This window comes from Solanum stenotomum, chromosome 5 (genome assembly GCF_019186545.1).
Source record: "Solanum stenotomum isolate F172 chromosome 5, ASM1918654v1, whole genome shotgun sequence".
NCBI lineage: Eukaryota > Viridiplantae > Streptophyta > Magnoliopsida > Solanales > Solanaceae > Solanum > Solanum stenotomum.
In genome coordinates this window covers 33,697,112-33,769,200 of record NC_064286.1, presented here as the reverse complement: position 1 = coordinate 33,769,200, position 72,089 = coordinate 33,697,112, and the positions used below count along the sequence as shown (strand labels likewise).

At 36.3% G+C, this 72,089-nt stretch overlaps 2 protein-coding genes across 2 annotated transcripts; one reads left to right on the top strand and one right to left on the bottom strand.

The window, feature by feature from the left end:
- The first annotated feature begins 34,117 nt into the window (after positions 1 to 34,117).
- Positions 34,118 to 36,437, top strand: LOC125863875 (uncharacterized). The gene is made up of 3 exons (XM_049543850.1): positions 34,118 to 34,205; positions 34,971 to 35,193; positions 35,693 to 36,437. The coding sequence occupies exons 1-3, from the start codon at positions 34,118 to 34,120 to the stop codon at positions 36,435 to 36,437; spliced, it is 1,056 nt and encodes a 351-aa protein (XP_049399807.1).
- Positions 36,438 to 47,423: 10,986 nt separating this feature from the next.
- LOC125863874 (uncharacterized) lies at positions 47,424 to 49,369 on the bottom strand. Its single transcript, XM_049543848.1, has 7 exons — positions 49,363 to 49,369; positions 48,731 to 48,972; positions 48,444 to 48,647; positions 48,058 to 48,153; positions 47,826 to 47,942; positions 47,550 to 47,783; positions 47,424 to 47,462 (listed from the first exon to the last, which is right to left on the bottom strand). The coding sequence occupies exons 1-7, from the start codon at positions 49,367 to 49,369 to the stop codon at positions 47,424 to 47,426; spliced, it is 939 nt and encodes a 312-aa protein (XP_049399805.1).
- Between the last annotated feature and the right edge of the window lie 22,720 nt (positions 49,370 to 72,089).

Here is a 72,089-nt window from a genome sequence, read left to right as displayed (position 1 = left end):
TTGAGTGGACCCAATCTACCTTGATAGGGGTATAAAGCCATGGCTAGCATGATCACTAAATCTGATGCCCAACAGGGGGGACTTATAAACCGATGGGGGCACGTAACTCTGTGACTATAAGGGTACGTTGAAAGCTAGTGAAACTCGGTGCTAATTCTACTCCCAACTGAATATATATATGATTGAAATGTAACTGAAACACTGAATAGATCAAAGTATACGGCATTTATATACTAATAACGTAACATTCGAAATCTGGAGCATGATTATCTGTTTATCTGACCTACCAAGTATAATTAATGAACTAAGAGAATTTATACAACTAGGGTTCTAAGTTTCAAGCAAGGAACTAGGAAAACTTTCCAAGAAACAAGCTATTTTGATTTAGGATACTACAACAATAAAATCACCACCATTATCCAAGGTTTTAGAAACCCTAGGTCTAAACAACATATGGAGAATCAAGGATCTGAGTTAGTTCTAGGGACCTACTGGATGAAACGAATTCACTAGTGAAATCGCACATAGCTGGTGATGAAATCTATAGAGAAATCCTTTGATTTTGGGGCTGAAACTTGAAGAAAACCTAATGCTTGTTCTTGAGAGGATGGTCGACTTTTCTCTTCTTTTTGGCTCCAATTTCAATGAATTTCGGTGGGTAATGGTTTTCGTTAGGTTTTGACTAAGTTATTGGGCTTAAATTGAGTAAAACAACATAGTTTAGGTGTTAAATGACATAGTTTAAATGTCCAATGCAAAGAGGAAAAGACCGAAATGACCCTAACTTAAAAGCTGAAGAGTCCGATCGCGGAGCCACTGACGGACCGTCACCAGGACCACGGCCCGTCGAATGGGTCATGGTTCTTGGCCAGGGTCTATTGGTTCTTTGGTATTTCCACATGACAGCCCGCTTCACGGACTTTTTGAAGGACCACGGACCGTTAAGGCCACCATGGTTCTTCACTTGGGGATGGGGTCTACTGGCTCAAGACGACCGACCCATCCATGACCCATCATCGAGACATAACCCCGTGGTGGGCTCTGTGTTTTGGTGTTGAGCTGGGTTAGTTCTATCTGGCATCAACGCATCTTCCATCGGCTCATATGGTTGTGCACAACTCGTGAAGGGCTCTGTGGTCCACCACTTCTGGGTCGATGTGAACAACGATGAGGGTGTCGGACTATGGTCCCAATCAAGGTATGTGAACCCCTTCGTGGTTCACTTTTTCTGCTGAAAAGTCCAAGTCTGGTTTCAGAGGTGTTACAATATCTCCCCCTTGGGAACATTCGTCCTCGAATAAAGTCTAAACAAGCTGAGCATGGAAGGAAGGAACTACAATCCCTACCATTAAGTACTAGAAACTGATATCTAACATAATTGAGTTCCAAGAACATGCAAATATGCTGAAAATGCAAGAACACTGAAGGCACATGATACTAAGACTAAATTTACACAAGAATAAGCTAAGAGACTGGAGAGGAACTATTACCTCAAGCTGAAATGGAATCGAAAGGAAAGAAATGACGTTACTTGGCCTTCATGGCTGCTTCTGCCTCCAAAGTAGCTCCCTCTACGGACTTACCCCTCAAACAAACCTTCACTGAAGACTTATTTATTTCCCAACCTACGAACCTAACATTCAAGAATCTCAATTGACACCTCTTCATAAGAGAGACTATCCTTCACAATCACACTCTCTAATGGAACTAACGATGTTGGATCACACACACGTCTTCAACAACGAAATGTGAAAGACTGAATGGACTGGTTCTAGTTCTGGTGGAAACTCTAACTCATAAGAAACATCACCAATCCTCTTCAGGATTATGTAAGGACCTACATAACTTGAACTAAGCTTTCCTTTCTTTCCAAATCTCATCACCCCTTACATAGGTGACACCTTTAAGAAAACCCAATAATCGATTTCGAACTCTCAGTCCCTTCTCTGCACATCTACATAGGACTCCCGATGACTCTGACCTACCCTAAGTCTATCTATGATGAGCTATTCTTTTTCCATATCTTCATAAACTGAATCTAGCCTAATCAATGTTGCTACACCTACTTAAAACCAACCAATCAGGGACCTGTATTTACGCCCATATAGTGCCTCATACGGGGCGATCTGAATAATGGAATGGAAACTATTATTATAAGAAAACTCTATGAGAGGTATGTGATCAGCCCAACTACTCTTTAAATCGATTACGCAAACTCTGAACATGTCCTCTATGGTCTGAATGGTATGTTCTTCTTAACCATCCCTCTATGGATGAAATGTTGTGCTGAGATTTCCAAAACTGAAAGGTAAACTGAGGACCTCTATCTGAGATGAATGATAAGGAAACCCCATGCAACCTGACTATCTCCATTGATGTAGAGTTTAGCATAGTCATCCACTGAATATGTAGTGTTGACAACCAAGAAATGAGCAGACCTAGTAACTCTTTCTACTATCACCCAAAATGGAGTCATGAAGTCTACGAGTATGAGGTAAACATGTAATGAAGTCCATATTTATCACTTCCCACTTCCATGTAGGAATGTTAACCTCCTAAGTCATACCTCCTAGTTTCTGATATTCTATCTTACATTGTTGAAAATTAAGACACTTTGCTATGAAGTCTGCTATGTCGCTCTACCAAAAGAATTATCATAGATCACGGTACATCTTAGTGGAACCTGGATGAATGGAATACTTGGAGTCATGAGCTTCTGTAAGGATTTTATTCCTCAGCTCACCCACATTAGGAACATATAAGCGACCCTGTTAACAAAGTACACCATCTAACCCTTAGGAGAAAACCTCAACTTTCTGCTGATGAACTCCGCCTTTCAACTGAAGTAATATAGGAACACTATCTTGTTTTTCATTAACCTTCGATACCTGTAAAGATTCTGATGCATTTTGAACTATCACCCCACTATGTTATGTGTCCGTAAGGCAAACTATGACGAGTGTAAGTAGGTGAACATCTTTTGCTGACTCTTTCTTTTCTTCGTTGATATGCGTTACACCACCCATAGACAGTCTGCTAAGAGCATCAGCCACTGCATTTGTCTTACCCGGATGGTAAAGCATATTCATGTCATAGTCTTTGAGGAATTCAAGCCATCTTCTCTGACAATGATTTAACTCTTTCTGGCTGAACACGTACGAGAGGCTCTTATGATCTGTGAACACGTAGACATGCCTACCATAAAAGTAGTGTCTCCAAATCTTAAGGGAAAATACTACGACTGCAAGCTCGGGGTCATGAGTTTGTTAGTTCTTCTCATGGACTTTAACTTGTCTAGAAGCATAAGCTATGACCTTATCTTGCTGCACCAACACACAATCTAGGCCGACCCTTGATGTATCACAATAAATCACATAACCGTGTAAACCATCTTGTAAAGTAAATATAGGAGTTGTAGTCAACCTAGTTTTCAGTTCTGTAAAGCTTTTCTCATACTCATCTCACCATTGAAACTTAACCTTCTTCTGAGTCAACTTGATCAATCGGGAAGTTATGTATGAAAATCCTTCAACTACCTCATATAATAATCGCCCAAACCCAAGAAATTTTTGATATCTTTTGGAGAGGTGGGTCTGGGCAAGTATTGTACTGCCTCAATTTTTCTGAGAATCCACTCAGATCCCTTCGCTGGATACCACATGACAAAGGAAAGTGACCTATTGTAACCAGAATTCACATTTACTAAACGTAGCGAATAGTTGGTGATCCTTGAGAGTTTGCAGGACAACTGTCTAATGAGTCACATACTACTCCTCAATCCGAGAATAAACAAAGATATCATCAATAAAGACGATAACAAACAAGTCCAAGTACTGTTTGAACACCCCATGCATTAAGTCCATAAAGCTGCAGAAGTATTTGTTTGTCCAAAAGACATAACTATAAATTCAAAGTGACCATACCGAGTTCTGAAAGATGTCTTCAAAATGTTGCTATCTCTGACTCTGAGCAGATGATCGCCGAATTTGAGGTCTATCTTAGAAAAGTAACTATCACCCTAGATTTGGTCTAATAAGTCATCCATCCTGGGATGGGATATTTATTCTTGATGGTGACTTTGTTCAACTGACGATAGTCAATGCACATTCTGAGAGAACCATCTTTCTTTATATCGAAAAACACTAGAGTACCCCATGGAGAGATACTAGGTATGATGAAGCCCTTATCTAGAAGGTCTTTTAACTGCTCTTTCAATTCCTTAAGCTCAGCTGGAGACATTGTGGAAGGAGGAATCTAAGTGGGCTGGGTATCTAAGAGGAGATCTATTCTGAAGTTTACTTCCCTTTAGGGAGGAAGTCCGAGAAGATCTTCTGGAAACTCATTTACTACTAGGACTAACTCAAGAGTTGGTATTTGAAAGTTTTAGTCGTTAACCCGAACAAGATTATAGATATACCATTTGGAAAAACTTTTTCTAGCCTTAAGGTAAGAGATTAATAAACCCATAGGCATTGAACTATTACCTTTCCATTCTAAAACTGGCTCATTTGGAAACTGAAACCAAACGATTATAGTTCTACAATCGACTGAGGTATAACATGAATGTAACCAATCCATGCCTAAAGTGATTTCAAAATCTACCATTTCTAACACTACAATATCTTCTAAGATGACTTTCCGAGATATTGTGACTGGGCAATTCTGTAGACCCGTCTAGCTATAACTAAGTCACCAACTAGAGTAGAGATTGAGTAGGGTTCTTAGTGAGTTTCCGGACTGACACCGAAGTTTACTACAATATAAGAAGTTACAAAAGACAGTGTAGCCCCTAGATCTAACAATGGATAAGCATCTAAATGAAAGACTCATAACGTACCAGTGACCACAACAGGAAAATCTTTCTGGTCCTAGTGAGCTTGGAGAGCATACAACCTGTTCTGGCATTGACCACCACCTGTACCAGACGAAGCACCCTGCTGAGTTAGGCGACCTGCTAGTGCTACTAGAGTTGTAGACTGAGCTCTATTGTTGTTACATCTTTGCCCCTGCTTGGCAGAAAGGCAATCCTTCAACTTATGGCCAAACTAACTACACCCAAAGCACCCTTCTTGCCTACAAGTCACTCACCGAGATGGTTCTTACCACACTTTGGTCAAGGTGAGAGAGTCATGTTACCTAAATCCCTCCCGCGAGACTTAGAGCGTGTTTCCCTACCATTATGATCCTATCGAAACCTGAGGGATGGAGCACTAGATGATGAAGGTGCTGGAGTTGTAGACCTCTATTGAAACTCTATGTTTCCCATCGTCTGACATTTGTAGTGAATATATAAAGTTTTGTGTTCTAGCCTTTTTGTTATCCTTAGCAAATTCCCTAATCTTATCTCCCTAAACCTACTGAGTATGAGTCATTAGTCTTGACATATCTATTTCCCCTAGAAACATAGCAATCGTGCACTCGGTTTTCACCAGATTAGATACCCCAAAAAGAACTTACTCATTAGTCCCTTTGCATCGGAAACCATGTGCGAAGCATACCTAGAGAGCTGGGTAAACTTCAATCCATATTCTTGGACTGACATTGAACCCTGTTTCATGTTCATAGACTCATGTGCCTAGCCTCTCTCAATTCCCTTGGGAAGAACCTGTCTAGGAATTTTCCAGTAAAAGAATCCCAAGTCACATGAGTTGCATCCGCACCCAGGTTATCTTTCAACTAATAAACCAGATATAAGCTACATCCTTAAGTTTGTAGGATCCAACTAAACATTCTCAGTTCCAGTCACTTGCATTACTACAAGGATTTTCTTAACCTCATCAATGAAGTTCTATGGGTCCTCACCAACCTTCGAACCTAGAAACTCAAGCGGATTCATCCTTAAAAAGTCTCGAACCCTAGTTGCCGCTGATCCACCATTTGTGTTAGTACGAACTGGACTTATTGATTATTCTAATTGGCCACACTTTGAGCCTACAGCTGGATCGCATTCAAAAATTCTGCATTCTTAACCTCATAGTTCAGGACTAGAGGAACTTCGTTAGTATTGCGTGCATTAACATTCCGTGTTTTAGCTCTATGATGAGGCATGATCTGAAACACATAACGACATATTACAAAGGAGAAGTTAGATCACATCCACGGACGATAAGAATAACAACGAAAGTGAAGTTTATCTTAAAACACTTCGTAGCCTCCCTCTTATAGATATTATGCATTTCACACCTACGAAAGATACTCTACTTAGTGCTGCTTGTAGACATCCTAGGACTCTTGAACCTAATGTTCTGATACCAAGCTAGTCAGTCCCCGAGTCTACCCCCTTTACATAACACAGGACCAAGAATCACGAGTGAGCCCAACCTAATCGTGTACCTCGCATATATCAAGCATGTCGACAATAACTGAATCAAACATATAATTTGGAAGCTAAAACAATAGATAACTTGAAAAATGGGACACCACAACTAGTCTGAATGTATAAACTATACTATGATTTTAATAACAATTGAAAGATGAACTTAACAATTCAAGTTGATTCTACTACTACGTTTGAAAAAGCCTGTAACTGAGTTACTGGGACATGACCCCAGCAAACTGTAACAAAAACTGAAACTTAAATGTAAAGGCTGAAATGAAAGCATGTCTAATGTCCTCAAATTGTGATGACGCATCACTGAAGTTGTTGATTTCGGATCGAGAATCTATGTAAGCGCGGTCTAAATACTGAGTACCTAAACCTACATCATGAAAGGATGTAGCGCAGACTATGCGTTATTACTTGGAATGTACTTAGCATGCAAAATATATATACTAAGCTTAAAAATTACTCATATAAAAGCTGATCAAAGCATAACTGAGCAATGACTTAACTGAGTAAGAATGTAAGTACTGAAAACATAACTGAAAATCGAAACTGAATGCAATGACAAAGTGCTACTCATGAACATGACATGCTTAACTAAACACTGAGGTATTTACTGATAACCTGGTCAAATGCACTAAGAGTCTAACTGTGGGAGCTACTATTAATAAGCATAAAACCACGTGAGCTAAAGTGAAGTCTGATGTATTCACTACATCGAGAGAACCTATTTTACATTGCCATCTGTATAAAGGCATGGCTGGTGTGATCACTAAATATGGGGCTTTTAATCCTATGGCGGCACGTAGTTCTTGGACTATAATGCTACGCTGAACCCTAGTAAAACTCGGTGCTAAGTCTACTCCAAAAAATTATGTATATGCCTGAAATGTAACTGAAATACTGAATAGCTCAAAATACTAATATGTAATCTGAGAATGCGACATTTATCTACTAATAACGTAACATTTGAAATTTGGAGCATGATTATCTGTTTATCGGACCAAGAAAGTATAATTCATGAACTAAGAGAATTTATACAACTAGGGTTCTAAGTTTCATGTAAAGAACTAATCAAACTTTCCAAGAAACAAGCTATATCAATTTAGGATACTATAATAGTTAAATAACAACCATTATCCAATGTTTTAGAAACTGTAGGTCTAAACAAGATATAGAGAATCAAGGATCTAACTAAATTTTAGGGACCCAGTGGATGAAAGGAACCTACTAGTGAAATACCACATACCTGGTGATTAAATCTATGGAGAAATCCTTCGATTTCGAGGTTGAAACTTGAAAAAAACGTTATGCTTGTTCTTGGGAGGTTGGTTCACTTTCCTCTTCTTTTTGGCTCTAATTTCGAGGAATTTTGGTGAATAAAGGTTTTGGTTAGGTTATGACTAAGTTATTGGGCTTAAACTGAGTAAAACGACGTAGTTTAAGTGATAAACGTTGAAGTGTGAATGTCCAACACATAGGCAAAAAACCGGAACAACCCTGACATAAAAGCTAACGATGCCGACCACGGAGCCACTGATACACCTTCGTCAAGACCACGGTCCGTCGAGTGGGTCATGGTTCTTTGGAAGGGTCTACTAGTTTCTTGAAATTTCCCCACTACGGCCAATTTAACATACTGTGTGAAGGACCACAGACCGTGAAGGCCACAGTGGTTCTTCACTAAGGGCTGGGGTCTACCACTGGAAGACGATAGACCCATCCATGGCCCGTCATCGAGACCACGACCGGTGTTGGGCTCCGTGGTTTTATACTTGAGCAAGGTTAGTTCTTCCTGGATTCCACGAGCCTTCCCGCGGCTTGTGTGGTGGTTCACAGCCCGTAAAGGGCTTCATTGTCCACCAATTCTTGGTGGGTGTGAACCACAATGAGGGTGACATATCGTGGTCCTGATCACGCCTCTTGAACCCCTCCGTGGTTCTCCTTTTTCTATTTAAAAGTCCAAGTCTTATTTCTGAGGTGATACATGTAGGGCCTCTCAAAATCCTATACGTCATGTTACGCCTAAGGTATACTTTGGGTCGTGACAATGCTACATCCTAATACTTGCCATAGCTTCATCAATCTGATCCAAATGTGATACAACGTGCATATCACTTGGTTATTGCATTGATCTATGAATATTAAAGCTTACTGCTTCGTCAATAACTCAAAACATCAACTCGCCACCTTCCATGTCAAAACCCAGGGGTACCCCCTAGATGAAACAATGTGTACTTAACCCCGAAGGATCTTATACAATCCCCTAAACATGTCATAACATGAGGTAATAGAAATGATGCGGAGATTTTAAAACTTTTTCCACACAATCGATGTCTTTTATAAAAACAAGCGGAAGTCTACAAAATTTTGTCTCAAATAATCTACAACCCTATGAATACTCTTATGGATGCAGCCCATACAATAGTCTAAAACATAAAGGAAAAAGGATCACATTCTTGATGCTATAAGGACTCACCAAGTCTTCAACTCCTTGCCCTACTAGGAACGTAGCCATGAGAATGGGACTTGATATCGCCAAACCCTACATTTGATAAGAATGTAGGCAAAAGTATGCGCTAGTACAAAATGTACTAAATATGATGTCTAGCATAATCATCGACATAAGAATATAAGAGGGATTAGTCAACACAAGACATATACCATAATCATATGAGACAATAACATAAGTCATAAGCATAAGAGACATAATCATAAGACATATGCTATTATCATAAGAGATATTAACAAAATCAGTAACATAAGCTCCAACATAAACATAATGTAAACATTAGTCATCATAAGGCATACTACATATACATAGTGAATACTTAGTCCATCATATCATACGAGAACCACTTCATAAATAGCCTCCAAGTATATTTGTGCAATGCATGAATAAGATCTCATAATCCCATCCATGCTATGTATCCCCTTTGTCAACTATAATCATACTTACAATGTTGACCTCATCCTTAGCTTAGTTCTCATAGACAAGGGAATTATCACCTTTAACCAATCATATCATGGAAGGCAACTAAAACAACAATCCATGAAGACATTGCCAGAAGCATAAGTCATAATCATATTCATTATATAGATCATTATAACATAAGAGGAACACATCATAACTACCTTCAAAGAATATTTATGCAATGCATGAATAAAACCCCATAAATCCTACCCATGCTAAGTAAATCCTCTTGAGTAACCATATTTAATAATTCATGTTCTTGTTTTGGATAGTGTGAATTAGCCTTAACCGACATAGACCATGTGAGCTTATCATGGAATCTGGTGTTACCCAAACCAAAATGGGTTGTCTTACTTGCCTACGGTAAGACCATGACATGTTAGATTTAGGTGTATCCAATAGATAAATAACCTATGTGGAGACAAAGTTATGGATAAAGAGATTGCTACTAGAAACCCGGACTCACTGAGGTAGAAGGTTTCCATCTCATGAGATAAATTTTTTGGTAACCTGGACTCACTAAGGTAGAAGGAACCCATTTGTAAAGACGGACTCACAGAGGTAAAAGATTATATCTCATATACAATATCCACTCGGTGCTAAGCATAATTCTCTTGGAGTATTTGTTAATTCATAAATTATTTTGTTAGAATAGATCATTAGATCATGTGTGAGAAAAACCTTTCACCGTCCATGTCTTCATGTTCACGTAAGATTCAATTAGGTGAGAAAGCCTTTCAACCTTAGAATCATCATATTGTGAGAAAACCTTTCACATCATGTTCATTATGCATTCATGAGAATAACCTTTCAATGAATCACAACAACATTGTCATAATCATGGACAGTTCATTCATAGTTATGAATAAGGGTGTATGTGATAAATAGCCTTTTAACAACACCACAATTACGTCATAGTCATAATCACTTTTCTCTCAAAATGATCTTAAAACATATACATAACCTTCTTAAAACATGCATAATAGCATATATTGCCCTTTCAATGGTCAAAGCTCATACCAAATCAACATATCTAGAATGACTACCTTAGACATGGATATAATCATAATTAATGTAGTTCAATTACTACAAACATAATCTCATACCTAACCTCCTTCAGGTTCAAGACTTACTTTCCATTATCACACTTAGGATTCAAGCACTAGACATGGAAATAATCCTAACTCATGTGATTCTAACACTTCATACATTCAAACATTCATGAGGTAGATTAGATGGGTAAGGTCCTTCCACGACAACTTTATCTAGTAGTCTACCATTATCATCTAGACTTCCCTATCAAAGCATATTACAAACATAATCCAACATATTAACCTCATTCTCAAATCCCTAATATTCAACATTCATGATTACAAGCCTTACTCTCAATGTTTTACTTCTTACAATCATCATACCTAGATTACAAGGCATTCGAATCACATGCTTCATTTTAAAGCAATTTTAGTCATAATCCACCAAAAATGCTCAATATCAATCATTACTAGTCATGATCTATCATATATACCTTAATAAAATTCAATTCATGTCTTTGTACTTTCATTCTTAAATAATTACTACATATGTCATCAACCCTTGAAGATCATCTCTAAATCCTCAATTTCCCTCTTTAGGGCACAAACCCACATTACTTCAATTTCATCAATTAGACTAGGGTTAGGCATAGAAAACATGTAATATCATATTTACGTGGTCTAGTCTCAAGCAATTCATAAAGAAATTCATCAATCTTAGAAGGTCACACCTAAGCGCCCAATTTTCTCTTTCATGGCATAAAACCAACTATATCAATTTCACACTAGAATCTTAGGTTAATCAAGAATACATGAATAATCATACTAAAATCATATAATTAAATATTAATCAATTATAAACAACCATTATCCACTCAATTCGATTAACATATAACAATATCCATGAATGAATAAGACATCATACTTTGATCATAAATTCCTACAAAGATTGGAAGATTGGAGACTTGACCAAGCTTGAACCTTTCTTCTTCTTCTTCACTTTCTAGAAAGAGGATTTCTTGGAGGGAATTGGGTTTCTCTTGGTGATTTAAAATAATGATTTGGAATCACTTAATTAAGGTTCCAAAGTCTTTATATATTAGGTCTAATCTTATAAAAAATGACTCCACTTAATCCCTAATTAATTCTAGAACGTTCCCCAACCCCCTTCCTTAAAAACTTAAGGGCCAAGGCTGCCTCACCCATGCCTACGGGGCGTGCTGGCCCTCCATGGGTGGTGGTCTGTGGCTTGGTTTTTTGGGGTATTGACCCACGGCCACTTCCCACGGGGCGTGGGTCTACCAACTGGGCGTGAGACCCATTCGTAGGTGGGCCATTTTGGGAAGTTTCTAGGTGTTGTTTTGAGTCCCCTCTCAAAGACCCTTGGTTGGTCCTTGGGGGGTCGTACCTAGATACCCGAACCCTAAACCCTTCATTCTAAGTACGAGAAGTCATATTTACGATTCTAACCCTCACGTCAAACTCTAGAACCCTCACAAAAACCTCTAGTTTAGCCTACTAGTTTCCTGGGTGTTACAATATCTCCCCCTTGGGAACATTCATCCTCGAATGACACTCTAGGCACTTCATAAGGTCCTGACTCTAGACTTGCAACCTATAACGCATGCAACTTAAGTCTGAGTGCATATAAAGACTAGGAGGAACTTCATCTTCAAGCTCCACATACTCAATGAAACACAAGGAAGTAGGAACTACATCTAACCGCCCATAATGCAAGATTTTTCATAACTAGTCATGTTCAAGGAGGAACTACCATCTCCTAGTCATAACATGATCAACATAAACTCATGGAGCTCATATGCAAGTTACTTTTTTTTAAAAAAAATAAAGGAGGAATCTCTCAACTCCAACTAAGGCATGTGATAACGTTCAAATATACTTCTTGATAAGAAATATAAAGGATTGTATACAATATATTTACCCAACTATAAGTCGGGGTCGATCCCACAAAGAATATGGAAGAATATTGTCAATAGCAAATATTTAACTCGATAGTCGTTATATAAAAATGGAAAAGATCGTATGCAATAAATTTACCCAACTATGAGTCGGGGTAGATCCCACAGAGAATATGAAGAATATTATCAATAGCAAATATTTAACTCGATGGTCGTTATATAAAAATGGAGGGATTTAAATTGAAATAAAATAAAAACAATAAAAAGATAGTTTTGAACTAAGTATTTATTTATATTAAGATTATTAAAAGTAACTAGGAATGTGTTTCCCATAAGCTCATAACACAGTAATCCTAATAATAGTAATCCTTTTCTAGTGTATTACATGCAAAGTTATAAGTTAGGTATCTCTAATTCCTTGGTCCGACAACTAGTGAATTTCACCCCGCACCGTGGTCCGGCTACATGTGTATAATTTACTAACCCTTACCTCTACCTCATATTAGACATCACATCGATGTTTGACTTAGTTATTACTTCGCACCAATCGACACTAGACTATTAGATAGTATCACACTAAATCTATGTTGATAATTCTTTTCTTGTTGATTACCTCTTTGGTCCGGCAAGTAGAAACAAGGCGAGTTCTAACGTTGCACACCGTTAAAAAGAATTCTAGACGAAAGAATTATCAATTCATGCTTCAACACTATTCAAGATATACATAGTTATTATTTGTACTTTGTTAATCACTTATGGTTCCAACAGCCCTAGTTATGAAAGTTAGCTAGTAATTATCTCAAAAACACAATCAAAATTTATTAAAATAATTATGCTTGTGTTAATCATAAAAAGTTAAGAACAACAGCTAAACTATCTTTTATTAATCACTAATACAAATAAATAATGAAGGAGAAGAAAGAATAAACCATAATTTTCCGGCCTCCATGGCGGCTCTTTCAAAGTTCCTAAGCTAGAAGAAAATTTATATTGTGTCTTGTATCTTGGTTCTTGGGTCCCTAAAGAATACTTTTTCATACCCTATTTATAGACATAGTAACCCTAAATAAAATAATTAAGTTCAAGACAAATTAGGAAAACAAAACTCAGTTAAATTGTATTTCCACTCTATGCACGCGTGAACAGTAGTGCCACTTTAATGAATTTATTGATTCTATACCGCCATTCATCAATTGGCAACTGCATTGAGAGATTGCCACGTGTCAACTTATTCATTCAACTTAAATCTTTTGCAATTCACAATATGCCCCTTTTATAAATAGATAATATTTTATTCACTCTAATCCATTAGGCTGTCTGCTTGATTTCCTTCTTGAACCTTCAATCTTTAATTCGTTTTAGCTCCAAACTTCTCCAATTTTCCACCAATTTAATCCTACAAATAAAATATACAATTTAGCACAATTCATCAAATTAATGTTCAAAAAGGACAAATATAAATAATAAATGTGAGGAAATAATGATTAAAAATATGTATTTTTATCCTCATATCAACACCCGACACTTAAACTTTTGTTCGTCCTCGAGCAAACATTAAAACTCATCCCAAAAAAATCATACTAGCAATGTCATCACTTTGGTTAATACAAACAATTAGGCCATATATCAATTTCAAAACATAAAGTAGACTTCTCAATCATTATACAAGACATCCAAATAAACAACAAACCTCTAACCTCCTAACCTTAAGGAAGGACTTTGAACTCATCAAATTTAAGTTTGCTCACCTATTCTCATCAAAGAAAGTTAATAAAATCACCTATCTATCATGAAATAAGTGCCCTCACAAGAAGAAATAGTCCACACACTCAAATCAAAAGATTGAGTATAAATTAAGGACTTGGCATCAAAGAACAGTCTAACACTCACAATGAAAGTTCACATGTATGTGCAAAGAACCATAGGCTTGCCAGTTATGTACCTCTCCACTAATTAAGCATGATTGAATAGAATCAAATAGCACTTTAACGGGTTGTAATGTAGGCTAGGGGACGGGTAGGAAAACTATATAATAGTGACTTACACTTCCTGAAGCACTTTGCAATTTTAGACTTCATCACCCATTATTTTCTTCTCTTTATTTTCAGCCCTCTCTTCAACAATGATTTCACAAGTAATTCTCATCATCTCAAGAATGCTTCAATCGTTTTTTTTTAAGTTTTCCTTGATAATAGCCACCCTCAACTTACGTATTTTACTTGCATTAAGGTGCACGATGTCCTTGGAAGGACCAGGGCAATCATCAAGGTAACTTCTTCTTCTTCTTTTTTTTCATGTCACATTCTTCCTTTTCTTTTTCTTTTTTCATGTCACATTCTTTCAAAGAGGGCTTTAAGCACTTTGTAGTTATCATTAATTACCTTTTCACTCAACCATCCATTTTTCTTAGAATTGATAATTAGAATAAGTCTATGCTATAATGCTCAAGGAAGCAAGGTGCAAAAACTAGGGATTCAACAAAAGAGTCAAGGGCAAAATATGGATACCAACAAAAGGCTATAGGCTCAAAAGGGCTATGTAGTGATAAAATATCTGAAAATGCAAAAATTTACCAGACAAATCAAAGAAAGCCTATTATCATCTTCTAAACAAAGCAACACTTGTTATTTCGCTTCAATAATATGCAGGGCAAGTTCTAGACTAAGATGCAAAACATGGAATAAACAAAATTTCACCACACATGGCACAACTATCAATCAAGATGGTTCAATTCCACTTCTAAGATAAACATGATCATAAAAAACTACATAATAAAATAAGCTATTACCAAGTCACAACCATGAACCTAGATGTCAAATAGTTTGCAATTTGACTAGCATTCAAGCATTCACAAAAAATTACTACTCAAATTTAGGCCCAAATAGTAAGTATCACATAACTCAAAAGGGTCTTTTCTTTTCTCTCCGAAAAATTAAAAATAAAAATAAAATTTATTCCTAAAAAAAAAATAACAAACACGCAGTTCAAAGGGACTATCCTCAGGAAAGAACCGAAAACAAAAGCCAAGGAGCCCATCCTTAAAAAAAACTCAATAAAATGGTAAAAACTAAGAATTCATTCCTCCACCCCACACTTAAAAAGATGTTATGTCCCCAAAGCATTAAATAAAATTTAAAACAAGGGTTAGGAAAACTCCCTGAGGCCTTTAGGGCTAGCTAGTAGCATGGTCTCTTAATTTTCATCAATGGTTGTGACCTCATACTTAAGCTCAAACATGCTCCTTTGCTTCATATTTTTTTTGTTTTTGGGTACTCAGACTTCCCCTAATCTGCAAAAACAGGAAAAGAAAAAAAAAGTGATACTAAATAAAATAAAATAAGAAGTTACACTACTAATTTGGTTGCCTCCCAATAAGCGCTTAATTTAATGTCACGGCACGACACCATCAATTTTACTATTTTTTCTTCCACTTTGAAGATATGAATTGCACCCCTAATTTCACATCAATTTTTCTATTACGCTCAAGGGGTGGTGGTATAAAAATAAAGGTCTCAAGCAATAGATATCACATTATGCATTTCCTGGATCCTAAGTGAGGAATGTAATTCTCCGATGTTGGAACAATAAATTCAAGAATATAGACACATTGTTCCTCTTCCATACACTCTTCTATAGGCTCAGATGACTCGATTAATTTCTCATCATCTAAGCATAATTTTGAAAAATGATTGGAATAAGGTGCAATGCGCCCTAACTTATGAATTATTTTATTATTTACACCCTCATATTTACACATACTAGAGTTTTTAAAAATAATATTAGCTACTTCATTACATAACTCTAGTGCACTCTTCTCAACAATGACAACATCAATAAAAGTATGATCAAGCAATTGGTCCTCAACTTTTAGCTCTTCAAGTTGTCTTATAAGTATTTTTTCTTCCTCACACATGTTATTACTAAATTGTTGGGTGTCATATGATTTAATCTTTGCACTAAACTCAAAATTTAATATATAGACATCCCAATCATAGGTATCTTCTTCAATCATGCACTTAAAGATTGATTTATAACACAATATCAATATATCTTCCATGTCCCCACACAATTTATTTTGTTGAGAAAAAATTAGTTTATAAGAATTCATAATATTATAAGTACACAAATTGCGAGAACACTTAACACTACATACTTTTTCAGATGACATCTCAAGAAGAGTAAAACACATAATAAACAAAAGTGGATTAAAACAAATAAAAGAGATAAAAAAAACAAAAAAAGGACTACAAGTCAAAATAAATACTAAAATCAATTTCTAAGCCATATTCCCCGACAGCGGCGCCATTCTTGATAACGTTCAAATATACTTCTTAGAAAGAAATATAAATGATCGTATGCAATATATTTACCCAACTATGAGTCAGGGTCGATCCCACAGAGAATATGGAAGAATATTGTCAATAGCAAATATTTAACTCTATAATCGTTATATAAAACTAGAGGGATTTAAATTGAAATAAAATAAAAACAACAAAAAGATAGCTTTGAACTAAGTATTTATTTGTATTCAGATTATTAAAAGTAACTAGGAATGTGTTTCCCATAAGCTCATAACACGGTAATCCCAATAATAGTAATCATTTTCTAGTGTATTACATGCAAAGTGATAAGTTAGGTATCTCTAATTCCTTGGTCCGGCAACTAGAGAATTTCACCCCGCACCTTGGTCCGGCTACGTGTGTATAGTTTAGTAACCATTACCTTTACCTTTTATTAGACATTACATCACTGTTTGGCTTAGTTATTACTTCGCACCAATCGACACTAGACTATTAGATAGTATCACACTAAATCTATGTTGATAATTCTTTTCTTATTGATTACCTCCTTGGTCCGGCAAGTAGCAACAAGATGAGTTCTAACGTTACGCACAGTTAAAAAGACTTCTAGACGGAAGATTTACTTAGTTATTATTCATACTTTGTTATTCGCTTATGGTTTCCACAACCCTAGTTATGAAAGTTAGTTACCCATTATCTCAAAAACACAATCAAAATTTATTAAAATAAATATGTTTGAGTTAATCATAAAAAGTTAAGAAGAATGGCTAAACTATCTTTTATTAATCACTAATACAAATAAATAATGAAGCAGAAGAAAGAATAAACCACAATTCTCCAGCCTCCACGGCGGCTCTTTCATAATTCCTAAGCTAGAAGAAAATTTATATTGCATCTTGTATCGTGATTCTTGGGTCCCTAAAGAATACTTTTTCATGCCCTATTTAGAGACATGGAAACCCTAAATAAAATAATTAAGTTCAAGACAAATTAGGAAAAAAAACCAAATTAAATTGGATTTTCACTCTACGCACGCATGAACAGTAGTGCCGCCTCAATGAATTTGTTGATTCTATACCGCCATTCATCAATTGGCTACTTCATTGAGAGACTGCCACGTGGTAGCTTATTCAGTCAACTTAAATCTTTTGCAATTCGCAATATGCCCCTTTTATATCAATATGATATTTTATTCACTTTAATTCATTAAGCTGTCTCCTTGATTTTCTTCTTGAACCTTCAATCTTTAATTCGTTTTAGCTCCAAACTTCTCCAATTTTCCACCAATTTAATCCTACAAATAAAATATACAATTTAGCACAATCCAACAAATTAATGCTCAAAATGGACAAATATAAATAATAAATGTGACGAAATAATGATTAAAAATATGTATTTTTAGCCTCATATCAGTATGCTCAAATTTTCATCTCATAAAGTCAAATAGGCAGCGTATACTCAATGCACCATAACATGAGGAAAACCATTTACACTAAACTCATTTTATTTCAAAACATAAGTATTCATGAGCAAGCACCACAGAAGGAAATCATGGAAACATACAAACCATACATAACTTCACATAAAAGCACTCATGAGGAACTCATCATCATAATGCTAAAGGAGGAATACAAGGAAAATGATGAGGATAACGGGACATCTCATTGGCCTTTGGCCTTCAAAGTAGCAGCCTCACCTAAAGCCCTCACTAAAGGTCACTCCTTAACACTTTCTTGGAAGAAATTTCCTTGCCTATCTAATATCTCTACCGATATTTCTAAATTAGAGAAATTCTCAATAATTCTCCAACTCTTCTAAAGGTATTTATGAATGTCGGATCCCCAACACCCATCTATATCTATATCTAAGAATCATTGAGTGCACAGTTGATCTATGCATATGTAATTTGAATCTTGTTGTGTATGTTCATGTTTGAGTCTTGTGTAGAACTGTTCAAGACACCCTTTCCGAACCACTGAACTTGAGTTTGCTTGAGGACAAGCAAAAGTTTAAGTTGGGGGTGTTGATGAGTCCACAACTTGGACTCATTTAGGGCTTTATTTTGATAAGAATAGTGTCCTCGAATACTTATTTTGTCTAAATATCTGATGAAAACTCTTAAGTTTCACGTATTTAAAGTTTTAGTGAAAGCATGGATACTTAGGCGCAAAAAGGGACAAAAATGCTGAAAAGAACGACGAAGCTGAAACGTAAGCATCGCCAACCACACTTGGCGATTCACCGAAGGGATTTACTACGCCCTTTGTTCCAGTACGCGAAACCCTGAAGGAGAAGGATCAAAAAGGCAATGAATAGAGCAGTCGACGCTCCACCGAATAGTTTCACGGAGCAATACTATGCCGCCCAATGGTCCAGAATGTGAAGGTGCTAAACAGAAGCACAAAACTGTGATGAGACAAATGAAGGGAGAGTCGCCGAAGTCATTCGGTGACATCGACTAACTTCGCCGAAAGATCCACCAACTCTATTTTTTGAAGTTTATAAATATTGAACTTATTATTATTTTTAAGTGTCTAACTTTTATTTTAATTTCCGAAATAGAATAGTACTTTTTAGATATTTTCTCTCAAGTTTGGAGAGGGTTTTTGAGAACTTGAAGAAAGGAGTTCATCTTCCCCAAGTTGGAAGTGGAACTTCTCTATTCTTCTTCCTTTTCTTAAATTAATGTTTAATTTCTTATACCCATTTGATTTTACAATCATTTTAGGTGTATTTTGTTATTTCTTGATGTGTGGCTAAAAACCCCATTCCAGGGGTGTGACTTATCAAATATGTGTTGATATTATTGTTGGGTCTTGCTTGCTGATAGACTAGATGTAGTTTAATGGTGATTTCACCTAGTGGTTGTGGTTTAATCTAAAGGGTTTGTAGTTGCAAATACAAAGCCACTCATGTGTTTTCGGCTAGCCCGAGAGGGAGGTCACGAAACCAAGACCACTAGACTGATGGCCTAAGGAGTGGGTCGACATGAGGTTCAGCCCGAGAGGGTGAACCCTAGTCCCATATCCTAACACTAAGTTTGAGAGAGTGAGTGGGGTAAGGCGTAGGTTGGTCTTCATGCGACAAATGGGTGTCCGAGAGGAACGCATTTGAAATGGGGTAAGTTGCCTGAGAAGGAACTTATTTCCATACAAAGCTTAGCCTAGTCACTATTATCTTACAAATTTCTTGTCAAAAGCATGTACCCAACTATTTATCTCAACTTGTATTGCGGTCACACCCCAAGAATATTTTCCCATACTTGATTTTCTTGTTAATTTTTGCTGGTTTTTTTTACTTGTGACAAAACCCCCAATTGATATTTGACACTTTCGTGTCACCCCCTTTAATTTATTATGTTTTTAATCGTTAATGTGTTTAGCTACGACTAATTAGAGCTAAATTTTATTTTTCTATCAATTCTCAAAATCACTCCCTTGGGATACAACCCCAACCTTTAGTTGAGTTACTATACTATCTACGATCGTGGACACTCATACTGTAGGTTAGTGTCATTGGTCACAATAAGCATCAATACACTTTCTCGTCAACTTAATCAACCACCTAGCCGTTTCCCCAATTAAATGAAACGGACATAACCTAGACAGCATTGACTCTTGTGGAATACCATAAACCAAAAAGGGGTTGCACACATTCTAAAACTTGTGGAGGTGATCATTAGGGACTGCATGCTCGAAACACCAAAATAATCCTCGTAATTTAATAAGCTGCAACATGGATTTGGTTACGACAAATGTGACATCCATATTTATCGGTGGTAACTAACTTTATTCTTAATATGAGAAATCACTGCTTCTTCCTTTCTAATTTCATTATCTTGTCCATGGTGACTAGATTCATCACCACAATATGTATTCATTGTTTCACCTATCAAAAGAACACAACAAGAGGTCCAAGAGTTAGTTTGTTCACCTACAAAACAAATTAATATGCAAATTACTTATGAAATTGAATTCCTAGCTACCATTCCCCAGCAGCGGCGCCATTTTTTTAAATCCTCAAACTACTCCTCAAAACTAATCAAAAGAGTAGGCATTTGCCTTCAATTAATATACCCAACTAAGAGTTGGGGTCGAATACCACAATGAAAGGTATGAGGTTAAGGATTCAATTAGGGACTTAAATCACAACTAATCTTAATGTAGTAAAGACGGCAAATATGTGGATGATTCTACCAAATTTAATAACACTAATAAAGGCTCAGAATTTTAATAATATCTAAGCAAGCAAAGGCTCACGAATTTAGTTAACTCTAGGGTTGTAGGGAATTGAACATTGAAATCACTAGGGGTAGTATTGAATTTCTCAATAAAACTAAATAATCAAGCATAGGTTGGGTGATCTTTAATAGTGTTAATCTTCTTCTGATCTCCCAACACTAGTTCATGAAATCTTCTTTGAGATTCATTCATGCGGTTTTTAATTCAACCCACTACATTGGATTTACAATTAATCATAACTAAATTGAAAACATCAAACTAATTAACAACTCATATTGGTCTTTATAGAGCACAAATAAGAGATTGAAGTTAAAATCAAGTTGGCGACCTTAATTTATGCTTTTCGCACATGGTAACAGTTCAAATCTATAATTAAAAGCTATAAAATAGAGAAATTATACACATTCACTAAGTTAAATTACTATCCCACCCCATAATCATACCCCAAGAGATTCGGGTTTTAGCCACACATCACAAAGTGTAGAGAATTTATACCTTTCATAAAATCAGTTTTCGGTAACATGAATTTGAGCAATTACAAGCAAGACAGATTCGAATTCAACCTCAATTTATCAAATTAGAGATAAAAAAATTAAAAACCCCCAGAAACTTAAAGTGTTCTTCAATCAATACGAAGTGTTTCTCTCTCCAAAATATCCAAAACTATCCCACATTTTTCCTACCCCTTTTCCCTCTCCTTTGGTCTATTTATATGTAACACCCCAAAAATTCCTAAGCTAAGACCCGAATCATTTTCTAGCGCCTGACAACTCTACTCTTAAAATTTTAATCGTTCATTATAAGAATATTAGTTTGAAATGGGTTATTTTTCTCATGTGATATATCATCCTTAACAAGTGTATCAACAATATCTAATGTGATATAGGGTCATAAGGGACCTCAAACACCAAGCTAAGTTCTCGCATGAGTTTATATAAAGGTAAAACTCAATAGATCAAATATCTCAGCATATAATGAATTAGGTGGCTTACAACCTTCCAAATTAAAGATCTATGAGTCTTCTTTCCAACACCACCATGTTTGCCTTATTCCGTGTTTGGACTAAATAGTTACAATTGTTTTACTAGAACATACCCAGGTTGGGAAATTGGGCGAACTCACCTGCTAAATCGACGATCCGCTGAATGGGTTGGCGAATCGCTGAATTAGCTCACTGATTTGTCCCAAAAACCTTAAGCTTATGTCAATTTGGGTGATCTAAAGTCCCAGTGGGTGATCCGCTAAGTGTTTATTGGGAGGAAACCTCCAGATCGCCTATTTGGCCAACAAAATTTAGTCAAAGGTTGTTTCCTTGATTTTTATTGTTTTCTTCAGTTTATAGAAGTTTAGTATTGACCTTTTACCCTATATCAACCTCCCTAAGTCCATCATACAACCTAATAACAATATTATATGTTTAACAACTCTCAAAATCCCCTATTCGCATTCTTCTAAATATCAAGAATTCCAAGAAAGGGATTTGTCCATTTTCTCAAGACCTAAATGCCCCAAGTTCAAGATCTCTTTAAGAATCCTAAGGTTTCAATATTTTCATGTGCATTCAAACCATTTAAAAAACTATATGTTACATGTTTATCTTTTCATATTACTGAACCAGTTAGCTCTAAAGGCTAATCATTCTGTTATTGAATATATTTCTATATATCACTATTTTTAATGGATTCTTCCATAATTTCTTTAATTAGTTAAAATCGGGATCAAAAGTTTCCTCTGATTTTCTAATTTCAATAGAATTCTTAATTCTTTTAATGGACTTCATCAAAGTAGTATCATTACTTATCATTTTATTGTTTGTGGTAATATTTATTAAGTAATGTAAATCTTTTACGGATGATAGTGTAGACATGAATATTTAAGAGAGAAGAACACTATTTTTGGGCTTAAGTGTCTACATTAAGGGTTACTTTCGGAATAGTAAATTCTTTGTGTGATAATTATCGTTACCTTTTACACTAACCTTATTAGATTTTATTCCTCTAGGCTTGGTGACGGGAAATCCCCCCAAATCCAGCTCTACGACACATGTAGTCTAAGCTAATCCAATAGAAAAGTACGGACCTGCCAATGTATAAACTGCGGTTAACAGGTTGCCCTACTTTAAGGAATAAAACAAAGAGCATAAGTGGAAGAAGAACAACAACTACCAAACTCTGAACTTATTGTACCGACCGCACCACATTCATAACAGCTGGGCTTATTGTTACATCAAAAAATTTGTGGCATAATTATCTCATGAAAGATAATAGGCAAGAAATATTAAATGCTACTACTATTAACCAAGTTATTAAGAATGAATCTTTTGGGAAAAACCATAAAAGATGAAATCTTAGAAGATGCCACCACCACCTTAATTTATAATATAGCTAAACATTTTATAGGTGAACCTCAACTTTTTCACGATAGAATTCTAGTAATATTATCTAATCTATCCTGTCCGAAGTTAGATGATTTTAGGTGGTATAAAGATATTTACCAAAACTAATGTTATGATTAGAAAAGATTGTAATCATGACAATGGGAAGGAAATTATTATTAGTGGTTTACCAATACAATTTACTGAAAAGGTTACGATAAATTCAAAAGATAGGTTTAAGGGGAAAATTTTGTATAATTACTTAACCTATGTTTACCTCATAAGTTATATAAATATTACCGGATTAAAATTATATACGGATATGACACTTTAAAATAAATTGAAAAATGGTAGTAAATTATCACGAAATGAATTAGCGGATTTTTTTAAAGACTTCTGATATACCAAATTATCTGCACCTTCAACTAAAGTTTCTAAAAACAGTAAAGACCATCATAAAAATTATAAGAATAAACATGACAAACCTCATTATTACAAAAAAAAATTAGAAAATCCAAATTAGATAATAAAAGTAATATCAACACTAATACGTGTTGGAACTGTGGAAAAATCGGACATCATGCTAGAGATTGTCGGGTACCTAATAAAATAAGAATAAGATAAATATGTTAGAACTAAAAGATGAAGTTAAAAATTAATTATATTCAGTCCTTGATAAGAATCAAACTAGTTCTTCTTTCGAAAGGAGTCCTATTGAAGATGACCAACTTAAAATGATATATAGTTCAGACAGTAATAATTCAACGAACTGTGGATCAGGTGATGCAAGCAGCACCAGCCAAGACAACTCCATACATGTCATTACCAACAGTAACGAAGTTTTCTTTGAAATAGTTGAGTATAACAAAGATACAGTGCTGACTAATCTAACTTATTAGGTTATATGTTTTACATGTGTGCATACACTAATACAATTTTCTTTTTACACGTAGCTACTAAATATTACACATTATTGACAATGACTACACCTGGTTAATAATTTATGCAACGTAGTTGGAAACAAGCCCACATAGCTTTTTGTTGAATTTGTTGCATATATATACTTGTTGAAAATATATTTTTGCTGAAAATAGTCTTGGAGATATGTATCTTCTTATTGTTTGGACCTCTGTCATTTTGTGGCATAGATTTTTTTGTCCCAACAAGGTCCACCTGCTTGTCTTGAATTCCGAGTTCTTGAGTTACTAATTATTGAATTCTAGTTCCTATTATTGAGTTGATATATCTTGCATTGAGATTCTTGAGTTGATTGTTCATGTCTATTTTTCAACATTAACCCTATTTTCTATGTATTCCTTGAGTTCTTATTGAGAATCTTTTAAACAAAATATATTTGTATAAACTGAGTTTTGAAAAAATCAAGAGGAGTTTTAGAAAGAGTTTAACCAAGATTTAAGTATAGGGAAACTAAATGTTTCCCAAATGTTTCATTTTTACATGGAGAAAAACAATATTATTTTGATAAAAGTGACAATAGAGTTTTAAGAAAGATCGAGTACATAGCAGTTACCTCTTAAAGAGGCTTCTTTTTAGTAATTATCTCAACCCAAAATGTATTTTTACAATGAGTAAAGAGAAACCATGTTTTGTAAATGTGCAATGAGTTTCAGAGATATTTTAGCGCAATTATCTCTTTTAAAAGGAAAGTGTGAGAAATTAACTAAAACCAGAGAAAGAGTATGTTTTATACATTTAAGAAAGAGTATATTATTGGGAGAAGTATTGAACACCGGTATAGGTAAGAGTTCACACAACTCACAGTCCCCATAAACCATGTCTTTCCAATATGGGTACATGATCTTACTTTTAAGATAAATTTTCATTGCTTTGTGGATCCACTTAGTTGAGAGGTTCTAAATGTCGACACGATATAGGAAAACTCTAGCAGCGAGGTCAAGACGTTATCATCGCATAGAACATGATGATTGTTGGTTAGAAAATGTCCTAATAGAGTTAATGTGTATTTTTATATATCACTTAATATGTTGAGTTCATAAAGGATAAAGTATTTTGTAAAGCTTTAAATGATTTAATTCCTTTATTTCTTTACATTAAGATTGAGTATATCGTTACCTATTGCAATCCTTTCATTCAGTTATTTCTTCTCTCTAGATTACATACTCGTACATTTAAATATATTGATGTCATTTGACCTATTGTTTGGACATATTGTGGATATTGTCCATACCTCTATCTTAAACATTAGACTCTTCATAGATAAATAGTATCAAGATGTATCTTAGTACATTCTTTCATTTAAAGATGTTTTAAAAATTATTACTATTATTGCATTGAGTACTTTCAGATATTCTTATTGAGTTTTACATTTCTATTTTAAGCCTATTCTCGATTGAGTAAGTCTTCCGCTAATAAGTCAGCCAGGCCAAAGGTTCGCTTGGTGAGTGGGAATGGTTCTTAAGTGCCGTCCACATCCAAGGTGTAGGCTCGGGGTGTGAAAAACTTGGTATCAGAGCACAAAGTTGAAGTGTCCTAGGGTGTCTTTTGATATACCGTGAGTTTACGGTATTTTGGATACATTTCACTTAAGAGTTGTGTGTGTCTAGGGCCAGTTTGTAGTAGAAATAACTTTTTATGTGTTATGTTAGCATGAAATAGGCTTGGACGCGGTTGAGTTAGATGACAACTAAAATTGTGCAAAAGGAGCCACCCAGGGACACGTTCCACGGACCGTAGGTCCTTCAACGGTCCACGTTGGGTAGGGTAGATGGAGCATTAGGGAAGTCTGACCAAGTGTGGAACCATGGATGCAACTGACAGATCATAGGTCAACCCACGCTCCATCATGCACATTCATCATTGATGAACTGGGAGTTGAAGTTCTAGTACCTGATGAAAATCATAAGTGTGGAGCCTTGAAAAAGGAACCACAGACCGTAGATCAACCTGCGGGTTCGTCTTGCACGTCCATTGATGAAAAACTGGGAGTTGAAGGTTCCAGCCTATGTTGAAAAAGTTCTATGTGTTGACCAATGGAGTGGACCTACAGACCGTAGGTCGACCCACGGTCCGTAGGTCGAGTCCTCGATCAAAGCCGCATTTCAGAAGTTTATTTCCTTATTTTGTTTCCTTTTTGTTTAGGACATTTTTTTCTACAAATAGGGGATGTAAACCTAATTTTTGGGGGTTAGACAATATTGTTCACTTTTAGTTCTTGGTATTTTGTGGAATTAACTTGCAACTTTAGTAATTTGACTTCAGGATTTCATTTTACAAGATTTTGACTATGAAATTCAATTGGAGATTTCGTGTTTCTTCTACTCTAATCGTAAGTTCATGAATTGTCTTTATCAAAACATGAATTGTGTTTTTTCAAGCATGAGTAACTAAATCCACAACTAGGGTTGTGGGAACCATGAAAAAATTAAAAAAAGTATGAATAATAATTAAGTAATTCTTGAATAATGTTTATGCATGTATTGTTAATTCTTTCACTTAGAAGTCATTTTAACGGTGCGCAACATTAGGATTCTCCTTGTTGCTACTTGCCAAACCAAGGAGGTAGTTAATTAGAAAAGAATTAACAACAAAGATTTAGTGGATGCTATCTAATAGTCTAGTGTCAATTGGTGCAAGGGTGAAAACTAAGCCATAAATTGATGTGATGTCTAATCTGAGGTAGAGGTAAGGGTTAGTAAAGTATACACTCGTAGCTGGACCAAGGTGTGTAATGTTGGGTCAGCCACTGCTAGGGTGAGAGACTTTGTTAGAATGAACCCTCCAAAATTCTTAGGGTCGCAAGTTGGAGAAGATCCCCACAACTTCATTGACGAGGTTAAGATCTTAGAATTGATGCAGGTAACTAGAAATGATCGATTTAAGCTAGCTTCTTACCAACTTAAGGATGTGGCTCGTATCTGGTATACTCAGTGGAAGGTACGAATGCAGCTCCTATTACTTGGGATTACTTTAGTGAGACTTTTCTGGACATGTTCTTCCCTATTGACTTGAGAGAGGCAAGGACCCAAGAGTTTATGAATTTGAGGCATGATAACATGACCGTTCAGGAGTATGGGTTCAAGTTCAACCAACTCTCCAGGTATGCTCCTCACATGGTTGCTGATTCTAGGGCACAAATGAACAAGTTCTTGTATGGAGTGTCAAACTTGGTTAAGACAGAGTGCAGAAATGCTATGTTGTTGGGAGAAATGAACATCTCTAGGCTCATGACTCATGCTAAGTAGGTTAAGGGTGATAAGCTTAGGGAACAGGCCAAGGAGAACAAGAAAGCTAGAACAGACAACTATGACTACTCTCAACAGAAATCGGGTGGTGGTAATCACTCACAACAGAAATTTTCAGCGCCTTCATCAACTAGTGTTCCATCTCCCAGCTTCCATAATGATCAGAAGGATAGGGCATCAGACTCTAAGTCTCAAGATGATGTTTCAAGTACCAAATCATACCCTAGTTGCCCTAAATGTGGTAGGAATAATCCGAGTGAGTGTCTTGCTGGGAAAGAAAGATGCTTTGGGTGTGGTTAGTCAGGTCACGGGTTGAAGGATTGTCTTTCTAGACAGGGTCAGAGAGGAAATGGTAGAGCTCAGTCTACTAATACAGCAACACCAGCAGGTCACCCGACTTAGCAGGGTAACTCTTCTGGTACAAGTGGAGAACAACGCCAAAACAGGCTCTATGCTCTTCTATCTCGACAGGATCAAGAAGGTTCTCCTGATGTGGTCACTGGTATGTTACGAGTGTTTGATCTTGATGTTTATGCATTGTTAGATCCAGGGGCTACTTTGTCTTTTGTAACTCTTTTCACAGCAGTCCAGTTCAGTGTTAGTCCAGAAACTCTCTCAGAACCATTCTCAGTCTCTACTCCAGTTGGTGAACCAGTTATAGGTAGACGGGTATACAGATATTGCCCTGTCACAATCTCTCAGAAAATCACCTCAGCAGATCTTGTAGAGTTAGAAATGGTAGACTTCGATGTCATTCTAGGCATGGATTGGTTACATTCCTGTTATGCCTCAGTCGACTATAGAACTACGATTGTTCGCTTTCAGTTTCCAAACAAACCAATCCTAGAATGGAAGGGTAGTAGCTTAGCACCTAGAGGTCAAATCATTTCTTACCTTAAGGACAGAAAAATTATCTCTGAGGGTTATCTCTATCATGTAGTTTGGGTGAAGGACTCTAGTTCTAAAACCCCAGCTCTTGAATCAGGTCCAGTGGTTAATGAGTGTCCAGAAGTGTTTCCAAAAGATCTTGGAGTTCCTCCCGATAGGGAAATTGACTTTGGAATTGATCTACTTCCAGATACCCAACCTATTTCTATCCCTCATTATAGAATGGCTGGAATTAAAAAAGCAGTTGAAAGACCTTCTAGATAAGGGCTTCATCAGACCTAGTATTTCGCCATAGGGTGCCCCAGTGTTGTTCGTAAAGAAGAAAGATGGTTCTCTCAGATGTGCATTGACTATAGACAGTTGAACAAGGTCACAATCAAGAATAAGTATCCCATTCCAAAGATTGATGACTTGATTGACCAACTTCAGGGTGCTGGTCATTTCTCAAAGATAGACCTCAGATCGGGTTATCATCAACTTAAAGTCAGAGATAGTGACATTCTGAAGATAGCTTTCAGAACTCAATATGGTCATTATGAATTTGTAGTCATGTCATTTGGACTAACCAATGCTCCTACAGCTTTCCTGGATTTGATTAAAAGAGTGTTCAAGGAGTATTTGGACTTGTCTGTCATCGTCTTTATTGATGATATCCTCATTTACTCTAGGAGTGAGGAAGAACATGCAACTCACTTGAGAGTCGTTCTGCAAACTCTCAAAGATCACCAGTTATTTGCAAAATTTAGCAAGTGTCATGTCACTTGAGAGTCGTTCTGCAAACTCTCAAAGATCACCAGTTATTTGCAAAATTTAGCAAGTGTGTGTTTTGGTTACAAGCAGTTGCTTTCCTTGGGCATATTGTGTCTAGTGAAGGGATTCGAGTAGATTCCCAGAAGATAGAAGAGGTGAACAATGGCCCAGACCTACCTCAACTAAAAATATCAGATGTTGCTTGAGTTTAGTAGGTTATTACAGAAGGTTTGTGGAAGGATTCTCATCCATAGCCTCACCATTGATTAAGTTGACTCAGAAGATGGTCAAGTTTAAGTGGTCAGATGGTTGCGAGAAAAGCTTTGCAAAATTAAAAACTAGGTTGACTACAACTCTTGTCTTGATTCTACTAGAGGGTTCAGATGGGTATGTGATTTATTGTGATGTATCTAGAGTCGGCCTAGGTTGTGTGTTGATGCAGCGAGATAAGGTTATAGCTTATGCTTCCACGCAACTTAAGGTGCATGAGAAGAATTACCCAACTCATGACCATAAGCTAGCAGCAGTGGTGTTTGCACTTAAGATTTGAAGACATTATTTATATGGTGCTCATGTAGGTGTGTCACAGACCATACGAGCCTTCAGTATGTGTTCAACTAGAAATAGTTGAATCTTCGCCAAAGAAGATAGCTAGAGTTCCTCAAGTATTATGAAATGAGTGTGCATTACCATCCAGGTAAGGAAAATGTAGTAGCAAATGCTCTTAGCAGACTATCTATGGGTAGTGTACCACATGTTGAAGAAGAGAAGAAATAATTAGCAAAGGATGTTCACAGACTTGCTCGCTTACTTGCTTGCTTAGGAGTTCGTCTTATGAGCATATCAAATAGTGGTGTAACAGTTTAGAATGGGGTAGAATCTTCTTTGGTAGTAGAAGTTAAGGAAAAGCAAGACAATGGTCCAATATTCGGTCTAGAAGCAGACATTGGAGATATTATCCCAAGGGGAAGATGGTGTGCTTCGTTATCAAGGTCGATTATGTGTTCCTGATGTGGGTGAATTGAGACAACATATCCTTGCAGAAGCCCATAATTCTAGATATTCTATTCATCCAGGTGCCACTAAGATGTAGCGCGATCTGTAGGAAGTCTATTGGTGGAATGGTATGAAAAGAGATATAGCAAATTTTGTGGCTAAGTGCCCCAATTGCCAGCAAGTCAATGTAGAACATCAGAGACCTGGAGGTATGACTCAAGAGATTGATATTCCTACTTGAAAGTGGGAAGTGATCAATGTGGATTTCAACACAGGGTTACCTCATACTCGCAGACAGAATGACTGCATTTGGGTGATTGTTGATAGAGTTACTAAGTCTTCTCGCTTTTTGGCTGTTAAGACTTCATTTTCAGCAAAGGATTATGCCAAGCTTTACATTAATGAGATTGTGAGATTGAATGGAGTTCCTTTGTCTATTATCTCAGATAGAGGTCCTCAGTTTACCTCTCATTTCTGGAAGTCATTTCAGAAATGTCTTGGTACTCAGGTTAACCTTAGCACAACATTTCATCCGCAGACAGATGGGTAGGCAGAGCGTACCATTCAGACCTTAAAGGACATGTTGAGAGCTTGTGTGATCGACTTCAAGGGTAGTTGGGATGCCCACCTTCCTCCTATAGAGTTCGCCTACAATAATAGCTACCATTCTAGCATTCAGATGGCCCCTTATGAGGCAATGTATGGGTGTAGATGTAGATCTCATGTTGGCTCATTTGAAGTAGGTGAAACAACATTTCATAGGGCAAGATTCAGTCCTCTATGCTATGGAGAAAGTGCAACTCATCTAAGATATACTTAAACAGGCCAGAGTCGCCAGAAGTCTGATGCAGATGTGAGAAGAAGGGAATTAGAGTTCCAAGTTGATCATTGGGTTTTCTGAAAGTATCACCTATGAAAGGGGTGATGAGATTTGGCAAGAGAGGGAAGCTCAGTCCTAGATTTGTAGGCCCTTACAAGATCTTGGAAAGGATTAGGAAAGTGGCTTACGAGTTAGAGTTGCCAGCAGATTTAGCATTAGTGCATCCAGTCATCAACATCTCACTTTTGAAGAAGTGTGTGGGGGATCCAACATCCTTGGTTCCATTAGAGAGAGTGGCAGTGAAAGATAGCCTTTCTTATGAGGATGTATCAATAGAGATTCTTGATCGTCATGTTAGAAGATTGAGAAACAAGGAAGTCACTTCAGTCAAGGTTTTGTGGAGGACTCAGTCCGTAGAGGAAGCTACTTGGGAAGCAGAAGGAGCCACGAAGTCCAAGTATCCTCACCACTTTCCTTCCAATCCTACTCAGCTTGAGGTAATAGTTCCTCTTTAGTTTTTCAATCGTTCAGGCATCAACTCATTCTTAGAATCATGTTACTTCAATTGTACTTGCATTTTCAGTGTATTTGCATGTGCTTGGAACTCAGTTCAGTTAGAAATTCAGTCTCAGTTTTTAGTGGTAGGGATTGCAGCCCTCTCCCTCCATTTTCAGCTAGTTTAGTCTTCATTCGACCACAAATGTTTCCAAGGGGGAGATAATGTGACACCCCAGATTCATGAAGGAAAAATTTGTAGAATTTTTAGATCTGGCAGGTGCCCAATCCGCATCAGGATTTGGACAGCTTTTAAGTCAAGGGTGTTTTTGTCTTTACCCACTCTTCCTTTAATTCCACAATTAAAAGGGTTTTAGTTAGTCATTTAAAATCCTATAAACCTAAATAGAACTTACCAAAGTCATTTAATTAAGTAAAACAAAAGAAAAGAAGAGAGTAGAGAGAGAGACGGCCGAAACCCTAGCTAAACCCTAGTTGCCGCCAGAAAACGCCATAAAGTCACTGGAAAAGTCAAGTCCAATCATAGTTGATAGTTTTTCGTGGAGATTTATTCACCATGTATGTTGTATTTCATTAATGGGTCCCTTTCGCCCGTTATATCCCTAGAATTCAGACGATTCTTGATTCCATGCTATGAACGAAATTAGGGTTCTTGAACGTTTCTTGATTTTGGGTTTTATATGTTAGAATGATCCAATTATTAATCGATTTTCAATGATTATGAGTGAAACCTGGTAGTTTCTAAAGTTACAACTGATTTCATGAAGAGACTGTTTTAAAAATGTTTCGATTTAGAAATCACGTTTTTAACTATATGTTCTAACGTCGAAACATCATGTCACGTTTTAGCTATATTTTAATGTTCCAAATCAGCATGTCTCGTCTTCTTCAAATTATCGTATGAATATCAGAACCCTGGCTATGTATTACTTTAGGTCTTGAATTACATGTGTTAGGTCAGACTTTATCAGAAATCAGTTATACATGACTCAGTATTATGCATCAATGTTAGTTTAAATTGTTGCGTTCAATTTGCATGTCTAGTTTTTAGCTATCCAGAACAATTACAGAAAATCAGTCATAATTAGTTTACTACTAAATTAATTGGGACAAGCATAATACCGAGTTGGACTGGGGTTTAGCGTACCCAAATAGTCCCAGAACTACTAGCCAAGTAGGTTGTAAGTCCCTTCCATGGGTAACAGATTAGTGATCACACCAGCATGCCTTTATAGCTCTGTCAGGGTATATTAGGTCCTCTCGATGGGGCGTATACATCGAACTCTATATTCAGCTCGTGTGGTTTTATTATCGGTGATTAGAGGCTCCCACATATCACTCAGACTCCATTTGCATTGACCATGTTTAGTATTCAGTTTCAGCATGTCATAGTTGGTCATTGCATACAGATCAGTTATGTTTAGTATTTTTCGCCATTCTTCATATCCATATATATTTCATTGCTTTTTGCTTGGTCAGTTATATATGTATTTCAGCGATACTCCATTCTCATGCTCGGTACCTTTCAGTACTGATGCATATTTTTGCGCTACCTCTTCTTGTGATGTTGGTTCAGACTCTCGGCATCCAGATTGCACTTAGATCATTTTCCGATTTTCAGCTCAGCAGATTAGTAGTGGTGAGTCCTCATCCTTCGAGGACCAGAGACATGATATCCTTACTACTATCAGTTTTTAGTTTTAGTTTTGCTAGATCTAGTTGCCGCATGTCCCAACATTTTTAGTCAGTTTAGAGGTTTACTTTCAGACATAGTTAGTTTCAGCCTAGTATGAGTTAATATCTTTTGTATGAAATTCTCTCAATTATAGTATATGGGTATTCCCCATCTTTTCTTTATTTATGATTTTAGTTTCCGCATCAGTTATTTTTATTCATGTTAATATAGTATGCTCAGATTATGCTAGTAGGGTTAGCTTGGGATCACTTGTGGTCCTAGGTCGCGTGTCACGTCTCGGGGGTAGCTCGGGGCGTGACATTCCTAACTTTATGTTTTCTTTTGTTTTTGTTTTCTATAAGTTTCTACTCTAGTGTATGCCAAGTACACAGAGTCGAGGCAAACCATTGATCTCATACGATCTGGAACTAAGCAAAACTTTGAGAAAAATGAATAATCAAGGGGTCCATAATAATCCAATCATAGAGGAATAGGAGGATGGAGTTGAATTGCAACCGCCTAGATTTGGTAATTATAATGCTCTGGTTCGTGGTGGTAACCTACTCAGAGACGCATTTAGGGTACAAAATCCGCCAGAACCGAGGTTGTGTGATAACTACAGGGATCGACTTCAACACAGTTGAATTAGATAGACCTATTGCTCTCCCTCCTCTACCTCAAGGGCATACATTTGTGGTGACGAGCAGTCTGATGCAGATGCTTACAGCGAGAGGGTTGTTTTATGGGCTAGCTTCGGAATATCTGCATGGTCACATGGCTAAATTGAGAAGTTTCTTTAAGAGTTGTGTGTGGAAACTAGAGTTGGATATGAATGTCATAGGGTTGAGAGTCTTCCCTCTATCATTGATCGGTGATGCTGCGGTGTGGTTTGCTGAGCTTTCATATAATTCAATTCATACATGGGACAAATTGCATCGAGTGTTCATGGTAATGTATTTCCCATTGTCTAAGAAGCTTAACCGCAAGGACAAGTTGAATAATTTTGTTGCACTTCCGGGAGAGTTTGTGAGCAGTTCTTAGGATAGATTACTTGCGTTCATCCGAAGTGTTCCAAATCACCGCATAGATGATGAGTTATCAAAGGACTATTTCTACAAAGGGTGGGATGAAAATAGAAAAGGCTATGCTAGATACTATCGCTGGAGGATCCTATGGTGAGTGCACTTTTGAGGAGATCGCTGAAAAATTGGAGAAGATTTCCTCGAATAATAAGGCATGGAGCACTAAAAAAGCTAATACTTGAAGAAGCACATTCACTGTCCAAGCTGCACCAGATCAATCTAGTCATGACATTGGGGAGGATATGGCTCAGATAAGGACATAACTTGGGTTGGTATTGAATCATGTGAGTGGAGGGGTAGAGAAAGTGAAAGAGGGGGGTTTTCGAGCCAACACCCAAAGTTCCAACTTGGATAATTGGTGCCACGGTCAAGGAAACCAAGGTCAAAACTATGGAAACTACAATCGAGAAGGGAACTATGTCCGGGATGGGAACTACAATTGTGATAACAATTACAACCGAAACAACTATGGTAACATGAATGAGAGAGTTGGGCCCTATGTTCCACCTGCAAATTAGGAATCTGGCAATAGAGAAGTTGGGGGTAGTATGTCACGCATTGAGGATATGATGTAGAAGATGATGAAAAGGTTCGATGTGACTGATGAGAATGTGAAAGAGATGCGAAACGGCTTGTCTGGAATCGATAAAAAAGTTGATGCTCATGCCGTGTCGATCTAGCAACTTGAGCAGCACTTTAATTAGTTGTCCACTACAATGAACCCACGTCAGCATGGCACACTTCCTAGTAACACCATCCAGAATCTGTAGAATGATAGGAATTGTATGTCTGTCACCACTCGAGGAGGTAAATAGATCATTGATCCCCCTGTGCCGTGTGAGATTGAAATTGTGGTAGAAAGAGATAATGATGAGATTGAGGTTATTAGAGAGTCTAAGAATGCTACAGAGAACGAAACAAAGGTGACCCAAAGAGTTGTTCACATGCCTAAACCTCCAACTCCATTCCCACAGAGATTTGTGAAAAAGACCGAAGAAGGAAAATACCAGACGTTCATTACTATGTTCAAACAACTTTCCATCAATGTTTTGTTGATAGAAACTTTGAAGAAAATGCTTGGGTATGCGAAGTTTATGAAGGATTTGGTGACCAAAAATAGGGCCGTTAGTTTTGAAAATGATGAGAGGTTGTAACATTGAAGTGCTATTGTTACTAGGTCACTTGTGTAAAAGAAAGAGGACCATGGTTCTTTCATTATTCCTTGTACCATTGGGTTGTTACATTTTGTGAAGGCGTTGTGTGATTTGGGTGTTAGCATTAATCTGATGCCATTGTCTATCTACAAAAAGTTGGGTTTAGGGGTTCAAAATCCGACTGCGATGAGACTACTCATGGCTAATACAACTGTGAAGAAGCTCATTTGTGTGCTCCAAGATGTCCTTGTGAAAGTGGAGTCGTTCATTTTTCTGGCAGATTTTGTGATACTTGATTGTGAGATTGATTTTGAGGTTCCCATCATCTTAGGGAGACCATTCCTTGCTACTAGGTGTGCGTTGGTCGATTTGGAAAGAGGGCAGATGAAGTTCTGATAACTAAGAGGTAACTTTCAATATATGTAGGTCTATGAAGCAGGAAAGTGATCTCAAGTCAGTATCAGTGGTGAATCATATTGTGGAGGGAGGTTGTGAAGTGTCTATTGAAGAAAGGTTAGGTGTTGATGCATTGGCAGGAGTAATTATGAATTTTAAGGGTGATGGTATTGAAGACTATGATGAATTAGTTGCTGCACTTTATAGGTTCGAATTTCGTTCCAAGCCAAATAAGTTAGAACTAGATATGAAGAATCGTGACTCTCCACCCGCAAAACCATATGTTGAAAAAGCTCCAAAATTGGAGCTCAAGGATCTACCATCGCATTTGAGGTATGTATTCTTGGGGAGAGATGAAACTTTATCGGTAATCATTGTGGCCAATTTATGTGAGGTACAAGTAGAGGCATTGGTTTATGTATTGAAAAGGTTCAAACGGGCAATTAGATGGACTATTGCAGACATTATTGGGATTCCTCTTGTCATTTGTACTCATAAAATCCAACTCATGCTGGACAGCAAGCCAAGTATTGAACACCAAAGGAGACTAAATCCTCCTATGCAAGAGGTCGTGAAAATGGAAATCATCAAATGGTTGGATGCTGGAGTCATATACCCCATTGCAGATTGTAATTGGGTCTGTCATGTTCAGTGTGTACCTAAGAAAGGTGGGATTTCTGTGGTTCCTAATGTGAAGAATGATCTTGTTATGATGAGGCTAGTGACCAGTTGGAGAGTATGCTTGGAGTATCGCAGGATGAATGCTTGGACATAAAATGATCTCTTTCGGATGTTGTTCATGGATCAGATACTGGATCGTCTTACTGGTAAGGGTTGGTATTACTTTCTTGATGGGTATTTGGGCTAAAATCAGATCTCCATAGCACCGGAAGACCAAGAGAAGACCACCTTCACTTGTCCTTATGGGACTTTCACCTTCAAAAGAATGTCATTTGGGGTGCGTAATGCTCCAACAACCTTCCAGCGTTGCATGGTGTCGATATTTTCTGATATGGTGGAGGATACTATTGAGGTATTTATAGATGATTTCTCTGTGGTAGGTGACTCATTTGATTTGTTGTTTGATGTATTTGGCCGAGGTACTAAAATGGTGTGAAGAGTGCAATCTTGTGCTCCATTGGGAAAAGTGCCACCTAATGGTGAAAGAGGGGATAGTTGTAGGTCATCGAATTTTTGAGAAGGGTAATAAGGTTGATAAAGCTAAAGTTGAGGTAATAGAAAAACATCCACTACCTATCTCCGTTAAAGGTGTTACAAATTTTCTTGGGGTTTTTATCGAAGGTTTATTAAAGATTCCTCTAAAATTGCACACCCATTGTGCTAAATGTTCATAAAGGAGTATAAGTTTGATTTTGATGATGCTTGTGTGAGAGCATTTGGAGAGTTGAAAGAAAGGTTTGTATCAGCACCTATCATTATTTCACTGGATTGGGGGCAACCATTTGAAGTGATGTGTGATGCGAGTGGAGTAGCGCCTGGTACGGTATTGGGACAGAGGTGAGAGAAGATTTTTCATCCAATTTACTATGCCAGCAAAGCTCTGAATGTGGGTCAACAGAATTATATGATGACTGAACAAAAAATCCTTGCTGTGGTTTTCGCATTCAAGAAATTTTGATCCTACTTGCATGGTACTAAGGTCATAGTGCATATTGACCATTCCGCATTGAGGTATCTAATGGCTAAAAAGGATGCAAAACCAAAGTTTATTATATGGGTATTGCTGCTGCAAGAGTTTGATTTGGAGGTAAAAGATAGAAAAGGGACGGAGAATCAAGTTGCCGACCATTTGTCCAGATTGGAGAAGGAAGTTATGCTCAAGTTAGGAGATGGGGCTGAAACTAATGATGCATTACCAGATGAACTGGTATTGGCTGCTTCTTTTGATCTTATCCCTTGGTCAGCAGATTTTGCTAACTACTTGGCAAGCGATTTGGTTCCATCAGATTTGTCGTTTCACCAAAGGAAAAAGTTTGTGCATGATGTGAAGAAGTTCTTTTGGGATGAGCCTTAATTATTTCATATTTGTGCTGATGGGATTATTTGTTGTTGTGTGCCTGAGGTCGAGATGATGAGTATACTAGAGGCGTGTGATTCATCGCATGTTGGTAGGCATCATAGTGGTATTCGGACTACTCATAAAATCCTGCAGTGTGGGTATTATTGGCCTACCTCCACCAAGATCCTCATGATTTCACCAAGTCTTACGACCGTTGCCAAAGAGAAGGAGAAATTTCAAAGAGGCAAGAGCTACATATGAATCCAATATTGGTGATTGAGTTATTTGATGTATGGTGCCTTAACTCCATGGGTCTATTTGTGAGTTCATATGGGATGAAGTATATTCTTGGTGCGGTTGACTATGTTTCAAAATGGGTGGAAGCGATTGCGCTTTCAAAATATGAGGGTAAGAGTGTCACCGCATTCTTGAAAAAGAGTATCCTCTACAAATTTGGCACACACCTAGGGCGATTATTAGTGATGGAGGTTCCAAATTTGGTAATAAATTGTAACATTCGGGAAAGTTAGAGACTAAAGTAGTTACTAACATAAAATGAGTAGGCTAAGTTAAAGCCTGACGTTAGAAGTAGAGCCTTAACGATACCTTAAAAATTCATAGTTTCGTGTTATAAGGTCAAGGCCTATACCCCAAGAACCAACCTTAAGTCCTTGGGGAAAAAGAACCTTAGGGCTGCCAAGCAGTGACCCACGAAAGGGTTCCACGCCACGTGGATGAACCCACACCCCGTAGGGGGGCAGCCTGGCTGAAGCCCTTGAGGAATCTGCCTAAGGCAGTAGTCACGGGCAGGACCCACACTTCGTGGATTGGTCCACGCCACGTGGCCTGCCCCTGTAGGTTGAGACACCAAAAATCTAGTCTCTCAAGGAAACCATAATTGACCAGCACGGGTCGTGGTCCCACCCACGGTTCGTGGGTCCCCAACTGTGGATCACCCCTGAAACTGCCCTTTGGCAGTTGAGTCTAGGGTTTCCGTGATAATTTTCCTATTAAATAATTATTATGTGGTGTTATTTTAAGCTTATTTTAAAGGACTATATAAGTATTTTTCCCACCTAAACAACGCATCTAAAAGCATATTCGTAAATTCCCAAAACCAAATCAAACCCTCTCCCAAAATTTCTCTCTCTAAAACCTCCATTGAAGAAGAAAAAGAAGTCATGGTCTAGGGCTCAATAACTCATATTTTCCACTCAAATTCGTGAAGAATCTTCATCTAAGGTATGGTGGTTTTGATTCATGGTTAGCTTTTCATCCATGAAGCCCTGAATATCTCAATTTCAAAGATGAAAAGTCTCCAAAACCTAGGGTTTTCTATCTATGCCATGGATTCTTCTTAGAATTGTCTTAAATGATTTAATTATCTTTTATTATGATTGAATTACTATTTTTTGGTGGTTTTATAATGAAATCTTCCATGAATCCATGAATGTCCCCTAACCCTAATTTATGACTTGTGAATTCGGTGAATTGTAGTTACTATGAAATAGTACTTTTAGTAGTTTAATTATTTGGTTCATGTTACCATCTATATATAATGTAGTGATTCTAGAATTGATTGGTTACATGTGATCTATATCCCTTAGAGGGCATAACATGAGAACTAGCTATATGAATGAGACTTGTGTGTATGCAACTAGATTGCTTTGAGAATAAAGTGCTTATATTATAATCTAATTGTTGTGTTGATGGGATGATTATCCTTAGTTGCACAATTAGGTATGAATATCATACAATGTGAAAGGTTTGTCACATATAATGATTCGAAGGGTTGATGACTAGTCTCCCCTATTGAATCTAGAAGCTTTAGCATGAGTTTGTTGGATTAAGTGTCAGGACACCCTTCCATAAGTAGTAATTTAAGTCAAAATTTAATATAAACTCAAGTGCAAATGATACTTAGCACCAACTGGATATATATAGTAACATGATATGGAAGCCCTCACGATAGTAGCCCCCAGGTTTCTAGGTACAATCTCTTGGGATGGAAGCCCTCACGTTAGTAGAGGCCGGGTTTTCTAGTAGCAATCCCCTTATCCCATAACTATGTGCCCCCATAGGTATTTAGCTAGTGGATCCACCTAATCTAATAGTTAAGTTCTACCTTAGGCAAGTAGGACAGAGGACACCCCTTTTCGGTGTGGGGTAGACACCGGATTCCATGAATAAGCTCTCATGTTCTATGTCGGTTAAAGCTAATCCATCTATGATAGTATGAACTAGAGTTGGAGTTATGGACTATAGTAACTTAAAATTTTTTCCTTAGTGTGGATAAGAGTATGAGATCTTGTTGCTACATTGCACAAGGATGCTTTGATGGTACTTATGGTTTGTTTCCATTATGATATGATGATCACAATGTTGAATATGCTTATATTCTATGCTTTTGTACTAATTTTCATGATGAACTCTAAACTTGATAAAGTGCATAGTTTTCAACTAAAAGGTCCCTTTTTAGCATGTTTAAAGGTTTTCGTGCATAGCTACCATACTTAGTCATTTTTGTAGTAACCCATATTTCTTCTACATTTTTCTACAAAGTGTAGGTTCTAGCACTTCAGATGATTCCTTCTAGTTCGAAGCTTGGTAGACTATTGTTCAAAGCTTGTGGTATGTCCTCATAGATCCGAAGATAAGTGCTTATTGATGTTTCATTTCTTTAATTGTATTAGACTTTTGGATTTTCTATCTTGAGGGTTGTGACCCTATTTTTGAGATTTTGATTGTAATAGATGGCTAAATGAGACTATGTCTAGACTTCCGCTTTATTTTTATGAAATATTCTTATAGACATGAAAAATGTATTTCTACTCTTCATTGTTCTTTACTTATGTGATGATGATATGCTAAGTGGCTTAAATAGTGCCTTTAGGGGTGTTATGTGCCATATTACGTCTATGGGGTACACTTGGGTTGTGACATAAATTTTTCAAGGCAGTGCTAGAGAAATATGGAGTTCGTCACAATGTAACTACTCCTTACCATCCGCAGTCTAGTGAAAAAGTTGAAGTGTCTAACAGAGAGATAAAACAAATCCTTGCAAAGACTGTGAATGCCAAAAGATCGTATTTGTCAAAAAGTCTTGATGATGCTCTATGGGCCTATCGCACCGTATTCAAGATTCCCATAGGTATGCCTCCCTACCAACTTGTATATGGAAATTCATGCCATTTCCCTGTAGAGCTAGATCATAAGGCCATGTGGGCGCTAAAGAAGTTGAATTTGGATTGGGGCGCCGCATTGAGTCAAATAGTGAGTGACATGAATGATTGATGAGTTTCGCCTAAAATTTATGAAAGTTCAGCCTTGTACAAGGAAAAAATGAAGAAGCATCATGATCAAAAGTTTGAAAAGCGTGAATTTGATGTGGGTGATTTGGTGCTTCTATTCAACTCAAGGTTGCGCTTGTTTCCTGGCAAGCTCAAGTCCAAGTGGACCGGGTCATTCAAAGTCACTCAAGTATTCCCAGATGGAGCGGGTCGAGCTCAAGAACAAGGAGAGAAAAAGGTTCATAGTGAACCAGCAGAGGATCAAAGTATACATAGGGAAATTGGAGAGCGTGCAAGAAGTGATTGAGGCCTATTATCTTGAAGAAGTCTGAGTAATCAAGGGGCATGTGTCGTGTCGCGACGATAAATCAAGCGTTTCTTAGGAGGCAACCAAAGATGTACAATCTGGTAAACTATAGATTTTCTTTTCGATATAGGAGTTTTCTTCTTTTATTTCAATTTTTGTAAACTCTTTAGATAGGTGTTTTATTTTAATATTAGTATTGGCTAGATATAGAATAGAGTCCATGTCTAAAAAGTGTCTAGAAAATGTAAAAAGAAAGTTCTAATGGTAGCTACGTGTGGAGGGACGAAAGGCAAAATATGCAGAAAAACAGTTGTGAAGTGGTCTATGGACCCCATTAATTGTCCGTTGGTTAATCCACGGACCGTGGATGGCGTTCGTAGATCCCAGGTAAGTCCTCAAAATTTTCTAAGTGTCAAAGTGACCTACGAACCCTACCCACAGTCCATAGGTCAACCCGTAGACTGTAGACGAGGTCTCGTGGGTCCAAAAACTAGGGTTTGCCTAACCCGACCCTGACCCCTTCTAAATAAAAACCCTTCATTTTTAAAACAACCCCCTATGTCCAAACATCCCTCTCAACCGTGTTTAAACTTTTTCTCTCCCTCAATCACTCCCATTTAATCACAATATCCCACAGATCAAGACCCTATTCACTTCCCCAAATCCCAAATCACCCTTTTCTCTCCCAAATCACTCTTCTTCATTCCCTAATGATTCCACAGTCCGGGTTCAGTGTCAAAGGGCTAAAAAAGGTTTAAGGAGTCTATTGCATCATCACACTCACCCACTTCGATTACTTGTAAGGTAAACGACTTCACCCTGACTTTGAATTCACTATTCATTCTTTGTATCATGAAATCACGAAGTTAAAACTTGACCTTCGGTTATTAATTTTGTGTTTGGATGTGAAATTGTATGATAGAAGCACCCTTGGTTTGATGGTATGTGAGGGTGAAGTTAAATAAAACCGAATAACTCCAGTTAATAGGCCGAATTGGAAGTTTTGACTTAGGGTTCATAGGTTTAGTTGTGATACTCTGTAAAATTCTGTGAAATTGGAACCCTAAGGTGATTAACTACCAACTTACTTGTTGGAATGCAGGTGTAGGCCTAGGTTATTTGTAATTATTGAAAGAAAAGGAAGAAAGATATTAAACCGTCTAAAATCTAGCACACAAGTGACCCACGAGACCCCGTCTACGGACCGTAGGTCGGGTCTGAGGGCCAAAAGCACGCAGATTTTTCCTAATTGTTGGACCACGGTGTGGACTATGGTCCGTTGTTCCTGAGATTTGATCTGGTAGGTTAGACATAAAGTAGATGAGGAATTAAATTAACAATTGTGGTATTATGACCGTTAGCTGAGAGCAATGAAGTGTGGCTACGTCATTAGATTAACAACATCATCAAGAGGTGTACCTAAGATCGCATGTGGTCAGACGAGGTTCCAATTAAGTTTATGGTTTGTTTATTCATGACTGCTTAGATAGTTTTATCAAGTTGTCAGTGTGGATCAGGCTGATGTGAGAATTATTTATTGCCCTTTAAAGGTTGGTCGAAGGGATCATATATAGAAAATGACAAGACTCTTAAAGATAGTTCGAGTTTCCTCTAGTTGGGTAGATGTGAACATAGAAAGGTGGCATTAAAAAACTAAGAAGGAGACATGACACTATTAAGAGTTAGACCAAGTGACTTTATAAGCTATTGAGAAGAGGTTAAGAGAATCATCTAAGAAAGAGGCCTTTGAAGAAATCGTAGTACCTACATATGGAGAGTCTGTAGCCATGATATTAGTTTTTCTTGAGTATTAGAGTAAATGAATCTAGAATAGTATAGATATGATAGAGTGATCTATGACTTTAATGTGTCAGCTTCAACCTATGGGGGAGTTGATAAGATGAGAAACCAAGTCAAGTGTGGAGACTCATATAATGATGTGTTCATATAGAGTTATTGCGTTATATCAATCCATTCACACTCTAGTGTATTTCTCAAAATTTAGTTGTTACTAATTCTTATTGATGTCCCCAATATAAGAATTGTGTTCATGACTTATGCCCATACACTTCAGACATATTCACATTTATGCTCAATCCCCAAAATGAGGGGCAAAGTCTTTAGCTCAGTGATCTCAATCTTACTGCATAAATTTATGCATATCAGCCTCTTGATATGATTCATATAAGCACTCATTTCTCATAGTATGCTAAATCTTATGAATTCAAAAATTATTCTCAATAGCTAGCAGCTTAATGTTATGTCATCCATATTCTTATATTAGAATTCTCGAATGAATCGTGTTTATGATCTTTCGCCCTAAAGCTATTTCGGTGAGCATTTATAGTTAGAGAGTGATGTTGATGATAGTAGTTAAGTAGTGATAGAAGAAGAAGGTTAATGTTTCTTATGTTGGTAGTGATGGTATGCTTATTCCATCTAATGTTATAAAGGTGGAGGAAGGATGAAATGAAGTTTTACTATGAGTAATAGTTAGATGAGAGTAGTTAGTCAATTCATGGTAGTAATGCCTAAAATTTCATATTGTAGAGATGACAAGAGAATGAGAAATTCTTAGAAATATTAGTTAGTAGGAGTCCAAGGATGAGTTATAGTTCTATGTCTGAATGAGGTGTTGATAACAAGTGGATGAATGCATAATGTATTAGGTGGTTCTTGATTAGGGATCGAGGTTGGTTGAATGCGGTGGTAAAGAGTAGTATTCTTGGGATGAGATTCTCTATAGATGTTTAAAACCTAAATCATGTGGTTTAGATTAGTATAAGAATCTCATGTTTAGCACCTTGTCATTTAGAGTTAGGCTTAAACATAGTAAGAGCAGCCAATTCAACTTAGACCTTGGTAAGAGTACTCTTAAGCTCTTGTAGGAGATGAGTTGCAGCTAATGAGGTGCGGTATTCACAAATGAGAGCATGGTTTAGAGGTTTTTCTAGGCTTGAAAGCTAGCAATTGTACTGCTTAAGGCATAGTAGTAATATTCTTACTTCGTGCCCAGATACCCTTGTTTCATGCTAAATAACTTGAGATAGAGTGTGACTTTATTCAAACCCATATAGTTTATTACTTATGTGATGTAAAAAATTCCAAACTCTTAGTATGAAATAGTTCTCCCTATGTTAGTAGGAAATTTCAAAAGTTAGAAAGATAGTAAGAGTAAATGTTTTCCCTTTCCATGCTCATTTCAGCCATCATTTGAGGACGAATGATCCCAAGATGGAGATATTGTAACACCCCAAAAATTTCTAAGCTAAGACCTGAATCATTTTGTAGCACCTCACAACTCTACTCTTAAAATTTGAATAGTTCGTCATAAGTATATGAGATTGAACCAGGTTATTTTCTACTTTATCATGTGTTATAAAATCCTTACAAAGTGTATCAAGAGTATCTAAAGTGATCAAGAGTCATAAGGGACCTCAAAAACAAAGCCAAGTTCATAACATTCCTATTGGATAAGTTCTCGTGAGTTCAAATAAAGATCAAATTCAAAAACCGATATCTCTCAGAATATATTTAATTAGGTGGCTTACGACCTGCAAAATTAAAGGTCTATGAGTCTTCATTCCAATGCACTCAAGTTTGTCTTATTATGTGTTTGGAGTAAAAAGTTATAATTGTTTTACTAGAATATACCTAGGCTAGGAAATTGGGCAAACTCACCTGCTCAATCGGTGATCCGCCGAAAGAGTTGGCGAATGGCCGAATAAACTAGTCAAATAGTCCCAAATTACACTACAACAAAAGGGGGATTTAGTAGCCATTAAAAATGGTTTTCGCAGCCATAACTATGGCCGCTATAGCCATTACCAGCCAATGCTCTTTGGCCGTTGTATCAGGGGTCGGCAAAGGCTGTTGCGGCAATTAGGACAAGCGTTGGTAAAGCCAACATCATTTGTCGCTAAAACTAAGACGATTTTGCGGCAATTGATTGCGGCAATTTAAAAGGCTGACAAATCCAATCAAAAGCGGTTGGCTAGGCTTATGTAGCGTCCATTTTTATAGCCGGTAAAATCAACTAAATTGCCGCTAAAATACATTTGTTCTAGCGGCTATTGGTTGCGGCAATTTAGATGGTTGGTAAATCCTATCCAAAAAAGTTAGTTATGCTTGTGTAGTGTCCATTTTTATAGACGGTAAATCCAACCAAATGGCCACTAAATTCATTAGTTATAGCGGAAATTAAAATAGTTGTTAAATCAAATCTAAAACAACTAATCATGCTCATGTAGTGTCTATTTTTGTAGCTGGTAAATTCAATAATATTGCCACTAAAAGTTCATATCTTTAACGACAAAAGTTTGGTGGCAATTATAAAGGCTATAATATCCTTTTGAAAACATCTTAATTTCCCCCATTTAGCATCCAATTTTTATGGCAAGTAAATTCACTTAGTTTGACGCTAAAAGTCAAAAACTTTAACAACCGATTGGTAAGCCACCATTAATAATGACTACATCCAGTCATAAAATTATCGAATTCACAATTCTACTTGGAAGTTTATAACTAGTAAATTCAAAAATATTGTAATCAAAAGAGAGCCTATTAGAGCAAACGAGGTTTGTCAAATACTAAAAACATATTTATAATTCATAAACATAATATATCTCATAAAATCTAAACAAAAAGAGGTATTAATCAAAACTATAGTATCAAAACTTAAAAACTAAACTTATATTATTTGAACGAAATAACTAATATCACTATATAGACCAATCCCAAAATTTCCGAACATCATATTGTATGGCCTAAAAAAATAAAATAAATGTGTCAAAAGATGAAATCTAATTGATAAAAACATCATGAGATAGGAATTATATCATATCATACAAAAAATCTCAAAAACCCCCTAGGATCTCCTGTGGAGATTCTAATAAAAAGTGTTTTCATGTCTTTATAAAAGCATGGCCTGTTGAATCAAGATTACTAAACTATTTCATGTCGTTCATGCCCAAAGTTCACTAAATCTGGATAAGAACCTCAGTTTAAATCATTGGTGTTTTGCAGATGACATGTTAGTATTTCATACAGGAGAACTAGAACTAGTGATGGTCATGTTAAGAGGGCTGAAAACATTCTCGTTAGCTTCATGCGCTGACAGTAATGTCTCTAATTCAAATATTTTTTGAGCCAATATGAACCAACATGTTATTGAGGACATCTGTCAATTAGACATTGAAAAGACTTTTCATTGTATTAACTATGACTTCCTTTTTAAAATCTTGAAGGACATAAGGTTTGGAAGCAAATGATTAAGGTGGATTCTTTTTATTCTAATACACTACAATCAGGTGACATTTGAAGGGTTGTAGGGTGCTGAACAATGAGAGGAGCAGCCTGAAATTATACATCTTAGGCTGGTTTCTTCTATCTTTGATTTTCTGTGATGCTAAACTGGAACAGGTTAGATACATGAGGCTGAATCCTTATGTCTTTGAAGAAGTTCTTAATTGTTAGTCTTTAGGTGAATCAGGAAAAATCTCAAATTTTCTCAGTCAATAAACCCCTAAGCAAGATGATAGAGTGCAGATTGTAATAACTCTTGCAGACTATCAAAAAATCTGATATGGAAAATGCTCAAGAAGACTGCTGAGATGTTAGTATGTTGCAGGAGACATGATGAGGCAGAAAAAATGGTCGAGCTAGCATCCCAGCCAACATCTGGTGGTAAATATAGAGGATAGAAACTCAAGAAGTTATAAATATAGCGAGCTTTCTTATGGACAATGTTCGCAGCAACTATATACCACATTTGGAAAGTTCATAATGAAGCTTAATGGCATCAAAGCTTAGCCGATAATCTAGTACAAAGAGAGTAGGGATGAGGTGATAAAGGATTGTTTGAGCAATCAGATAAATAATACTCAGCTATAAAACAAAGCCTAATAAGCTATTGAAAACCTAATACTCAGGAACAACAGTACACAAATATATAATAATGTACTAAAATCAGTACACTATAATAGAATTCAGGGATAACAAATGACAAAGATAGCTAATCTCTCTCAAATAACAAAATTCTACCCATTTTTTGTCATGAACTACTTTCTTATTATTACACTAATACATACAAATATTTTTAAACAGATGCATATGGTGAGGATAATGATGAGTAATACCTGTTGTTTATGGTATTTGTCCATGGCCACTATTAACATCGGGGACCTGATAAATATTAACACATTAGGTAAAAGATATTCTTATTACGATTAAATTTTATAAAAATGTCTACAACTTATGTTATCGAGTTACCTGTCCACTTGAGGTGCCATTGATATTTTGAGGCATGCATTCATTAGGAGCATATTTATGCATCAATTGTCTCATTTGAAGTAATTCTAATTGCATATTATCCTGATTTTGCTTCATCAGATTCATTTCTTCATTTTGTTTCGCCTTTAATTTAGTAATCTCATGTTCTAGCCGTTGTACAACATCATTAGATGAATCCTCTTGATCAATATTTCCAAATGAAGATCTGCTACCCTATAGAACAGAAGGAGTGGGACCAAGTCCTAAACCACGAACATATCCACTTCTTTCATTTCCCAACACTTGGGAATACACATCACCTTTCCAAGCAACATGGTGAGGAGGTTGGTCAGTAGGTCCCTCACTATTGCTCATCTTTTCGTTTATCATGTCCTGGCCAGAGAATAGTTATGAAATCTAGTTTTGAATTCATTTATTTGCCTTTAAGTTTTTTCTCTAAATATTTCCCGATATAGAAATTAAAAGAAAAAAAAAATCTTACAATTACTTTGGTAGAATCATCATCCATTGGTCTACTGTCCGCGCGTTTTTTATGAGTTAATAAGAAAACTTCTGCTCGTGTAGGCTCTACACCATTTTCAGCCTAATATAATAAAATTGATGTCATATGTACATGGCAAAAAGGGGTAAAATATTATAGTTTGTAGTTTCAACAGGTTTACCTTCTCATCCATCAATGTAGCAATACTTTTGGATCCTCCCGTGTGAGGCATATTTTGCTTGGCCCTATTGTTTCTATTTGCTTAGGTACGTCTCTGTCATTGAAAAAATAAAGCGATATCTTATGATTTATAAATAAAAATTGAGCATAACAAAACTCTAAACACTATGAAGATTAGTAACTAGGAATATGTATTTAAGATTTGTTGATACCTTAGCTTTGTCGAAAAGCCAATAAGAGACAAGACCACTCCATTGATCTCTCGGTATACGACTTGGTCTATTTTTCAGCAAAACGTCTTTAGTCTTATACTTTGGAATATGGTCACCTTTTAATTGGCATTTGTAATCTTTCCATTTCTTTCCTAGCAACTTTAAGACAAAGTCTTCTCCGCATTTTGGGATAGTGAACTTCTTCTGAAAAAGTAAAAGAAAAAAATTAGAAAATAATATCACGTATAATAGAGTCTGCGTACTTAATAATAACAATTACACCATACCCTCACAAAATCCAACAATTTCTTCTTTTCCTCATTGTCAAAATTTCTCCAATCATCTACGTGTAGAGGTGTTAGTTCTGGAGTTCTTGCAATAATTCGTAGAAAGCTAGCAAGCTTTCGACCCTCTTTTCCAATAGATTGGTTGAGACTATTAAATGGCACATCAATTGTTTTCCCTGGAGGAAGTTTCCAAATATCTTTAAGTAAAGTAGGTCCACGTATCTTTCTTGCCTCCGAATTACCTAGAAGTAAAAAGATTTGAAGGACATCAAATGAGAAAAACTTATATAGTTAAGAAACTGATAGATTTTGTACAATCTGTTAAATAAAAGGATCACGATAGAACAATAGTAAACAAAAGTAATATATTCTACCTATTGCCTACCTCATGTGACATATTAGATGCATCTTGACTAAGGACATTGCATATGTGAATCTTTGTTATTTTTTATCTATGTTGATATAGTACTTGTTTATCATGTAGGATTAGAATGACTTATCTGATGCAATGAACCTATTAGTTTGATATTCTTATGTTGTTGTTTAGTTTAACAAAAGTTCACATTTGAAGTGGCTTTGGTGGTTTGGACAGAATGAGGAAGGGTACTGGAGGGATATAGTCAAAGCCAAACATGGCATTCTCGATTATTGGAGGCCAATGAGGAGCAGGGGTACACAGAAGGCGGTACTTTCATTTCAATACAGAAGCTATTGGGGACTGCTGCTCATGGAACTGCCAATACAGAAGCAATTGGGGACTGTTGCTCATGGAACTGGACAGGATCAGGTTCAGTTACTGCTGCTCATGGGAATGCGAATAAAGAAGCTAAACTCCTAGGTGTTTCTCCAGAGAGTCAAATGTATTTGCAATCAGATCTGGTTTTAGGAGTTGTTGCTGGAAAAAATCAATTATCAGAAGTAAGGGCTATTGATACTAGGACAGGATCAGGTTCAGTTATTGCTACTCATGAACTGCCAATACATGGATTTCGAGGGAAGAACCAATTTTCTACAACAATGAAGCAAAGGGGAATTGTGGAAATAGTTCAGGTAGAACTGGAAGCACCCAGTTTGAGCATGACTCTGGAAACCTCCTTCCATTGTCGGCACGATTATGCGATGATTCAGCAGTAATGACTGATTATTGATTTAATGGATGCACCAGGTGCCCTGATTCCTACTGAGGCACCAAGTGCTAAAATACTGGGAGATCGATGAACTCCTCTCACTACTACAGACTCTGAAGGAATGCATCCTAGATGATACCACAATAGATTTGTTCCCAGCTTGTAAAACTAATAAGAAGTAGACAACTTAAGAAGTATTACCTGATTCCCCAGTGGCACCAACAGTATTGTTCAACTTATTAGATTGATCATCATGATCTGGAGTATCTGAGTGATTCTGAATATTCATCAATTGTTCAATATACGGTTGGGCTCGATCGATGTTCCGTTCATCCATGAACTGATCAACATATTGTCGTAGATCTTCACCATTTTGTGGTTGAATGTTCAATCTGGTGCAACCTCTAGTTTGCATACTTAATTATCTAAAATTATGTAACTATATAGACGCATTAAAGTGCACTGGTAGGAGAATAACAAGATACATGCAATACAAGAGAAAGGATCATGCTCATGTTTAGTTGTAAAATCACATACCAATGCACCAGAGATGGACAAACTTCCAATTCACAAGAACACATTCTCACTTCACAATCCAGGGGACAAAGCCACAAAATATAGGTAAAAACAAGCCCGGAAAAGTCACTCCGAACCTTCACTAATCAACCAACACAAACATGGAAAATTCATAACTGACTAACAAGCATATTCTATAAAATGATTTAGATTGAAAGCAAACCATAAAGATATAATGTTCAAATTTATAAATGTAAAATAACAAGTATGTAAAGGTTCTTCAGTAACACTGGCAAAAAATATATGTTATAATAACCGCCTATTATTCTGGATCACTTTCATTTTCAATATCATTTTCTCCTTCGGGATTAGCTTCACCATCATTTAGAGAAGCTTGAGTATGAACTTCTGTATCAATTACTATTCGATCGACTCCACCTCTTATCCAATCATTATTTTCATACTCAAGAATGTGAGAATTTTCTAAGATAGCCAAGTCAATGGAATCACTTTGCATTGATGACTCAAACTGCACATTATTTTGCTCTCCCATATCAAAAACGTCTCGAGGTTTAATTAACATAGGAAACAAACCATTCAAGATCTTGAGGATCTTCCACAAATATTACTTGTTGAGCTTGTTCTGCAAATATAAAGGGCTCATGACGTGCTCGATCACCAGAATCAACCAGGCATGAAAAATTCACAACTTTGAAACCGAAGTCATCTTCCATAATTCCTCTACCTTTGGTTACATCAACCCAATCACACTTAAATAAGACCACCTTAAATTATTCATAGTAGTTTAACTCCACAGTTTCATTCAATATACCATAATATGTGATATTTGAAGACTTCGGAGCATTGTCACTTGAACTTGCACAACTTTCAGTCTTTGAAACGACCATAACACCACTATTTTGTGTCTCTAGGTGCTCTTCACTTTGTTTTGTTTGAAATCGATATCCATTAATTACATCATAGTCATTGAATCTTTTTGCAATGTAACTCGGCCCTCTTGCAAGAACTATAACATTCTTTAAGATGTCAGATGTGGCTTCTAACTATTTTACCTAACCAAATAGAATGATATAACTATAAATTTTGATATAAGGATGAATACAATAATTAAGGTAACCAATAACTTAGTCCTACTACTTACTTTCTCTTTGAACCACTCACTAAATGTATCGAAATGCATACGGTCAAGTTGATGTTGTGTCAAACGACGCTTGCGATGTAATCTCTTTATTTAAGCAATATGTTCTCTATTCATGTAGTTCATATGTATCAATATTGTTACCAACTGAAATAATATACACTTAATCAACAATAGATATAATAATAACACTTACTTTTTATAATTCTCTACCACCTTTGACTCGCAATTGAAAAGCACATGCCGATGTGCTTGCAACAGTGTTTTCTCATCCATTTCATATACATCTACTGCACTATATGACTCTCCGGTAGAAGGAAAAATACATTCTTCTTTACTAGTCTCATCTCAATCTCATCATCACATTTTAGTGAATAATAAGATCTTGAATCTACACACTCTAAATATCGTGAGCAAAATGTCAAACATTCATTTGCTATGTATGCTTCTGCTATTGAACCTTCTAGACATGCACGATTACGGACATATGATTTTAAAGTACCCAAGTATCTATGGAATAAATTAAAGTTATTAGCTTAATATTATAATATTTAAAACATAAAGATATATATAATAATGATTTAGTGATATTCTACATACCTCTCAATTGGATACATCCAGCGATAATGTACTGGACCCGCAAGTTTAGCCTCAGTTGCCAAGTGAGTAACTAAGTGTACCATAATAGTAAAGAATCCTGGGGGGGAGATTTTCTCCATAGTAGACAATGTTTCTGGAATTTTTTCTTCAAGTAATTTTAACTCTTCTACCTTCAGCACTTTGCTACACAAAACACGGAAGAATGTGCATAGTTCAATTAAAACAGATTTGACTCTTTTATCTGTAGATTTCCGCAAGGCAAGAGGAAGAAGTCCTTACATTATAACATGGCAATCATGAGTTTTTAACCCAGATATCTTTCATTTGCGAATGCAACGTGAGATATTAGACGCATAGCCATGTGGAAACTTGGCATTTTGTAGTAATTCATAAAACATCTCTTTTTCTTTGGAAGACATTGTGAAATAAGTAGGAGGAAGATATGCCCTCCCACTAGCTCGATACTGAGGCCATAAGCTTGGTCTTATTTTCATCTCCATTAAGTCCAATCGTGCTTCTATATTGTCTTTTGACTGTTTACCAAGACCCAGTAGTGTATAAATTATGTTATCACAAACATTTTTTCTATGTGCATTACATCAAGATTATGGCGCACCAAGTTATACTCCCAATAAGGATGATCGAAAAATATGCTCTTCTTTTTCCATGTATTTTTCAGCACCCCACTTACCTCTTCACTTGATTGTCCTAGAGTAAACTTTATATCTTTAACTTGATCCAACACTTGTGACCCAGATATGGCACAAGGTGCAGGTCTTGTTTCATTAGTACCATCAAATGATTTTGCATCATTTCGATACTTGTGGCCAGAATTCAAGAAACGTCGATGCCCCATGAAACGAAATTTCCTTCCATGGTTGAGCCTTTTAAAGTGAGTGTTTATATTGCATGAAGGTCATGCAAATCGACCATAAGTGCTCCATCAAGAAAAAGTACCATACGCTGGCAAACTCTTTTCTGAAAAACATGCAATGATTGGGACAAGCGTTAATTTTTTCATACTTTAAGCCCAAACCTTCGACTATCTTTTTGGTCTCATAGAAAGAAGGAGGCAATTTTTCCCCTTCTGGCAGCACATCCTTTAATAGTCCAAGCAAAGAATCAAAAGATTCATTTGACCATTTGAACATGCATTTAGTACGATAGATATGTAGCAAAAAGGATAATTTGCTAAACTTCTTACATCCAGGATAAAGTTCTTCATTTGCCTCCTTCATGAGTTGTTCAAACTTATCCATCTCTTCATGAGTTTGATTTCCATATGTACAAGCACTATTTTATGTTAGGTTTGGCTCCACCTCGCTCCTTTCATTGACATCACTATCCATAAGTTATGTACATCCTCCAAAGGCATCATGTATAATTCCAGTCACATCATCGCCCCTTACAATTGACTGGCAACAATTTGTTAGTTGAGTATTCTTTGATTTTTTTAAAGACTCCCCGTGACAAAACCATGTATCATAAGATGACAAAATGCCATTAACCACAAGATGGTCATATGCTGTGGCCCGATTTACTTGATGGAAAAGCACACATTCTGTACAGGGACATGCAATTTTGTCTCCATTTTGTTTTTGAGAAAAGGCATGATATAAAAAGTCATTTACTCCATCCAAGTATTCTTTACTAACTCTATCACAATACATCCACTTTTTATTACTGGGACCTTCCATAAAGTTCAAGATATTCTTTTTTTTCAGCAATTACTGTAAAAACTAAAGATGAGTTAGTAAAAAAAGGTGAAATTAATTCATTTGTATGAAATTATAGAACTCAAAGATGTCATTTCAATAATTCAAACTATCAAGCAAAGATCTGATTCTAATGACATTCTTATATAGAGAAGTTACAACAACTACATCTGATGTTGTATCTTAAATTTACAGATTTTAGCTTTTGACAGTTTAGGTATATCTTCTGATTTATCTGAATAATATTAGGTTGACGATGAAAATAGAATATTGTTAGCATGACAATGAAATAATTTTATTCAACTCATAATTTAAGTGAACAAGCTAATTGATAAAAACTCAGTTCTAGAGTAGCACAACGTTATCAAAATGGTATTGACTCACTCAACTTGATCATTTTATTCAAATTACTACCAGAACTATCCAAAGACTTAAAAACTACAGAACGGAACCTCCTCTAGAGCAGTGTTTTTCAAAGCGAGAAATGAAGAAAGGGATAAGTGCTCGCTTGACCAAAGTGAGAAGCATGATGCAGAAAAGCACATGGTTATAACTAAGAGACTTGGTAAGCTGAAAAACAGAAGAGATTTAATTACTTAAAAGCTTTCAAAGTTTTGCAGTTTCTAACAACAGAGCAATAGTGAGTTTTTTTTCATCATGAAGAAATAAGAAAATCAGCAACTACTGAGAGACAACAAATTATGGTGACAAATTCTTCAAAGCAGTAGGAAAACAGGGGTTCAATTCGAGATTCAATTCTTTGGAAACTGACACAAAAAATGTGAAACCTATGAAGCATGATATCATGATGGTGGGATTTAGTACTTTATTCTTTGCAGGTCCATAGAATGAATATGCCTACTAACAGACAGCAGGGCCAATACTTCATCAAAAGAGTTAAAACACTTAAAGCATAATAGGAAATTGACTGACCCTCAAGATATGTTAAACTAACCAATTTTAATCCGATATTGACTAAGTTACCAAAGAATGAGAACCCAAACTAATGAATATTCAGATGGAACAGGTCTAAATGATACAGAATGGATCGGTTATATAGAGAACGCGAACTTAACTGTCGTTATAGCTTTACATATTTATAGTTTCTTCCATGTTTAATATCAAAACACACACAGAAAAGTAATCTAACAACTACAAAAAGTAAGTAAGCTAGATTAACTGTTTCTTATATCAAAACTATAGAACAACGTGCTTTCAACAGGTCATTGTGATTAAAAAAAACTACAAAATGCAATTCAGAAAACAATAAACAATCTGAGGAATTCATGAGTAAATGAGTATAAAGGAAAATGATAAACCAACGTAAAAATAACACACCATCAATTTTGGATTTAGCACAACATAACCAGAATGGTATTTACTCACTTAACTTGATGGTTTAGTTCAAATTAAAACCAAAACTTGTCGAAAACACCTAACATGACTTTCTCAAGAATAGTACATTGGAGAGCGAGAAACAAAAAAAAGTTATATAGAGCAGTCAAAAACAGTGACAGATGCTGAAATCATTATAAAACAAAAGGAAAATTTCGGAATATGAAAAAAAAAAGAGCATAACACATAACTTAGTGCTAACGATTAGCTTAGCTTCTCGCTTTAAGTGACAAACACTAGCTTTTACGATCACTACTCAAGAGTTGGCCAAAACTTGTTATAGTTTAGCTTATGAAGAAACAGCGCATAAAAGAGAAATTCGTCCTACAGGTTAGCTTAGTTTCTCACTTTAATAGGCAAAACACTAGCTTAAGAATACTGCTCAAGTGTTAGCTAAACAAGTAACTATCAAAGATATTCGATAACATAATTTATCAACTCAAGTAAAAATATAGATATTCATCCGATACAATCGAAAACATTCGAACAATCACGAATAGTTGAATATAATAAAATCAACCTTACAAATAGAGTAATCAATTCAATCAGTTGCCCATCAAATTAATAGAACACATAAATCACAAAACAAAGTTACAAAATATAGAAAACTTACTTTTACAAAATTTCCCTAACTAATTTGAGTACCTGGCAGTAGGATTTTGTCCGACGAAAAGTGAAGGGCAAGATAACTGTTGTAAAATCTTCCAGAAAATGTAAAATAAGAAGAAAAAAAAATTAAGAAACCTTCAAACTTCAAAAGATTTGAAAAATCAGTTCTTGTTCAATAAGTAAACAGACTTGATCGAAATGTATAACCCACTAGAGCAAAATTGCAGCAGTCTCTTTGTGATGATGGGTCGTTTCAGTAAGAACATGAATTGAATTGTGAAGGTGGAGAATTTGAAGGCTTACCTGAATCGTTTCTCTTGGAGCAGACGCGTTGAGTTGTTTGAGAGACGAGAATTATCGAGGAAGCAGAGGGAATAGGGTTTTGTTTTTAATTTCTCTTATTAGAATGGGAGGGAATAAAATTGGAGGGAAACCTAAAAAATAAAGAAAGCTATGTTTATTAGTATCTTTTACTAACTAATTATTTTAATTGTCACTAAAAAAATACCTTTTACTGCCTAATTATTTTAATAGTCACTAAAATATTACTTTTTACTGGCCATTGTTCATATGCCACTAATATTTCAGCTTAAAGAATTAATTAACGACAATTCATTAATTGCCGCTAAACAATTGCCGCCATTGCCCCATTTTGTAGTAGTGAAAAACCTTATGCTTCTGTCCATTTGGGCAATTTAAAGTCCCAATAGGCAATCTACTGAGTATTTCTGGAGAGGAGACATCCAAATCGCCAATTTGGCCGACGAGATTAATTAAAAGGTTGTTTTGGTTAATTTTTATGATTTTTTTTAAGTTTCTAGAAGGATATTATTGATCTTTTACCCTAAATCAACTACCCTAAGTCCATATTACAACCTTATAACATCATTATATGTATAACAACTCTCAAAATCCCCAATTCACATTCTTCGAAAGATCAAGAACTCAAAGAAAGGGAGTTCTTTAATCTCTCAAGATCTAAAGGCCCCAAGTTCAAGATTCTCTTTAAGAATCCTAAGGTTTTAAATCCAAGGTTCTTCTCCACCCTTCATCTCCAAGAAATTTGCAAGAAAGACAAAAGCTAGGGTTTCAAGTCTTTCAATCAAGTTTTTCTTCAAACCTCTTCAGGAGATTTGTTCTTCAAAGTATGTAAGGCTATCATAGTATTGGACAAATTCTTCCTCACGCCCTACATCTACTTTTGAAATCTTTAAAAGAGTAATCTAAGGTTCTAGCATTAGATTTGAGTATTCTTCAGATAAGTTGATATTGATTTCTGAGTTCTTCAATTACTGATTATTGAATTCCATTTCCTATTATTGAGTTGCTATATCTTGCATTGAGATTCTTGAGTTGATTGTTCATGTCTATTTATTTAGCATGAACAAAATTTTCTGAGTATTCATTGACTTCTTATTGAGAATCTTTAAAACAAAATGTAGTTGTTTAAACGGAGTCTTGAGAAAGTAAAGAGGAGTTTGAGAAAGAGCATAACCAAGAATTAAGCAAGAGTATAAAGAACTAAGTATTTCTGAAATTCTTCATTTTCATATGAAGAAAGAAAATATTATTTTGAGAAAAGTAAAAGGAGTTTTCAGAAAGATTGAGTATAGAGCAGTTACCCCTTAAAGAGGCCCCTTTTGAGTAATTATCTCAACCTAGAATGTATTTTTACATTAAGCAAAGAGAAACCTTGTTTTCTAAATGAGCAATAAATATATGATTTTTTTTTAGAGAAGTTACCTCTTTTAGAAATTATTTTGAGAAATTATTTCAAACTAGTGAAAGAGTATGTTTTATACGTTTGACTAAGAGTAAATAATACTGAGAGTAGTATTGAGCACTGATATGGGAGTTCAGACAACACACCGTCCCCATAAACCATGTCTTTCCAATATGGGCACATGAACATACTTTTTTGATGAATCATTAATGCCTAGTGGATCCACTTAGTTGAGAGACTTTATATACCGGTATGATATAGGACAGTTCTAGCAGCATGGACAAGACATTGTATCATCACGTAGCTCATAGTGATGGTTGTTAACTAGAGAATGTCCCAATAGGATTACAATGTATTTTTCTATATCACTTATTATGTTGAGTTCAGAAATGAAAATGTATTTTGTAAAGCTTTAAATTATTTAACTCTTTTATTTCTTTACATTCAAATTGAGTATATTTTTATCTATTGTAGTCCTTTCATACAGTTATTTTCCTCATTTATATTACATACTCTTACATTCAGATGTACTGACGTCATTCAACTTCCGTCTTTTTATGATTTAGATATATGTGTTTAGGATCATCAATTGGCACTCTGTTGAGATCACTCTACACTGCAGGCAGTTTTGGTGAGTCTCCTTGCGTTTCGGAGGACTTCAAATTTCCTTTCAGTCCTATTGTTTGGAGGCGTTGTGGGTCTTGTCCCGACACATATCTTATACAATACAGGCTTCATAGATAGATATATTCGAGGAGTCTGTCTATACATTCTTCCTTTAAATATGTTTCGCAAATTATTATTATTATTTCAATGAGTACTTCAAGACATTTTTATTGAATTTTACATTGAGATCGATTTCTATTTTAAGCCTATTATCGCTTGAGTAAGTCTTCCACTAGGTAGTCAACTAGGCAAAGAGGTTCGCTTTGGCACCAACAATGGTTTTCGAGTGTCAGACATGTCCAGGGTGCATTTCATACTCTTATCTCAACCTAGAATGTATTTTTACATTGAGCAAAGAGAAACCATGTTTTCCAAATGAGCAATAGGTTTATGAAATTTTTTAGAGCAGTTACCTCTTTTAAGAGGATATGTTGAGAAATTATCTCAAACTAGAGAAATAGTATGTGTTATACATTTGAGCTAGAGTATATATTATAGAGAGTCGTATTGAGCACTGATATGGGAGTTGAGACAACTCACCGTCCCCATAAACCATGTCTTTCCAACATAGGCACATGATCATAGTATTTAGATGAATCTTTATTGCTTTGTGGATCCACTTAGTTGAGAGTCTTTATATCCCGACATGATATAGGAAAGTTCTGGCAGCATGGACAAGACATTGTATCATCACGTAGCTCATAGTGATGGTTGTCGGTTCGAGAATGTCCCATTAGGATTACAGTGTATTTTTCTATATCACTTTTTATGTTGAGTTCATAAATGAGAGAGTATTTTGTAAAGCTTCTAATGATTTAACTCCTTTATTTCTTTACATTCAAATTGAGTATATTGTTACCTATTGCAGTCCTTTCATTTAGTTATTTTCCTCATGTATATTACATACTCTTACATTCAAAAGTACTGATGTCTTTCAACATCCATATTTTTATGATGTAGATACATGTGTTTAGGATCATCAATTGGCACTATGTTGAGATTACTCTACACTGCACACAGTTTTGGTGAGCCTCCTTGCATTCCGGGGGACTTCAAATTTCCTTTCAGTCCAGTTGTTTGGAGGTGTTGTGGGTCTTTCCCCGACATATATCTTAAACATTACAAGCTTCATAGATAGATAGTTTCGACGAGTCTCTTAATACATTCTTTCCTTTAAATATGTTTCGCAAATTATTATTATTATTTCAATGTGTAGTTTAAGACATTCTTATTGAATTTTACTTTGATATCATTTCTTTTTTAAGACTATTATCGCTTGAGTAGGTCTTCCACTAGGTAGTCAACTAGGCCAAGGGGTTCACTTTGAGAGCAACAATGGTTCTCGAGTGTCAGACACGTCCATGGTTGTCACGCCCCAAACTCGACGGGCGCAAATGGCTTCTAATGCCAAAATTCAGGCCCTAGTCGACCCTGCTGAACCATTTGCTACTAGCGCATGGCAGCCACACACATTCAAGAAATTAAACAAGTATATTTCGGTTTAAAACTAAGTCATCGGCAGGCAAGGCCCCTGTCAACTAATATATAAAAGAAACAGCTACTCCGAGGAGATCATATAAATAAATAGTCAACTAGCACAAAAGTTCTGATTGGGCTATCGAGGCCACCATGATATCTATACCAAAACTAAAAGCAGGTATATATCAATACAGTACATCAAACAGCTCACAAGCTACCGCAAACTAACAACGTAGCTATAAACCCCACACACTAGTCTGCAAGCCTGTAAGAGTAGTAAAGATTGGTGGGACAGGGCCCCAGCCTACCCATAAAGATATATACAATAAAAGGTAACAAACCTCCCAACTCTGGCAGCTCCGAAGGAAAGGGGATAGCCAACCGGATAAAAGTCAATCCTACTGCTGAGGAGGTCTACTCAGTCGTCTGTCAGGACCAACAAGCATGAATGCAGCACCCCCAAGGCCATGGGGCGTCAGTACAAAATAATGTACAGAGTATGAAAGGCAATAGACTATGTTGAGGTATCCTGATATACTGGAATAATCTAATAAATAAATCAAGGGTAAGATAACTGTACTGACCTACTCCTAAATCTAAACTTATTAAAAATTATAAAACAACAACCTAACCAAGCCCCCATAAGCTCGGCAAGTACAAACAGCACAAAGACCACCTACTCAGGCCCCCATAAGCCCGGAAGGTGCCAATCAGCCTATATACCCTTATAAGTAGTCCCCTAGCCTCGTAGGTAGTCACATAGCCCTCTTAGGCATTAATATAACTCTGTAGGTAGCACATACCTCTCTTAGGCATCAACGTAGCTTATAGACAACTCATAGCCCTCTTAGACAACAACATGGCCTTGTAGGAAGCACATAGCCTTCTTAGGCGTCAATATAGCCATGTAGGCAACTCATAGCCCTGTTAGGCATCCATATAACCCTGTAGGCTAAACATTGCCCTTCTAGGCATAGATCACATTCTTGCAGCTAACCATAATAGCCCCAACGGCAATAATAACAATCCAACTTCTAAAAGCGACCAATTTAGTTATAAGCAACCTATACAAATAGCCTCTAAGTCGTGTCCAACAATCAACAATCACGGCTACAAGTATATTAAGGATAACAACCCAAATACATTGCTTCTAATCTTTAAGGAAACATGTCGTAAGTAGGGAATAGCCTTAACATACCTTTTTTGCTAAATTCACGTTGCCTAATGACTTTTACTCAATACTCCCTCGATTCTACAACAAGGTAGGACCATAATCTACATACAAAAATAAAAGATATCATGACAATATGATAAAATATATGTATTTCCGTCGCAAATTGCTATTTGTTGCTTATAAAAGCTAGAGTCGATGAAAAAAGGGTCTTACCTCGATCTTAAGGTCGTAATACACTTCAAAACCTTCAAATATATCCAAACCCTTGCTGTCCCAACACTGAAGTGTGATATGCTACGCAATCGATAAAACAAATTATACAATGATGATGAGCCCAACGCGTAGAACAACTTTCGTCAAGGACTTAGGTCGAGAAAATCTATATTTCACTTGATCCTAGAAATGGGTTTCTCTAATTTCTCTTTTGTTTTTAGCTTAAAAATGATGAAAAATGTCGAAGGAGAAGATATATGTAACATTCCACCAACTAAGGGCTCCACCTTATGTGCCTGCTTGTGCAGTCCCACGAAAATGCGAATATCTCTCTATTCTAAAGTCGTATGAACTAAAGGTTTAATGCGTTCGAAACTAGACTCGTAGACTTTCTATTTCATAGCCTACAGGGACCATAATTATTAATAGATTGGGAGAAAAAGTTTGAGACATTTGACTCAAATTCCAGACAAATCTTTAAAAAGGAATTTACGGTAATTTTCGCCAACTTTTATTATCATTTACTTAACTTCAAAACTTGAGATACCACACTTGAACACTTAAAATATCACATGACACATTTTAATTTATTACTCACCCTCCTTGTCTTTCCATGAAGATACAAGTTAATTTAGATGTTTTTAAAAGTCATGGTGTTACATCTTTCACCCCTTAGAAACATTCATCCTCGAATTAAAAATCTGAGTCACGCTGTTCAGTCCTTAGGAGTTGCCAAAGTTTAGGCAGTGTATCATTTGTAAATGTCACTATCCTGGAACCTGAAATGTATAATTTCTAACCTAGGCATCTCACATGACAACATAAATAGCTAAGCGTTATAGCTCCACCACAACAGTGGGAGCAGATATACAATGACAACCACAATAATAATAATAATAAGCAATGGTATATATATATATATAGGTATCTTACCTTACTACCCTAATATAAACTAATATGACATCACCCTGGGTATGAAACAAGTGAGGATATTTGGACCTCATGTCATTCTCAGCTTCCCAGGTCACCTCTTCTCTATTTTTGTTCTTCCACAATACTTTAACCGAAGCCACCTCTTTGGTCCTCAATTTACGGACCTACCGATCTAATATAGCAACAGGAGTCTCCTCGTAGGACAACTCCTCTGTGATTTGAACATCCTCAACTGGGACAACCCGAGAAGGGTCTCCTACACACTTCCGTAGCATCGATACATGGAAAACTGGATGAACAGATTTTAGCCCCTAAGGCAATTCTAACTCATAAGCCACTCGTCCTACCCTTCGAAGGATTCAGTATGGCTCAATGAATCTTGGACTAAGCTTTCCCTTTTTTCCAAATCGCACAACACATTTCATAGGCGAGACTTTAACTCTAAGTCCCTTTGTCGCACATCTGAGTATGACTTATGTCGGTTTTGAGCTGTTAGCAGCCTCTCCCGAATGAGCTTAACTTTATCCACTGTCTGCTGGACTAGGTCGGGTCCAATCAACCCTGAGTCACCTATCTCAAACCATACAATGGGGGATCTACATTTTCTCCCATACAAAGCCTCATAAGGTGCCATCCCGATGCTGGAATGATAACTATTATTGTATGCGAACTATTATAAGAGGTAAGCGGTCATCCCAACTCCCCTTGAAGTCTAGCGCACACGCCCGTAGCATATCTTCGAGTGTCAAAATTGTGCGCTCAGCTTGGCCATCTGTCTGAGGGTGAAAGGCAGTATTAAGATTAACTTCTGTCCCCAGTCCTTTCCGGAAGGACTTCCAGAAATTAACGGTAAATTGTGCGCCTCTATCAGAGATAATAGATACTGAGACACCGTGTAGCCTAACAATCTCTCTAATATATAGCCATGCATAGTCTTCGGCTGAAAAAGTAGCCCTGACTGGTAAAAAGTGGGCTGATTTTTTTAGTCTATCAACAATTACCAAAATAGAGTCAAACTTGCGACGCGATTGGGTTTACCCTGTAACAAAATCCATATTAATTTCTTCCCAATTCCACAAAGGAATGACTATCTCCTGAACTATCCCAGCGGGCTTTTGGTGCTCAACCTTCACCTGTTGGCAGTTAGGACACTGTGCCACAAATTCAGCAACGTCCTTCTTCATCCCGTGCCACCAATAGAACTCCTTAATATCATGGTACATCTTCGTCGAACCAGGGTGAATAGAATAACGGGAATGATGTGCCTCTTCCAAAATTCAATGTCGAAGCCCTGCAACAGTTGGAACACACAATCGACCGCTATATCTGAGGACTCTATCTTCTGTTATATCAAATGCTAAAGACTGTGGATCCTGAGCCTTGGCTCTAAGCTTCTTTAAGCTAGGATCCTCTTGTTGCCATGATTTTACTTCTACAACTAGAGATGATAAGGTTGTATCCTGAATTGTCACCCCACTATCGTCTACCTCCAACAATCTGACTCCTAAGATAGCTAACTAATGAAGCTCTCACTCTAGCTCTCGCTTCTCAACACCTAAGTGGGATAAACTACCCATAGATTTTTGACTGAGGGCATCGGCTACCACATTCAGCTTTCCTGGATGATATAAAATATCCACGTCATAGTCTTTCAGTAACTCAAGCTATCGACGTTGTTGCAAATTTAAATCCTTCTGTCTAAATATATATTGAAGGCTCTTATGATCTGTGAAGATGTCAACATGAACGCCATACAAATAGTGTCTCCAGATCTTTAATGCATGTACAACTGCAGCCAACTCTAAATCGTGGGTCGGATAGTTCTTCTCATGCTTCCTCAACTACCTTGAAGCATATGCGATAACCTTACCATGTTGATTTAGAACACATCCCAACCCAACACCAGAAGCATCACAATACACCACATAGCCTTCTGAACCGTCTGGTAATGCAAGAACTGGTGTTGATGTCAACCTGTCCTTCAGCTCCTAGAAACTGTGCTCGCAAGCCTCAGTCCACTGGAACTTAGCTGCTTTTTGAGTCAACTTCAATAATGGGCCTGAAATTAAAGAAAATCCCTCTACAAACCTTCTGTAGTACCCAGCTAACCCTAAGAAACTACGAACCTCAGTCGGAGTCATGGGTCTGGGCCAAGTCCTTACAGCCTCAATCTTTTGTGTATCAACCGTAATGTTTGCATTTGATACAATACAGCCTAAGAAAGCTACAGAGTCTAACCAGAACTCATACTTAGAAAACTTTGCATAAAGTTCTCGATCTCGAAGAACCTGAAGGAGTGCTTATAGATGATTTGCATGCTCATCTTTTGAACGTGAATACACTAAAATATTATCAATAAATACAATCACAAACAAGTCTAGATACGACCCGAACATACTATTCATCAGGTCCATGAGCATTGTTGGGGCATTAGTTAATCCAAAAGACATTACCAAGAACTCAAAGTGTCCATATCTAGTTCTAAAAGCTGTGTTTGGAACGTCTTTCTCCCAAACTCGTATCTGGTGGTACCCTGATCTTAAATCAATCTTTGAGAAACACTTAGCACCTTGTAATTGATCAAACAAGTCCTCTATCCTCGGAAGGGGATACTTATTCTCTATAGTTGCCTTATTCAGTTGTCGGTAATCGATACACATTCTTAGTGAGCCATCTTTCTTCCTTACGAACAACACTGGTGCACCCCATGGTGAAGCACTAGGCCTAATAAAGCCTTTATCCAGCAAGTCTTTCAGCTGATCCTTCAACTCCTTTAGCTCAGCAGGAGCAATTCTATGAGGAGGGATAGATATGGGTTATGTACTTGGTAGCGTATCGATAGCAAAATAGATTTCCCGTTCTGGAGGAATACCAGGGAGTTCGTCTGGAAATACATCTAGAAACTCATTAACTACCAGAATAGACTGAAGAGTAGGTGGTTCTATATCTATATCATGAACGTGAACAAGATGATAAATACAACCCTTGGTAATCATCCTCCTTGCCTTAAGATAGGAAATAAACCTACCTTTTAGCGTTGCTGTACGCCTTTCCATTCCCGAACTGCCTCTCCTGGAAAGTGGAATCTAACAATCTTTGTCCGGTACTCAACATTAGCATAACAAGATGCTAACCATTCCATACCCATAATGATGTCAAAATCAACCATCTCTCATTCTACCAGGTCTACAGAGGTTTCATGGTCGATAATTTCTACCGTGCAACCTCGAAAGACTCTCATGGCAATAATAGACTGACCAACTGGTGTAGATACAATAAAGGGTCGATCTAAAGACTTTGCTACTACACATTACCTCCCCGTAACAAATGGAGTAACATAAGACAAAGTAGATCCAGGATCTATCAAAGCATAAATAAAATGGGAGCAAACAATCAATGTACCTGTTACAACATCTAGTGATGACTCTGAGTCTACTAGACATGGCTTACAGACTCCGTAGGATACAACGTTGCTCTGATACAAAGTTTTGTCACGCCCCAAACTCGAGGGGCGCAATTGGGTCCTAAAGCCAAAATTCAGGCCCGAGCCGAGCCTTCTGAACCATTTGCTACTAGTGCATGGCAGCCACACGCAATCAAGAAATCAAACAAGTATATCTCGACTTAAAACAAAGCCATCGGCCGGCAAGGGCCCTGTCAACTTATCTATAAAAGAAATAGGTACTCCCAGGATATATCATATAAATAAATAGTCAACTACTACAGAAGTCCTGATTGGGCCGTCGAGGCCACCATGATATCTATACCAAAACGAAAAGCAGGTATATATCAATACAATACATCAAACAGCTCACAAGCTTCCGCAAACCAACAACATAGGCAAACATGGCCATAACATAGCTATAAACCCCACACACTAGTCTACAAGCCGCTAAGAGTAGAAAAGATTGGTGGGACAGGGCCCCGGCCTACCCATAAATCTATATACAACAAAAGGTAACAAACCTCCCAACTCTGGCAGCTCCGGAGGAAAGAGGCTAGCCAACCGAATAAAAGTCAATCCTGCTGCTGAGGAGGTCTACTCAGTCATCTGTCAGGACCTGCATGCATGAATGCAGCGCCCCAAAGGCCATGGGGTGTCAGTACAAAATAATGTACATAGCATGAAAGGCAATAGAGTATGATGATGTATCCTGATATACTGGAATAATCCAATAAATAAATCAAGGCTAACATAAGTGTACTGACCTGCTCCTAAATCTAAATTTATCAAAAATAATAAAACAACAACCTAACCAAGCCCCCATAAGCTCGGTAGGTACAAACAGCACGCAAGACCACCTACTCAGGCCCCCATAAGCTCGGAAGGTGCCAATCAGCCTATATACCCCTATCAATAGTCCCCTAGCCCCGTAGGCAGTATCATAGCCCTTTTATGCATTAATATAGCCCCGTAGGTAACACATAGCTCTCTTAGGCATCAACGTAGCTTATAGACAACTCATAGCCCTCTTAGGCAACAACTTGATCCTGTATGAAGCACATAGCCTTCTTAGGCCTCAATATAGCCCTGTAGGAAACTCATAGCCCTGTTAGGCCTCGATATAGCCCTGTAGGAAGAACATTTCTCCTCTAGGCATAGATCACATTCCTGCCGCTAACCACAATAGCCCCAACGACAATAATAACAATCCAACCGCTAAAAGCGACCAATTTAGTTATAACCAACCTATACAAATAGCCTCTAAGTCGTGTCGAACATAGGGACGCTACTAACTGAATAAGAATCCCGACAATGGAGGATTATATCAACTGGAGCAGCCAACAATCAACAATCACGGCTACAAGTATATCAAAGATAACAACCCAAATACATTGCTTCTAATCTTTAAGGAAACATGTTGTAAGTAGGGAATAGCCTTAACATACCTTTTTCGCTAAAATCACGTTGCCTAATGACTTTTACTCAATACTCCCTCGATACAACAACAAGGTAGGACCATAATCAACACACAAAAATAAAAGATACCATGACAATACGATAAAATATATGTATTTCCGTCGCAAATTGTTATTTGCTGCTTATAAAAGCTAGAGTCGATGAAAGAAGGGTCTTACCTCGATCTTAAGGTCGTAATACGCTTCAAAACCTTCAAATATATCCAAACCCTTGTTGTCCCAACACTAAAGTGTGATATGCTACGCAATCGATAAAACAAATTATACCATGATGATGTACCCAACGCGTAGAACAACTTTCGTCAAGGACTTAAGTCGAGAAAATCTATATTTCACTTGATCCTAGAAATTGGTTTCTATAATTTCTCTATTTTTTTAGCATAAAAATGGTGAAAAAGGTCGAAGGAGAAGATATATGTAACATTTCACCGACTTAGGGCCCCACCTCACGTGCATGCTTGCGTAGTTCCACGAAAATATGAATATCTCTTTATTTTAAAGTCGTATTAACGAACGGTTTAATTCGTTGGAACTAGACTCATAGACCTTAGATTTCATAGCTCGCGGGCACCATAACTATTAATAGATTGGGAGAAAAAGTCCAAGACATTTGACTCAAATTCTAGACAAATCTTTGAAAAGGAATTTACGGTAACTTTCGCCAACTTTTATTTTGTCACTTACCAAACTTCAAAACATGAGATACCACACTTGAACACTTAAAATATCAAATAACACATCATTTTTAATTTATTACTTAACCTCCTTTTCTTTCCACGAAGATACGAGTTAATTTAGACGTTTTTAAATGTCGGGTTGTTACAATGGTGTAGGCTCGAGGCGTGATAATAAAGTTTCTTAATTCCACCCAGAATTTAATATATTACTCGCTCGACGATGGTAGTCGAGCTCACCGAGATCATTTGGTAAATTGCCAATCATGCTTTAGCTCGCCTTCTTCTTGCTCCATACTTCAGGTGTTTGAACCTCAGTTGATGATCCCGTTTGAGTCTGCTTTTCTCGTTCCCAACTAAGGAGGGATCATCTCGTTCCCAACTGAGGAGGGCTCACCAGGTACTAAATGTAAGTGTTGCAAACTTACTAGCCACAAGGCAGAGTACAAGTACCAAAATCTACCTCATAAATGGATGCAACGCAAAGAAATGTATGTGTCAGTACGTGTAATGTAATGAGAATGTAAGGGAACCAACATATTCATATAAATAAATACATTGAGGAAAACATGGAATAATATTTCTTTAATGTAAATGTATAATCGTAATAAATTAACTGAAAAGAGATAATTGGAAAATATCCATAAATAATAGTTTGAAGACCTTCTTTCCAAAAACATTTGCATAAAGATGAGTCCAAATCAGTCGCCTTGAATTATCATAACATAAAATAGCATAACTAATATACATCAAATGTAGTTAATGAAATATCATAAAAGATGCATAAATTTGGGAGTATCTTCTAACTGACATATGTCATTTGAGCTCATGAAGCCCAACATATAATTCTAAGTGGATGGGTTGTCCTATACTTTTCTAGGGTATAGAACCTTATCTTATCTTATGTGGATCCACAAACATGTGCCACAAAGGGCTAAACGTCAATTTTAAAAGTGGTGACACATAATCCTACATCGGCACGTAGTGATGAGACTTTGGTTTTTCAATCCTCCATCATCTCTGTACTAAATAGTCCTCCTAAAACAACATGTGTTTGTTTATTGCTCATAGGTATATAAATATCTTATGATTTATATCACATGAGAGGCTAAGCTCAATATTCATCCCTTAACAAATAACCTCTATTAATGTTGTAAATAACATCATGCTAGATTTAATGCGTAAAAATAGAAAATGAATAAGAGAACATAGGAATCATGCTAAATTAGTGCAATTTTTTTTAAATCAACGTGAAATAATGAAAATATGAGTTCATGAGGAAAAATCATAATTTTATTGCAACCCTAGCTTTCCATCTAAAAATCTTGAAGAGTTTCTCGAGAACCAAGCCACTTTAGGCATGAAAGAGAAAGGAATACTCACATTGAAGCCTTACATACCTTGGTGGCGAATCTTGAAGTAAAATCTTGGAAAATGAACCCTAGCCATGATTTTTTTAATGTAGGAGTTTAGGATAAATGATATAGTTTTATTTGTGAAAAAATCATTTTCAACATGTTTAGGGCCATTTAGATAACTCTCTAAAGGTTTTTCAGACAAAAATACTCCTAAGAAAATAAATTATAAGAGCTAGAAGTCAAAATTTTATTCCAGTGGACAGTGAGGTCAGCATTTACTTTGTGTCATAGAGCCATCACGAAGCTTCTACCAGATTTAAGTGTCTCTAGTAAATAATCCATAAAGTTTACACCGAACTCAGTTTGATGTAAACTTTGCGGAGTAGGAAAGAACACTCTTAGACTTTAGATTTGATAGGTTCTGGGTCACTTAATCTTCATATTCTAAGAGATGTGGTCAATTGAAGTTGACTCTTATAAGGACTCTTGTAAAAATTGAACTTATAGAAATGTCCTAGCTTTGTGTTAGAGGACCTTTATAACCCTAAATCACTTCTGATACCCGTGCTACAATTGCTAAAGGACACTAAAACATATGAGCAAGTCGGACATCATCCAGCTCAAGATCATATACTTACGGTGAATGATTCATACTCTAAGAGTAGAGTTGTGAGGTGTTACAACCATATTGTTATTTCTCTAGAAAGTGACACTAGAAACAACCTTAAAAGGGTGGTAGTTTGACTAACTCTGGGTATCTCAAGAGACCAGAAAGTGCCCATAAGTTCATTATGTTTTGATTTAGATCATCACCCGCTGTAGATCTCAATAGACCCTTCATGTTCAGAAGCTCGATTATGGTACTAAGTTTAATATTGACTTAACTCCTCTCATTGATAATAAATTGTTATTTCTCAATTTGTTTCATAATTAGTTCTAGTTGTTTACAATTTGAGTCAATCAGTTGTGGTTTATAACCATCTCCATCAAATGAATTAATTATGCTTAGTAGTGTTAAGCCAAGAATTATTTGAACATTGTTTGTACTAATCCCTTTGGAGAAGATATATTTTTATATTATCTTTAATGCAACACGAGCTTATTTTATAAAGTGTTTTGTGTTCGTCATGCATCAAAAAAAAATATTGGAAATTATATGTTTTATGTCGTTATGAAATTCATAAATATATCATAAATTAATAACTTGTCTTTAAGTGAAATTCAACTCAAATAGTATGTATTAACCTATAAATCATACGAGTTGAAGTGTCTAAAAGGTATAGTGTATCTAAAGTGAATTTTATGAAGTAAGCAAATATGAGATACTTGGAGTTCAATTTTAAAATTTTGATTAATAATATTCTCAAAAATGGAGAACAAGTAATTTTTAGCTTAACCTATTAGTTATGTTCACATAAAAAGAGAAATTATGATAAATTGTCATATTATCTACATGTTAAAGCAATAAATAAGTAATTGACCAAATTTCTATTTTTTAAAAAATCCAAAATATGAGGAATACAATTATCATATTTTCATAAGAGAATATTCAACATAAATGATTATATTAATTGTAACCCCATCTGTATTCAATAAAATTTTCTCTCTTCCAATTTTGATTATCTATATATACTAATCCCTCAACCCATATTCTTCTCACCTCTCATTCTTGAGATTTATGTTGAATAGTTATTTCTTTACATCTTCATATATACAAGGCTTTCTCAGATCTTGAAATGAACCCTTGTCGCGAAATAGTTCCGTATGTGTCAATAATTAGTAGTGCTCAAGTTGTGGTACGTTGCCCTCTAACTATGTTACTCGCTCAATATTTTTTTTATTTGTTCTTTGAGATGAATTAATCATTTGAGAAATTTTTGGGTTAGGTTTTCTATATTTATTTTTTCGAAGATACAGAAGTTATTATTATTTTAAGAAAACTATTCATTAATTATTAAGTTTTCATTAATTACTTGATTGTTTTTTTTACCATTGATAATAGCTAAAATATTTTAGTATTGACAATTCAGAAAGCAAAAGAGGTTATGAAATTTGATAAAAAAAAATTATGTTTAAATGAGTCAAAAATAGAGAATAGATTCAAATGATAATCATTTTCTTTTTTACTTTTTTATTTATAAATAATTAAAAATTAAGTGCATTATTTACAGGTTCTACAAAACAAAATTGATAACACAAAATTCATACTAGCACCCACTCCTATATCAAGTCAGCCAATACAAGTGAGATTTATACAACTTTATTCGTTATTTATTATCATCTCAGATGCTTTAATTTTCCTATCTTATCTTTAATTTCTAGTTATTTTTTCACCCTCGTTAGAGAATTTCGGGGAATTTAATAAGAATGCATGTTTGTGGCATTTGGACTTTGTCCTCATATAGTTTTTTAAAAATATATATATATATATCAGAAGAAATTATGGTGTATACTAGATCATACATACCCTTGATCTTTGTGAGAAAGGGTCAAATACACCCCTCTATAGATTTTATTTTACCAGGAATGAAAGATTTTTTTTTATGTTTTTAGTTACTTCAGTCGAAAAGGGTATATCTGCTCGTTTGTGTAAAGGTAAGTAGGAATATATGGGTGACTATTTTATAATATCAATACTAATTCACAATGTCGAGGGGTATATCAAGCTTTTTAACCTAAATTTGGTATTAGTGAAGTCGGGATTATTAATTTGTAATCATATGTAAAATGCTCATTAACATCTAAACTTATATCATGGAATCAATTTTAATACTAATGCAAAATTAAAAGAATCAAATTAGTAGATAATCTAATAAACTACTATTTTAATATTTGTAAAGATTTCTCAAAGCGGCCCATTTATATGCTATTTAAATAATTTTTAAAAATATTCGATAATTGTAACTATTGATTTTCTCTTTAATTATTTAGAAACAAATATTGGATATGTTTTCGCCTAGTAAGCCAACTATTTAATATGATAGAACATTTGGCGGAATCTTATAGAATACTAATTGGTCTTAATTTCTTGAATTAAATATTAAATCAATTGAGGGCGATTCATGTTTTCTTATACTTATTAGTTAATTAGAAGACAT

What these genes read in the sequence shown, in the direction of transcription:
- LOC125863875 (XM_049543850.1), top strand. Translation starts at nt 34,118, where the DNA reads ATGATGAGTTATCAAAGGACTATTTCTACAAAGGGTGGGATGAAAATA. An exon ending in TATCGCTGGAGGATCCTATG is followed by an intron (nt 34,206 to 34,970) that starts GTGAGTGCACTT and finishes AAATTGTGGTAG; the next exon opens with AAAGAGATAATGATGAGATT. An exon ending in ACTTTGAAGAAAATGCTTGG is followed by an intron (nt 35,194 to 35,692) that starts GTATGCGAAGTT and finishes CAATATATGTAG; the next exon opens with GTCTATGAAGCAGGAAAGTG.
- LOC125863874 (XM_049543848.1), bottom strand. An exon ending in AATTGTTGGATTTTGTGAGG is followed by an intron (nt 48,648 to 48,730) that starts GTATGGTGTAAT and finishes TTACTTTTTCAG; the next exon opens with AAGAAGTTCACTATCCCAAA. An exon ending in GGCTTTTCGACAAAGCTAAG is followed by an intron (nt 48,154 to 48,443) that starts GTATCAACAAAT and finishes TTATTATATTAG; the next exon opens with GCTGAAAATGGTGTAGAGCC.